Source organism: Cynoglossus semilaevis, chromosome 17, assembly GCF_000523025.1.
Source record: "Cynoglossus semilaevis isolate Cse_v1.0 chromosome 17, Cse_v1.0, whole genome shotgun sequence".
NCBI lineage: Eukaryota > Metazoa > Chordata > Actinopteri > Pleuronectiformes > Cynoglossidae > Cynoglossus > Cynoglossus semilaevis.
The window spans coordinates 8367961-8434584 of record NC_024323.1 but is presented as its reverse complement, the minus strand read 5'-3'; the positions used below and the strand labels follow the sequence as shown (position 1 = coordinate 8434584).

The 66624-nt window shown below is 40.6% G+C and overlaps 5 protein-coding genes and 1 long non-coding RNA gene across 7 annotated transcripts in view; 3 read left to right on the top strand and 3 right to left on the bottom strand.

Moving 5' to 3' along the window:
- LOC103393002 (somatostatin receptor type 2-like) overlaps window positions 1–4237 on the top strand; it is a 6728-nt gene extending 2491 nt beyond the window's left edge. The window contains exon 2 of the mRNA XM_008329797.3: window positions 1793–4237. Coding sequence (XP_008328019.1) covers window positions 1840–2952 — 1113 coding nt within the window. The 5' untranslated portion in view covers window positions 1793–1839 and the 3' untranslated portion in view covers window positions 2953–4237. The remainder of the gene's footprint in view (window positions 1–1792) is intronic.
- A 2135-nt stretch (window positions 4238–6372) lies between these two features.
- Window positions 6373–26119, bottom strand: LOC103393004 (ubiquitin carboxyl-terminal hydrolase 22). 2 transcript variants are annotated; one of them, XM_008329799.3, is made up of 14 exons: window positions 25530–26119; window positions 24643–24675; window positions 17577–17709; window positions 15346–15459; window positions 15155–15256; window positions 13937–14103; window positions 12752–12911; window positions 12212–12317; window positions 11008–11166; window positions 9791–9917; window positions 8932–9023; window positions 8466–8528; window positions 8069–8218; window positions 6373–7983 (listed from the first exon to the last, which is right to left on the bottom strand). In XM_008329799.3, exons 1-14 carry the CDS (start codon window positions 25647–25649, stop codon window positions 7941–7943), a joined length of 1569 nt encoding a protein of 522 aa, XP_008328021.1. In that variant the 5' UTR covers window positions 25650–26119; the 3' UTR covers window positions 6373–7940. The 2 variants fall into 2 exon arrangements, with proteins under 2 accessions (XP_008328021.1, XP_008328022.1); XM_008329800.3 differs by lacking the exon at window positions 24643–24675 and having other exon boundaries at window positions 25530–26116.
- A 3651-nt stretch (window positions 26120–29770) lies between these two features.
- Window positions 29771–30502, top strand: med9 (mediator complex subunit 9). Its single transcript, XM_025064521.1, has 2 exons — window positions 29771–29896; window positions 30070–30502. The coding sequence occupies exons 1-2, from the start codon at window positions 29817–29819 to the stop codon at window positions 30287–30289; spliced, it is 300 nt and encodes a 99-aa protein (XP_024920289.1). The 5' UTR covers window positions 29771–29816; the 3' UTR covers window positions 30290–30502.
- A 394-nt stretch (window positions 30503–30896) lies between these two features.
- On the bottom strand, window positions 30897–35569 carry LOC103393006 (dexamethasone-induced Ras-related protein 1-like). Its single transcript, XM_008329802.3, has 2 exons — window positions 31988–35569; window positions 30897–31874 (listed from the first exon to the last, which is right to left on the bottom strand). The coding sequence occupies exons 1-2, from the start codon at window positions 32457–32459 to the stop codon at window positions 31351–31353; spliced, it is 996 nt and encodes a 331-aa protein (XP_008328024.2). The 5' UTR covers window positions 32460–35569; the 3' UTR covers window positions 30897–31350.
- Window positions 35570–55070: 19501 nt separating this feature from the next.
- On the top strand, window positions 55071–56025 carry LOC107989869 (uncharacterized). The gene is made up of 3 exons (XR_001761389.2): window positions 55071–55211; window positions 55300–55686; window positions 55880–56025. It is a non-coding gene; the product is annotated as an uncharacterized LOC107989869 (long non-coding RNA).
- A 6204-nt stretch (window positions 56026–62229) lies between these two features.
- On the bottom strand, window positions 62230–65699 carry LOC103393007 (SRY-box transcription factor 8). Its single transcript, XM_008329803.3, has 3 exons — window positions 64742–65699; window positions 64236–64480; window positions 62230–64103 (listed from the first exon to the last, which is right to left on the bottom strand). Exons 1-3 carry the CDS (start codon window positions 65140–65142, stop codon window positions 63349–63351), a joined length of 1401 nt encoding a protein of 466 aa, XP_008328025.1. The 5' UTR covers window positions 65143–65699; the 3' UTR covers window positions 62230–63348.
- Window positions 65700–66624: the final 925 nt, after the last annotated feature.

Genomic DNA, 66624 nt, shown 5'->3' with positions numbered 1-66624 from the left:
TCTCGGTTCGATTTCTCAGTTGAACTCATTCCCTCTCACAGGCTGTAATGCATGATGAATACGAGGTGCGTGGTGATTTATTCAGCTGGCCACCTGACGCCTATGTCAACGCTGCAAAAGTGAAAACCTAGTGCAATAGTTTAATTCTATTGCTATTTTGTGGGAAAGCTGCTCCTTATTCAAATCCCTTCTCCATCTTGGTGTTTTGATGCTCCGAACGCCAGCATTACTAAAAATTCTTGAGTAAAAACGTTTCCAAAAATAAATAACTGACGTGTCTGGGTCCGCCGTCCTGTTCCTGGGGAAACTGGTGATGTCGCACCTGTTCATGTATTGTGAACAACCTGCATCTCTCAATGTGTTTCCAACTGTTTCATTATTCAAAGTTCCCCTCATCCACCTGCCTCAGACAACGCACAACAGCTGCACCGTCGCAGGGTTGTGACCTTTGGAGAAACATTTTATCCACCCATTTAACCAATCAGAAGTGTTGAGACGGTGGACATGTTTGTGCTGCTGTCACTGGGAAAATGATCCGAAATGGATTTGGAAAATCTCCTCTAGTAACTGGCACCAGACTAAGTCACCAGACCGGGTTGGCACCTGTGTGATGGAAGTGACCAGTGCTCCAATCCCAGCCCAACGGGACGGCAGAGTGATTGCCTTCCTTCAATTACTTAGGCTTAATTTACATCCGTGCCCACCCCCTAATAAATTGGACGGGGGTCTGAAATGTCAGCAAGGAACTCAGGGAAACCATTGGCAGCTGATTATTTTTCTGCATGTGAAGGGCAAACATTTCCCCACAGGAGCCATATGACTATGGGCCGTGTTTAGTGATTTCCCTTGGTAGGTGTACCAGCATAACCAAAACACCCCCCCCCCCCCCCAACACACACACACAGGGAAGGTGCAGCCTCAGGTGGAAGGGACTGCCTTCAATTCTACATTGGCATATTTTACACACGCCATCACTCAAGTTTGCTCCAGGGATAAATAAATGTGAAATCCATAATTCCCCCAGAAGACCTCTGAGCAGCAGTGTTTAATGGCTTTACAGAGGAGAAATGTACAATGTTCGTTCACAACACTGAGTTCAACTTTGTCTTTTAAATGTTTTTTTTTGCTTGTTTGTTTGTTTTTTGCCAAAAACATATCCAACTTTGCCTAAGATTCATAATTACTCCAGCACTGAAACACAGTGTCTTGTTGGTGGGTTTAATCTGTGAGACGTGTGTGTGATTTTAAGTCATGCTTAAACTGGTCATTTTTGGTCAGGGTCAAGAAGAAGACAATTTATAGATCTTTATAGGGTCTAGAAACACAGTCAGAGAATCAGGGGGAAAGACAGGCTAACACAGGGAGAGGGCGGAGTTAAAAACAACACAGGTGGGGATGGTTAAGTGATCACCATGGGGCAGTGGTTCATGACATTTTTACAGCTCCTGCTACAAAACTCCACTGAACGACACTTTATGAAACTGGACAAAAGAAATGAGTGCAATCACTCCATTCTGGCATATATATATTTAAAAAGAAAATTCACATTCAAATTATTTGCATTGCTCTGCACCCCTCTTGCAATAGGTCTGCGCCCCCTACTTTGAGAACCAATGTTGTATAGGGAAACACAGGAGACAGTATCAGGAAGACAAAGGGTTTTAGACTCTGAGAATCAGGGAGAAAAAAGACGTAACAACGAACACCATGGGCTGAAACTCAGAGGAAGAAGGAAAAGAACCTGCTGCTAACCACCGCTGCTAACCATTTCATCATTTTACTGTGTTTACAGGTGGCATGTGATAAAAAGTGAGAGTAACACAAAGTAACCCAAGCATCATGGACTCCTGGATTTTCGCATCGTCGTCGCCCAATCTGTCGGACCACCTCCTGTACGACAGCTTTGTGCAGGGTAACGACTCCGACCTCCCAGGAAACTACACCGACCACAGCTACAACAAGATCAGCAGCGTGGTCATCACCTGCATGTACTTCCTGGTCTGCACCGTGGGGCTGTGTGGGAACACACTGGTCATCTACGTCATCCTGCGTTACGCCAAAATGAAGACAGTCACCAACATCTACATCCTCAACCTGGCCGTCGCCGACGTGCTCTTCATGCTCGGCCTGCCGTTCATCGCCATCCAGCTGGCCCTGGTCCACTGGCCTTTTGGTCCGGTTCTCTGCAGAGTGGTGATGACCGTTGACTCCCTGAATCAGTTCACCTCCATCTTCTGTCTGATGGTCATGAGCATCGACCGCTACTTGGCCGTGGTGCATCCCATCAAGTCCACAAAGTGGCGCAAACCCCGTATGGCCAAGACCATCAACCTGACGGTGTGGGGCGTGTCCATGATGGTCAACCTGCCTATCGTCATCTACAGCGGTATCATCACCAAGCACGACGGCTGCTTCTGCACCATCGTGTGGCCCGAGCCTCAAGAGGCCTACTACACGGCGTTCATGTTCTACACCTTCGTCGTGGGCTTCTTCCTGCCCCTCATGGTCATCTGCCTCTGCTACTTGTTCATCATCATCAAAGTGAAGTCCTCAGGCATCCGTGTGGGCTCCTCCAAGAGGAAACGCTCGGAGAGGAAGGTGACCCGCATGGTCTCCATTGTGGTGGCGGTGTTCGTCTTCTGCTGGCTGCCTTTCTACATCTTCAACGTCACCTCGGTGACGGGCACCATCAGCACCACCCCCATCCTGAGGAGCACTTTCGCTTTTGTGGTGGTGTTGGGATACGCCAACAGCTGCGCCAACCCGATCCTCTACGCCTTCCTGTCGGAGAACTTCAAGAAGAGTTTCCAGAATGTTCTCTGTCTGAAGAAGGTGGGGGGGCTGGACGAGGTGGATCGCAGTGACAGCCGGCAGGATAAGTCTCGCATGATGAACGACCCCACGGAGACTCAGAGTACTCTGCTGAATGGAGACCTGCAGACCAGCATCTGAGCGGCAGGAGGCACGGCGCTCGCATCAACGATCAGCGTTCAGCTGAGCGTGGTCGCAGCAGAGGAGACGTCAGTGATGAATAAACAAAATGTTCAAGTGAGAACGACAGTTTGTTCGACAGATCTGTTCCTTTGTGTCTCAGTGATTGTCTGCACATCAGTTCTAACCATCAGTGCTGCAGGTTCGTACACATGTTCTGCTCTTTATTGTAAATACGTGTACGCAGTTGAAGGAGAAAATGATTCATATATTATTTGAATTGAATTTCCACAGCTGCGTGACAGTATTTACTGGATTCAGTAACTGGTTTGTACTGGTTTCATCCAGTTCTTCAGCCAAGCCAAAAAAAAAAAAAATCAACTTTTATCAGTTAAAGATTTGGACACGCTGCCCTTGGTAAGTTTTTAAGTGTATGTTTCAGCTCAGCCCTGAAGTCAGAGAATACAATCTTGGGCGGTTTTACTCATCCTGAGCTTGTGGCCTTAGAGAGAAATATTAGTTGAGTGGAATTTACAGCTTAAAAAAGTCGAATCCTGATCCATCCATATAGACATCTGCCTGTGACATGTGATACTTATTGTTTGTGATAATGTTATAAATATGTGAAGCTGAAAAACATTCCTGGGCTAACTTTCAACCTCATTCCATTGTGTTATGGCTGTAGATTACGATTGTTTATAAAAACTGTTTCCTTATGTCTTTTACTTCATTTACTGTAAATAAGCTGTGTCTTTTCTGTCTGTCTGTTTTTTCTACCTTATCCGAAGCCTTTGCCCCCAGTTTATGTGAGTAATTTAAAGTAAAAATATAGTGTCCATCTTCATTAACCAGGTGATATTACAGTAATATAATATCACATATGGTCAATAAACCCAGCTGGCCTTTAACCAAAGTGCTGCTAGAAACTACAATTGTATATAATGTGTTATGTGGTGACTTTTTGCTATTTGACTATTTGTTACCATGACTTGGCCTGTGATCTTGGTATACCATCTAATAATCCTTACGTTTAGGTAACTAAAAGGTTTTTTCACTACAGTCTGCATGGTTCAGTGGAGAAGCAGTGCAGAGCACTGCCCTCAAGTTTTCATTCAATGTCAAAGTATGTCAAACTTTGACTATGATGAATAATAAGGGAAAAAACAAAACAGCTGTTGATTTTTTTTCTAGGTTCACTCATCGATAAATGGAGGAGTGGGGGTTACATTACAAGAGCTTTCAAAAAGAAAAACAAAACAAACCACAAATGACGTGCCAATGATCAATGGTTTAGAAGAGAGCAGCTAAAAGTGAGTCATTCGTTCAATGACTTTTCTAGACCGGGTCAGAACAACAACAGGACAGCAGGGAGCGCTGCTCATCCCTCACTGTTTATCAGTAGGAAAACACTGTCTGCTTACCCTCCCACCCTCCCTGACACCAGGTGTTGTAAACTGTGAAGGGCTAGAACACTTAGCCTTAAATGGCTCCGGTGTTCCTTTATCATCACTATCATCATCATCATCATCATCATCATCATCATCATCATCATCACCATCATCACTGTGCTGCTCCAGCAGGAGTCCACAGTTCACGCTGTACTCCTGTGCCTCATAAGTGCCGCTGAGGTCACATGGCTGACCGCGGCAGCAGTTATTCAACCTTTACCCTCACAAGTGTTAGTGTGTGTGTCTGTGTGACTGAGGGACATGGTCTGATTTCATTATCACTGAAGGATGTGATGCACCTGCAGCATAGAAAACTGTTAGTTCTCAGACAGACTCTGATGTACAGTATTGTTACTGTGGACTCGTCTGACACATTCGTTCCCAAACTGTTGTCTTAACTTAAAGCTCAAAGTGTATAAGCGGCATCTAGTGGTAAAGATAGACGTTGCAGTTGAATATACTGTACAACATCGCTGTACTTATTTCTCTAGTAAACAACTACTTTGGGCTCATGCACCCGCCTTTTCTATAAAGGACTGGGGTCGAGTCCCTCCTCCGAGTCAACAGTTGACCTGCTAAAAAACAAACAAACAAACAAAAAACCAGGCTAATCTTTTTCATGTTGTTGGTGCAGTACAGGTGTTAATTCCTACTTATTTGTTGACATTTTTTCTTTGTCCTTTTAGACTAGTCTGCAGTGAAATGTTGCTCATACTGGTCGAAAATACCAAACATCACACTTACTGTGGTAAAGTAGCATAAAGTACAGAAAGTTGTTATCTCTCAGTAACTATTGCTATTTAGTATTCATAGGTACAAAAAGACAAAAATGCATGACTACATTTGAGACTTTTGAAAATTAGGGATGCTTTATTTTTTTGTCGTCGGTGATTAAGTATTTTGGTGTGTGTTTTGTTTTTAAAGACTCTGGTTCTCTCCTGTTTCTGTATAAAGTTTAAATTTTGTTGAATTACCTTAAATTGAATGTCCTTTAGTAGATGGTACAACAGCTTTGTTGGAGTGACATTTGTTTACCGTTGTTACACATAAATAAAATGATTGAATTTGGTGAAAATTAAAATGTTATGACTTACTGCATATACAACTACAACAATACGTTTAGTAATGTATGTTTTAATGTGTTCATGTCACAAGTAATTTTTCAAAAATAAAAACAACTTGTCACACATTAAATGCACCAGTTTATTTTGGCCACGTGTTCCCTTTAAGGTTGTGGAAATAAACTCTGTAGAAATACACAGTAAGTTAGGATAAATGCGTGGAAACATTTTGTATGAGGCAGATTTTTGTGAAAAAAAAAATAATATTCCTTCATCACATTTTTGTCTAAAGGTCTGAAACAATTTCAGACTTGGTCGTGCTCCTTCATTTGGCCACAGAGTGGCGCCATAATCACATGCATAACTAGCCAAGTTGCAGTCTAACCAAGTGTCACTGGACTCAGCGTTGACATTTTAACTATCGTTTTCCTCTTGTCCATGCATTTATATTTTCTGCACAACAGACAGTTTTAAGGAGGACCAGCGGAGATGGTGTTCGGCTCAGAAATACTTTAGCACTTGTGTGAACTTCAATGTCCCGGTGGAGGCAAGTGTTAAAGGAAGAACGACACAAAAACAGCACGTACACACTCCAGCTTTGTTCTGAGTTTAATCACTGAAACGTATAATACGGCTCGCCCCCTCTTTCTCTTCCCGTTCCAGCTGCGTCCCTGAATGTCCGTGGGTGGCCTTAACTGCTCCTCCGTACGCCACAATACCTCGATATTACACGTTTCAATGAGCCCCGGATTTGTTCTGATGCCGAGGCTCTGCGGCAGACAGAAGGATGCGCATGTGCAACTTCGATCCACAGAGGAGCTAAAACCAGGGTTCGTGGTTCAAATGTGGCGTTTCTTTACAACGAAGGGCCGTCGTCTTACACATTAGGGATTGAGGGGTTTTTTTTATTTCCAATTTTAATTCTGCTTTTCTTTTTTTTTTTTTTTTTTTTGCACATACACAATCAAACAAAACACACCACAAGACCCTGATGTTCACGTGCGTTGTCTTAAGTCTCGACCTGACAGCATACCGATTGAATAGAGCGCTGGGTTTACTGCACTGCAGAGGCGCGACACACACACACGCACACACGCGCACACACACACACTACACCAGCCACACGGTTGCCATGGAGAGGATTAACACTGATTGATTCAGAGCCACGCTGTGGGAACACAATGCCCATAATATACGTGCAATGTGTTTTATCCTACATAATCTCAGGGGCCCGTGTCCACCTGCTGCAAACGACAGAGCAGCTATCATGACGGGGAACGGGGCCTCGAAGCATTACTGAGGGGCAATTCTCCACATATTCATATAAGGCCGGTCACATGCAGTGCTGCACAGATGGATGTTGGTTCCATCATGACTGGTTCTCCCACATTAATGACAGCGGTTATGCGTATGTCTGAAACCCAAAGCTCACGTTCAACGTACAATTCATCAACAGCAAGGACGAGCCAATTTAATCACCATCATCATCATCATTATACCAACAATTCCACAAGAATGAAAGTATAATACGTCCAAAAACATTTCCAGTACCAAGACAGCGAGGAACATACGACTGTACTGAAAAATAAACAAAAATAAAAATAAGAAAACAGTGAAAAGAACAGTAAACAAAAAAATCTCAAAATTCAATGAGTCGCTAAAAAAATAGATATTCCCTGCCCTCAACCAGACGTAAAAATAAAACAATCAACACAGTAAATAATGGAACATGAGCACACACAGGTCCAAATCTGTTAGTTTCCATGGCAGCGCTTTTCCTAGCAACTGGCAAAGGCAGCGTTTTCTCTCTCTCATCTCTCCCATGATTTCTTTGCTCTTAAAAATAGATGTGTACTAGATTTATACAGTATTTCATAACTAAATTCACAAATGATAGGAATATTAACCATAACTTTAAAATTGTTCTTGCACAGTTTATAATACCTTGATTTTATTATTTTTTTCCTAGGCGTTTAGTCCCAAGTGCATATGACGACGTGTCCTCCATCATGACTGCGGTTAAATGCTTGGTCGGTGGAGACGAGAGCACCATGGGAGAGAGATGGAAGGTTTGTGTGGTACGTGTGATCGGGCGTTGGGTCAGAATACTGTTGACATCAATCCCGATGAGTGTCCCGATTGACTGACTGTCACGTTAGTTGACGCACAGATTCTCCCCCAGCAGCAGAAAGGGCAGACAGAGGCTGAGAGGCTGAGGCTACCAGGTCGCCCTTCTTCTCTCCTCTCTTCTCCATTCAGTTTTGTCAAGTGGATGCCAAGAAGTAGCTCAGTGCTTGTTTGTTCTTTTCTTTTGAAAGCTTGCATGATTTCACACGTCTTTTTTTTTTCATATTTTGTTTTTGTCCACCATGTCTGACAGTCAGAATGGCAGTCAAAAGAGTTTCAGGTAGGTTTGTGTAGTTGTGTTTGATTCTGCCCTTCAGTCCCTTGGCTCTCCTGGTCAGAAGCAGTGGTTCTTTATAGATAATGGTCACAAAGACTACTCATACTCCAGGAACTGTTTATGGTAAAATAAGAGATACCTGTGGAGACAAACAGAAAGACAGATGTTACATCAGATGTCCATCAACGTCCCTGTAGTTCTGCTGCGCCTGGGGTCCGTCTTACCCTTCACTGTCTAGTACATCTTTAATGCTGGCCTTAGTGATTATGGCGTCGTCACATTTAAACCATTGGTCTTTGTGCTGGCGGATGAAGCTGGTGTAGTGACCACTCTCTAATGTGCCTTGGTGGTTCACCACCGCAAACAAAGAATACCTACAAAACAGTCATATTTATTTTAAAAAACAAAAAACAAAAAAACCTTTTGTGTTGTTTATATTACAAAAAATAGAAAGAAAGAAAAGTATTCAGACATTTCAGGCAATGTCATGTATAACGAAACACTTTTACTGTCATGAATGAAAATGCTCAACAGTAGCGTTACACATGCCCCAATACCACGGTCAACAGTTGGACTAGTGGAAACACAGTTCCTGTCAAACCGTTTTCCTCAGGTACTTACTTATTATCGTTGTTTATTACATCAACCGTCTGTTGATACTGGCCGTTCATTCTGCTCTCTTTGCTGTAGGTGACAGAATAAGATCATTATTATAAAACGTGAAGTATACTAAACCAGATTCAACCACTAGGGGGCAGGATTATTCTTTCTATGCAAGAGAACAGCGTCCCTGCATGTATCACTAACGGCATTCCAGTTTCTCAACAGAAATGAAGGGATGCTACAACCAGGGGTGGGGCATCACTGCTGCTGCACTCTGCTCACACTGATGTATATGTATTTACACAGGTTGTAAGTTCATTCAGATAGAAATAAGAAATAAAAGAGTCAGGAGAATAAATGTTAATCGATACATTTATATAAAGGTTGGGGGGGGGGGTTATTACCAAAGACTGCATATATTCAGGTTCATGACTAGTGGTCACACTGTCAACACTGTATTTGATGTATTAAATTAAAGACTCACCTCGATGCCATGAATGGTGTCATGTCCAACTCTAGAGGGAAGGAAACATATGTAGTGATCTTACGCCGCAGTTTAGCCGAGTGCTCAAACCGCTGGACAGAGGAGTGGGATGGGAGGTGAGAGGAATGGAGAGCAGGGGGGAGGAGAGGAGAAGAATTTTTTTTAATTTACATATTTATATACAAGTAACACACGACATATGAGACACACACAACCAGAAACATGGACAACAAAGCATCAGACTTCACTTTCAAATACTATGTTTTAAGATTTTCTGATTAGTAAATGACACAAATACAAATATACTCAGTTTAATAACAAATGACAGAGGGCGCAAAAGCTAATTCACAACATTATAACTCGGACATGGGACTGCAAACCCAGGGCAAAAGGTATAAAAGATTAATGTTTCTTATATTGTGGGTCACGGCCGAGGACTAAGTACCAGGGCTGGATCGGTTGGATTACAAGCCACTAATATATAAGAGATGAGGATTATAAATTTAACATGAATTATGTCATATTTAGGGTTCCCTAGCAGTTCCAGGGGCTGTCTTTAAAGAGCTATATCCACATGCAGTTTTAATCTCTCCCATCTGATAATCAATATGAAATTCATTAGACATTTAAGACATCAGGTCTCCACTAGACCAATAGCAGGGATAGGAGGATTAATGAATTAACAAAAGATTTTTTCCTGACAGAATCTACTAAAATAAATCTAACTAAATGTGAAAAGATAATAAACTAATGTCCCCTGAAAGAATCAAACCATCAGACACTGATAGATAATGCTACCGTGCAAGGATCTATTTGGCAGTGAGCATGTTTTTCTTTTCTTTTTGTCCAGCTGACTCACTTTAAGGTGGAAACATGCTACGATGGGGAGCTTCTTCATTGTCAGCTGTTTGGTGGATTCCTGGTAACTATGGCAACCGCCGCACTTGATTTTGGCACTGCTTCCTAAATGCTCCGGCCGTGTAAACCTGCAATTGGTATAAAAAAAGAGAGGAAAAAAACAGTGTGTGAGAACAAATAACACAGGTATTTAAAAAAACACAATGGAGTGTAAAATATGAAGATGGCTCCATTGGCCTCCGTGTGTGGCTCAAATGTGTTTTTTGAATGCAAACATCACTACATCTGTCTAGCGACAGATCTCTGGCTCTAGTTGACCAGAGGATATCTGTGATTTATCACCATCCAGTCTGCCTGGAGTGCGGCCTCTTTACATGCGAGTACGAACAACCAGCTGTGCTAGTAATGTCAACGCCTCCATCGTCATGGAAACAGCATAAACCAGATCTGTACCTTTAAGAGACTTGCTGCAGCAACTAGGGGTGTGTACAGAGCTGCAGTGGTAAAAAAAAAACACTCACAGGCACGAGAAGTGGTGGGGTGAGAACATGTAAGCGGACATAGGGAAAAAGGAATTAGGTTGAGTGGGGAATGAACTAAGATAAGAACAAGAGGGAAGGCTGTTATATATGGGATGTATGTGAGGGTTTACACCTGTTCTTCTAGCTGGTGATGGAGGACGATGATAAAATGCAGTTGTAAAAGGGTTGGTATGCATGAGCAGGTGGCATATGACCCTTATGGAAGCGGGAAGCTGAGTGAAATTCATTTGACTACAAGTAGGAGCATTTGATGCCCAAAAACGTGTAAATGTGAAGGATGGTGTGCAGACAAATGAGCAGAAAAAGGGAAATAGAGAGGAGCACATTCATCTTTCTTTTCAAAATGTCATGAACTCAATTCGTGTTCTCATTTCCTGCAGAATGGACACAGTTCTGTGATTTGGTGCATATTCTCATTTATTTGACATAAGTAGAAAGGAGGAAAAGACTGGGGATGGGGGAAGGAGCAAGGCAAAAAAAAAGAAGGCGGACGGAGACCACACAAAAACATTTCAAAACAACATCAATATTTTAATGATGGTAAGGACAAACATAAATAAACAGTCCATTAAAATGCTGCAGCTTTGAGGTTGTTCTTTAAATTGTCACGACTCACCATTTTAGAAATCAAATTGATGTTGATTTTAAGGAAAAAAGAAATAGTCCAAATGTGTACCTCCGTAAGCAGTCTGTGAGTGTGGTGGATCCAGACAGGTGACTCTCTCCGTTGACCGTGCTGCCGTCCCCTCCCGGACTAAGAGGCCAAAAAGGTGTAGATGAGCCCGGCAGGTCCAGACTAATGTCCCAGAAGGGATCTATCGTCGTGGAGACACCGCTAAAGGAATGGCAAAGAGGAGATATTTAAAGGTTTGTGTGTCACTTATAATGAACTAAAAGGTTGATGACACTGATGGTCACAACATTTTTTAGTTTGGCTCTGAAGAAGCTGTCTTTTATGTTATATGTACATGAGAATTTACAGTACAACCACGTACACAACACTAATGTTTCTATACCCACTGATTGTCACTTGGTTTTTTAATAAAAAACGTGTGAGGTTGTCATAGCCCACAGGTTTAACGCCTTATCGGCTCTCTCTGCTGACATCGGCTTCATTTTGTTAATGGTGTCGTCGGTGATGCCCAGCGTTTTCTTCACATGCAGTGGGTGTCAAATGAAAGGAACTGTGGCAGGATTGTGTTTCTGAAAAAAATATGATGATACTCATGATGTCATGCAATGCCATCATTATATAAAAGGGTTTAACAGCAGTGCTGGGCTATTTCCAAAATGAAACCAACTTCACCAGAGAGGTGAGTATTTATATTTAGTCAGTTACTACTATTTGACTTTTTTTTTATTATTTAGGAGAAGACTCTGTCCAAGCTCTAACTCTGCAGCCCTCTATATTGTGGAGGGCAGGTAGTGTAGCAGTGAGCCATGCCTGCCTGCAGAGTGTGGGCAGGGTGATTTGCAGTTCAGTGCAGCATGCTGCCACTAATGTGACAGGACAGCTTTAGGGGCAGGCAGCAGGCAATGCCTCAGCTGTGCTGCTGTCTAGACAACCCTCCTTACATCGGTTCCACAGGGACAAAATTGCCAAATAAGTGCAGTGGAGTGGACACAAACCAGTGCTTTATCCACTTGGAAACAACTGGTTGTGTCAGTTTTCATCAGCACAGCTGTGGGGAGGGACGACAACGGAGTGTGGGTTTAGGGTGGATGGATGAATGAGTAAACATGGAGGTGTAGGTCATGTGATGGAAAGAACACAAGCCTTGTTGTGTGCCCTTGTATCAATACGTGTGTTTTTTTGCTCTTTTAATTTAGATTTTTTTTTCCAAATGGCAAATTTCCAACATATTGAGAAACAAACTTACTGGCAAACCTGACAGGTAACATCTGATTGCAGTCCACCTGTGAAGATTTGGTCAATGATGCAGTTACAGTGGTTTGGATTGTTGGCCTTTTTACCATTGTCGTCTCCTGGAAACAACACAGAAGAGTGAAAGTCTTTAGCACCTTTAAAGTCGTCTGTTGACTCTTATCTCTCACCACACCATTTTTATTAGAGCATTTTTACAGACCTCCCCCCTTTTTAACCTATCAGAGACAGCCACACTGCGGTGTCTTATTTTGGTGAGTCAGCCTGTCATTGCACTGCAGCAGGGCCTATTGACATCATGCACTGCCTTCAGAGATTACTGTTCACCTGACACACACAGCACTTTCAGTTGGTTCACAGTGATTACAGGTAGGAAGTGTAGTGTTTGGTTATTGGGCTGTGTTTTGTATTTGGACACATTAACGACACATTCAGTCAAATGTGCTGCAGCCAGACAGAAGACATAAAAACAAATCCCAAAACAAAGAAGTCTTTTTAATCTGGCCTCATATTGTCAGTAAGAAGTGTTTCTTACTGATGGTGTCCCCTTTGCAGTGCCTGTGTAGTACATCTAGCGCTGCGATGAGGAACTCGTGGGCATCTTGCTGCTCGTAGCCTGCGAGGTGACGTGCGTGAGTCCACACCAGGTGCAGCAGCCGGAAGGGAATGTGGGGCGAACGATGGCCCGAGTAGAACTAAGAGTCAGAAAGAATGGAAAGGGAGGCGTGGGTGAGGAGACGCAGTTAGCCTACTTTTCAGTATCTTAGTGGGCACACTGTCATGTTCCACTTTTTTGCCACCATAACCAACAACACCAAAACGTCTGTTTCAGTGATCCCGTCAATTTCCTGACTCTCATTGGCTTCTATCTATAGTCACACAGAAATACATTTCCCGACATGTCACCTGACAAAATAAACCCCGGTGGTAGGAACATCCACAGAGAGTCGAGATGCAAGGTGCAAAGAGATGTGTAGCAAGCACTGCAGAGCCTCTATCTGTGTTGCCATGGGATTAGAAGTGAGTGACAGCTCAGTTCAGGGTCACGAGATAGAGGTATGAAAGTACCAGAACTGAGTGCAGTGCAGGTCTGGGGAAGGTGTCCAGGCTGAAAGGAAGCTGAAACCAGACCATCAATTTATACTTGTCACTAAAGGCTTGATTGGGCAGTGACAGAGGGAAATAACACGCTGTCTTATAAAGAGCAGTTTCCAGATGGTTGACCAATTAATAGATGCTGGAGGAGAAACATTTCAGAGAGGATAAGGAGTGTGTACCTTCTTAGGTAAAGAGCTGTATGCTGGATAACTCAAGCTCTATAACTCGTCCTCGGGCTGATACACAGCTGATACACGTCATGTACACACACACACACACACACACTGCCGTATACATTTCACCAAAGCACTTGAAGCTTAAAATACCATGTCAGCAGTAAACATGTATTGGCATTTGAGGCGAGACACCCGGCTTGCTTCAGACCAGCTCACCTAGCACAGTGCAGTCAGCCAAGTTGACAGTGATGACGAAAACACTTAATTTAATCATTTGATTAGTCTCACATTAATAAGTTGTTAGTAGAGAAAACTGTTAGAGCAGAAGATAGCTCTCTGTTTAAAGTTTATTCCATAAGGAAGTCCTATTTAATTAATCATTTTTCATCCAGATTTAGCAGACTGACTTTGTGTAAGAATATCCACAGATACAAACTTCTCCTTACCTCCTGAAAGAGCTGAGACATCTCACACACCAGACAGGAGTTTGATTGCATCTCACACTTGTGTCTGTCCGACAGAAAGAAGTCCCGCAGCAGTGGTGTGTGTGTGAGGGCCTGAACTATACAGTTCATGAAACATGTGTTGCCGAGGTTTATTAAACCTCGTAAACCTGCAGGAAAGAGAGAGGGGAAATAAAGAGTGAGAAAAAAAAAATGACAGGGACTGAAATGAAAAGCAGATTTACTCCTGTGGAAAGAAATGCATGTGAAATGATTCACCACCAAAGTCATTATTTCTAAAGATGCGTTAGCTGTCATCGCTTACTCAATTAAAAAACAACAAAATATTAAGGAACCAAAATGTACACCTTGTAATCAGTCCAATTATAGACAGACCTTTACTTTTACATTTGAATTATTATTATTGTGGTATTTGTCATGTTGCTGGCCGGGTAATTAACAATATGGCACTGGCTAGCCCTGCCAACAACACTGGTGTGTTTTCCTGGAAGAGATCCCAAAGCTGCAAACTAATTCATTTAGAGTGAGAGTGTACAGCTAGAATCCAGTAATAGCCAGTAGAACGGTTGAGACACAGCAAGGTCTTGGATCCTGTCCAACTGGAAGAGGGTTGGTTCTGGAAGAAAGCGCACAGTGAGGGCTTAAACACATTAGACTGGACCTAAGAGTGCTGTCCGACTGCTGCTACTAACCAAGCTGTTTAAAAACATGCAGAGGCGGGCAATTACAGAAAGACAGGAACAGTGTCATCAACAAATAAATATCAGAGGCATAATGGAAAAAAAATCATCAAAGCATTGATATAAAAATTCTCTCTGCTATTAAAGTTGAGAAATTACAAGAGTAACAGAGGCTGGTTCTTGGTCCTCTTGTTTCTGAAATACAGGTACAGAGTACAGCTGCAAGATATGGTCCAAAGAGTTTGTCCCAATATTTTTTGCTAAATCCTCATACATTCCACAGGCTGTATTTCAACTTATACAGTGAAGCTAAAGGCAGACAGAGTGATGAGAAACAGTCAGAAACATGTTATAAATATTATTATTTCATAAATATTATTATTAGTGTTTGTATAATCTATATGAAATATATATATATATTATTCCAAGTGTACCAGCCTTGTGTAAATTTTGTTCATTCTCACATCAATATTTGTGAATGTAAACCTGCCAGTTGGCACATACATGCAGAACTACTTACCTATTGTACAGTTTGTAGTGATTTTCCTTCGCTTTGGATTGTGTCTTAATAGCTCTAGCTCCCTCTTGGTTGGCTCCCATGTTGTGTATTTCTCCCCAATGCCTTTGAAAACAAAGACAGAAATGGTGAGACCACCTAAGGACCCAGTGATATTGATGAAGTAGGTCTTTAGACAAACTAAAATGCTATACCTTGCAATTTCCAGGCTTTCCTCTGCTCCTCTTTGGCAATCTGCTCCATGTCTTTGTCGTATATATAGTCTTGACACACAAAACAATATATTCCACCATATAATAGGTCTATTGCTGGAGGCAGAAAAGAGGGGAGGGGAAGATGGAAATGTAGGATAAGGGATTACAATGGCCTTTTTTTAAACTCAGTATCACACAATGGGTTTTATAGTCCAATGTCATCAAGACCAGTGTTCTCTCCACTTGCATTTTCCACTTACTGCAATGTTTGCATCACACTGCCAGCACAGAACAATAAGAGATGTGGGAGATGCAGTGATGGAACAGGTATACTGGTCTCCCACCCCCACCCCAACTTGGGCTTTCAACTAACACAACACCATCTTCCATTTTCAAACTCCACGGCAACAATTCTTCAGCTCTGTTGCCGTGACAACCTATTTTTAGCTTAACTGGACAGTTTTCTGTTTTCGGCGCTGCCTACAGTTGAGAAAGTGAGCCAACATCACGTAGACAATCTGGTCGTTGTATTTTATGTCACTTCTATTGAACCATGTTAAATACCTTTGGAAAACCAACAAAAAAAGCAATTTTCATTTTTTTCCCCCGTTTTGTTTATCCTTTCATGGTCATATATGAAGCGATATATTCACTATAGAACAAAAAGGATGCTCCTCTTTGAACATGAGACAATGATAAAGCTGTGGCCCATAATTTTGAGGAAATTGCTAACATTGCGGTCATCTGTCTAAAACTGATCACCCACACTAGATTGTGATGTACTTGTTACTCAGTTATTTCATAAATAAAAAATGATAAATACAGTTTTTAAACCACTATCTTAATATTTCATACTCAACATACTGAGAAACATATGGGAATTAAACAAAAACATTATTTCCCTGAAATCTTACAGACTAAAAGACGTCGGTAGCAAGGCAAGATAACGTAGCATAACCTTTGTGGCATTTAACCACGTAAAAAAAAAAAAGATTATATAAAAGATGAAATATCAATTCTCAATACTTATCATAACAACAAACTATTTGACTTTCTATTTAAATGACTGAAGGTCAAGAAAAGGATGGAGAAACAAAAGAAAGAAAGGAGTCATGCTGTGGCATGGAGGTGTTTGTGAAGAGGTGATAAAAAAATCTATTTAAAACTCTTTGAGAAGAAGAACTGCCATGTAGGAGTGTTGCAGTCAGAGAAGCTCAGAAGGTGCATAGGAATACAGTGCTAATTTCAGAGAAGGTCCTGTGGAAGATTCAAAGCTAATTAACACTGTATCAATGCTCTTGGGATGGGTGTGTGTGTGTGTATGTGTCTGTGTGGTACCAACCGTAGAAATCTATTAAATTAAATACATCTAATCAGACACAAACCGAGACACAGCGGAGCCTCTCCTACACTGCCCTACATTTGTTGTCCTTGTGGATGTTTTTCTCCTGGCTTAATAGGGCTGTGGGTTTGAGGCAGCTGTGGATTAGAAATGTTTAAAACCTCCTCACTGCTGAATGAGGGCAATTTTTCCTGAAACTTAAATACATGACATTTGACGAGCTAAGGAGTTTCCATCAGAATGTGATGTGCTGCAGTTAGTGCACTTTTGCTGCATCAGGAAGAAAAAATGTAATGCTGTAATACTTAACTGATAATGGCCGATGCTGCAGTCGAACACAAGAGTGAATATAAATGTGCGGGAGGATACGACGCAAATAAACCTGGGACATTAGGCGGGAGAGTATATTTGCAGCAGAGTCATTTCTAGTGTATTGCAATAAAACCTGCAATTTGGTAATGCACTCCGACCATAATTTATCAAGGAGAGGCCAAAGAAGGGACCAATGCCGTTGTCACTGTCCACCTTAATTCAAAACACGTAAATGGCAGTTTGTGAAACCATACGTAGCTGCAGCATTTATCTTTGAAGTAGATGTTTTCTCATGACTTCCTGAATCTAACGATCGCTGCTTTTTTTTTGAATAAAGACACATTTCCAAGTCTGGGACACAGTAGCACCAAACCATGAGTCGAATATAAATGCTACTACACTGCCTTTGGTGGATGCTCCTTTTATACCTGTTAACCATGCTTGATCTTTTTAGCCTTACATCATCGTCATCTCTACTTTGTTACTGAGCTTCTTTAAAATGAGTGCAAATAGTTAGACGTGCTAAGAGTTTGTGTGTTTCCCGAGTCTCTCAGGGCCCAATGAGTTTGTCACTTACCTAGATTGTGTCTCTTGTTCTTTGCGTGTTCGTGGATGTGTTTCTTCGTAAAACAACCAAAAAAGACACAGTAGAGGCAGGAGTGAAGTCGATTTAGGTGGGCACCACACATGTGACAGACACACGACTTGGCCTGCAGAAAAACCAGGGCAGGGTAAGGATTGTGGGGTAGGAACAAGGAATAGAGAACATGGGGAAAAATACAGAATTCAGTACAGTGAGAACAAATATCCTGTAGAGGCTGGGTGTTTGCAGTGTGACCTAGTTAACAAGTTAACAAGACATTTCAAATGCATGGAACGTATTTTGATCAAGTTGGGCAGAATCTGTCAGAACGGAAGCACACACACTACAGCTCAGCTGACTATACAGTATGTGATTGGACTTACTTTAGCACTAAGGGATTACTGACATATTTAGAAAACAAGCAAAGCAAATGGTAGGCCCTTCGGACAAAGGGAAATCCTTCAAAGGGCTTATTCTAATAAGATGGTTTCTTACAAACATACTGTTAAATGTGTGTAGAGGGAATAGGATAAAATGACCCTGGTGAGGGACAACGGAGGGTGTGGTGAACAATGCTTTAAATTCTGGAGGGAAATGTGAGCCTTAAGTTGTGTGAGAACAAACAAACGCAGGTATGCATTTAAATTGTCACTGTCTTTTAAAGGCCAATCTTGTTAAACTGAGCATTAAGGCTGTGTAGCCTACTACACTGAAAAGCCTCAAAAGTTTTCAGCACATCTGCTTTATGGGTGTAAAAAAATGTAGCCACAGAAGGGAACAGAAAACAGATCTAATCTAAGCCTTTGAAGGGAACAGACCTGATGCAATGAATCGCCCACTCAGAGACGACAGAAGGAAAGTAGGTGTGAAGCAAAGGTGAAAAGACACAACATGAAATATTGGCTTCAGAGACTTGTAACTTTTCAGTTAGAACGTTTCTGGTTTGGTGCAGGGCTACTGTCCACAGTGTCCACAGATTGCAGCAACAGGACATAATTTCAAAAATCACAGTCTGCTACCTCACTGTCGTTTACCTCTACTGTATACACAGGCGATACAATAGTATAACCTGACACCTTCCAAAGAGAATATAAACACAAGGTACCTGAGAAATTAAAGGGGCCGTGTAATCTAATAACGGTACAGCTAAAACCGGTATCGCCTTTGTGAAATATCCAACAATTTAACAAAATACTCCTGATTACTGGAGAAAGTCTGCAGCATAACACCAAGTAAAAACAAGTAACCTATGCCAATGCCACGCCTTACCCTTGTTCACCCCCTCCCCCGTCTTAACCCCCCTTTAATGCGCAGAAAATCCATCTCTGTTTCAACACCCACTGCTCGCAGTACCACTATTCTTCTGTGTCAGCAATCCTACATCTCGATACACCCGCAGCTCTTAATGTTGTATTGGATCAGCTATTGATCAGCCACTGGCCACAACAACACAGCCAAGTGTTGAATACGTAGCATACTATAACTACCTGGTTTTACAACCCATCTGGCTTGTGCTCGTTTCAGGACAGTCAAACTAGGCCCAACGTCCAAGGAAACAACCCATATGAACAGAATGTTCCATTTGGTTGAATAGATTTACATGAGATAGTATTACGTGCTTGGCGAGGTCAATAAAGCTTTCAGTAATGTGTAGCTAAGCCTCAGGGAAAAGCTATGAATACCCCAGTATTAGCCACAAAGGGGCATATGTAAGAACGCCAATTAGAAAACATTATGGTTCTCCGCCTATGTTATTCCATACAACAGTATTATTCCTTAAGCATTTTGTCATATTGTATCAGTTAAAGCAATAGCTTTAACTGAGGGGAAGAAAAGAATGACTACTGCAATTATGATGTGGACAATGGTCTGGCCATAACTGAGCCAACCCCTGCTGCTGCGAAGAAAAGACGGAGAAAGTCAATACAGAATTGAGAGCGCAGCTATATGAGAAGAGTGAGTCACCGCACTTCCATTACACCCATAAGTGTGTCCATGCCTCTAAATATACACAAGCAATTCTCACACAGACACAACCACGACGACAAACCGACAAACATGCATACTGCAACAATTAATATGCATTAGAAGACAGATGACTTCACTGACACCTTTACACTTCTCTTGTAAGTAATCACACATACATTCTTTAATTGGTGGGGGGGGGCTGACAACTGCCAGATATAGTCAGATAATAAGCACCCCATTGAAACCTCACCAACCTTGTTTTCTGCTCTATTTATATCTTGCATATCGCCACATAACCACTACTGAACAACAAAAGTATACATGCTAAACAAACCTGGAAGTAAAACCACCAACTTCAGTGTTGTTCTGTTCTCCCCACACTCATTAATCTGTTCGCTGGGTTACATTTATATAAAACAGCAATGTTGTGCAAGTAAACTCAATTAATCAATGAATGGTGCATTTAAACATGTTTGTAGCACCACCCACAGGTAGAGCAGCAAAAGACACAGGCTCTATGATTATAAACAATTAGAGTACTTCAGAGTTTAATCACAAAAAAAATAACATTGGCAGGTGAAGGTTTTTTGAAGGTCATTACATTAATTCACATCAATGTAATGTGTGTTTGGCAGCACAGATGGTGAACAGTCTAGATCCACATAACAAAAGACTGTGTGATCATTTGACAAACCCTGGAACCACACAGAAGAACTGTGCATGTGACTGACACCCACTGCACATAGCTTCTGACTCATCCCCTAAGACTCAAATCACATGTTTATATATATATATATATTTATTTTTCCTCCAAACAAAACGTCTACAATGTGACATTAGCCAAGTCAAATTATTAAGCACTGCATGTACAGTAAGGAAATAGAATATACCTGGATTAAAATAATAAGCCAATGGCACATATTTTTATCATACATTGTGATTCCTTTTTACCTAGTTCCCGTCACTTGAGTCCAAGGCTTTAACAATGGGGAACAATTACATGTTCGCACAAGGAGATTGATTGCCTCTCCGTGTTGGGCTTGGTCAGCCCCTGGAGAGTGACTGACAGCTCATTAGCCAGATGGCCAGACTAAAGAAGGGCTGGACAGCAGCCTCATTGGCTGGCTGATGCCACCATGACTAGCATGCACTGTGGCGGTGATTTGGTTTTTCCAGAGGCTATTCAGCACCGGCAAAATAAGTCAAAGAGCTATCATCTTTGTCAAACAATGACAACAAAGAATAGGGAGTCCCCTCGGGAGGCTTACAGCAATAAAATAAATAATATCAATAATGAATCCCACACCTTGGTAAGGTCTAAGATTTCCAAAATTCCATCCACTATTTCTCCCCAAATGGTAGATTTTGTTAGAGAACAGATGTTCTGTAAAAATAGAATAGCAAGAATCTGAGAAGCAATCCTAAATAAAAGGACTACACAAATCAGACATGCAAGGGCTTTGGAAGAGGTTGCAGACATCATAGCATCTGAGCCTCAGTCACAGCAAGTCAAAGACCAAAAGCCACATTAGATGAGGTCTATGAGGAAAGACATGAAAGACAGTGGCTTGAATAAAAACCAGGAAATAGCATTTGACATGAAGCATACTGGTTGTTGTAGAGACAATATAATTGGCTACGTATTTAAAAATATCTAAGCGCACAGATGCAAACCTCTGACATTTAGAAGGTATATTTTAGTGTTAAGGTACATTTAGGGTTTAGTGCCAACTGTAATTACAAATACAACAAATTTAAATCAAGTTGAGAGGATTTGTCCAATGCTAGAAGAATGTATGCTAACTAAGGATGGAAAAAAGCAAAAGGGAGCACAAAGAGGAAAGAAAAGGCGTGGGAAGGATGAGGAACAAGTGAAGGGTATGAGGAAGAATATATCTTGATGCTACAAGCGTATGCTGATGACTCAGAAAGAAGCCATGTGATGTGATGGGGACTGATGTGACAGTGAGATCAGGCCAGGAATAAGGCGCCTTAGTGAAATGAGCTGCGCCCCCAGTTACTGTGTACATGTTTATGTGCAGAGAAATCTCAGAAGAAGTACACTTGTCAATCCTTGCACACCAAAACACAGTAAAGGTAGTAACCTTTACTACCTCTGAAAAGTCCCATCAATTGCTAGCAAAGGATCTCTCTCTTTCATCTTCTCTCATCACAAGCACAGAGCAGGTTTGAACTTGAGGGGATAAGGGGGGTGTTATGGTTCCTCTGATCATACATGATTCATCATAAGAGCCATACAATATGAAAAAGACATGTTGAGTTCAGTCAGCCCTTCTATCACAACCAGCACTCCTTCAATTAAAGTGACAGTAGTGCATTTCAAAGCAGTGATGGCTGTAAAATTCAGCTAACCTGCCTTGCTTTCACTTCAGCCAGTTTTCATCCAGTCTGACTTAAACACTGGTTTTTACTTCAAAAATAAATTAGGTTCCTCCTGCTGGATGGAGAAGCACACAGAATAAATAACTGTGACCTTCATGAATATTCACACCCTCACCTCACCACAGCAGCCATTCACATTATATAAAATATGTATAGCGCTGACATTGGTCTTAAGAGAGAAATAAATTTAACTCTTATAAGCAAGGGCATGTTTAATCCCATCTACAAAGTCTGTGGTTAGCGTTCTGTTCAAATGTCTGCGAAGAGCCTTATTGGACATCTACTGAAACATGAATCCTATTTAAGAGGGGAACCATCCCAGAAGTGTACAAACAACAGCAAACTGAGGCTTACAGTGACATGACACACTCAAACAATCAACCACTTCAAAAGCTAAATTGGGAACTAGATCAGAACAATGCTTCCTCCTTTGAAATGAAGCCAGTTTACAAAAAAATTAGTTGGAGCCATTCAGTCAACTTCGCAAGGACATGAGAGCTTCTCTCCAACCAGCCACCAGACACGTGTGAAACTTCCTTAAAATATACAGAAAATAAAATCAGCACAACAGCCTTGCTTATGTAAAATACTTCAAACAGCATCACAATATAATCAAATCTGTCACAAACACAACCTATAAATAGTTGACAATTTTGCAGTTTCTTAGTAATGCAGTTATGCATTTACTGAGAGACAATGTAAGTGAGCCTAAGACATGGTTTTTGTGTTATTCAACTCAAGCTCAAGCTAGTTCATAAGGTTTAAGTGCTATACTTATTGGTTACTTCTGCTGAAGTCATCTTTATTTTGGTAATAACGGTGTCAGCAATGGCCCGCATTTTCCTTGTTAATGTTGGCCTTTGGCAAAGGTGAATGAACTATGACCATGTTTTTAAAAGGGTTATGGACAGTCATGATGTCAAGTTTATAAAAAGCGCAGTACTTAACAGCAGTGTCACGTTATCTCTGAAATAACATTGCTTCCAACAAAGAAGTAAGTTTACATTATTAGATAAATGACTCCAAATTATCCTACTAATAGGGTTGAATATTAAACAGTGGCTCCTGTCATGACTTTATTGACAAAATATTTGCTTTCTCCTCCCACAAACAAAGCAACATACATTTTTTAAAGTAACACTCCCAACACTGGTTGTCATAGATACATCTGTGAGAATCATAGTACAAATAAAACTCATAACACAGATGCCTTAAATAGTTGTTTTAAAAATCCTAGTGGAAACCCTGCAATGACAAGTTAATAGGGAGAAGCAATGGAAGGAATGTGGGTAACAGATGACCAATAAACCCAGTGGTTTAAATCCAACATTGTATTTTAATTTGTATCTTTCCTGTAACAACGGACAAGGACAACTGGTACACTTCACATTTGGGGAGTTTGTGCAGTGTAGCAACACAGGAAAGCAAAACCTCCAGTAGTATTTCTATGTTGTACTGTACTACCCTTGACATAATAAGTATACAAAAGGTTTTTTATAACCACAACAAAATGCGTGACAGAGAAAGGGCCTCTGTTGGCCTTGGAAGAAATCATTTTGACAAAAGAGCAATGCAATGATGCAGCCGTTATACATTAAGACGATTTGAGGGTTCTCAAACATAAAGAGTCAGCCTGCCTTCGACTGCATGCCGAGCCTATAAGGGTAGGTAGAAAACAATAAGTCAACACAAAAAGAGCTGCTTTAAAAAGCAGATGACTAGCCACGATTAGGTAAGACATGGACTGACAATTAAACTGAATATTCTTGATGCAGCTGAGTCACCCACAGCACCAGCTACAATTTGCCTACATTTTCTGGCAATTACCAGCTCCTTTGTACTAAAGTGTTTGAGGATGAAAAAATGCATAATTCTAGAGAATCAAGGCACTATATTCACACCAAACAATATCACTACAACATTTGTATGCAATACATTGCTATTGACTGTTTTGTCTAAGCTACAGTCCAGCAGTTGCTATGATATAAGAATGATGTAACAGTAGTGTGGGGTAGGCTGCAATGTTCACACAATCCTCCAACTTTGCAAGAGGCTAATTATTATTTTAATTTAAAGCATCAACATGCACCTTATTAAATGACACATTTTGATGACTGATGATCCAGTTCAGAAGGGGCAGGGGAAATGCTACACGTTCAAGAGATCCTCCAATGTCTGATCAATCAAATAGATGGCTGGTTACATGACACCACCGCTGTTAAACATGGTGTGATTTTACATGTGTGCTTTGTTATCTCTTATCATGTGATTTATATTTAAGAAATTGATAATGTGCCCAATTAAAGAAAGTCTGAAAGCAAATAGAGAGACCTCAAAGACTCCAAGGCAGATTTGTATTGACATTGTAGACTGAGTAGGAGTATTTTTTATGAAATTGAATTGGACGACTGTGAGACTGATAAAATAATTCTTAATTATATGGAGTTACTTACAAAGCTAACCAACCCCCCAGTCTTTTTATCCAAGTTGTACTCTGCAGCCACGGTTTGGTAATTGTTAACTACACCTCGACACATCTTGTATACAGACTAGATGTGGCAGTCCATTAATAAAAAGGCACTAAGGTAAACCTGTAAGTGAGCAATAGAAGAGAAAGCAAGCCTGCGTACACAACTGAACTACCTATAGTTTGTCAATTAAGATGAGTAGGTAATAATTATTAACTCACCAGCTCTGTCCATCCTGCATCACTCTGACGCACCTATTTTAGCACAACGACATAAAAATGTGTGACATGTATAAGAATTTGTTTTTATTGCAACAAACAAAAAAGACCTACACATATTAGCTAATCTATTATTTGAAAAAAAAGAAAGAACAAGCTTCTATTTCTATCCAAATCAGCAGTGTGGCACAAAACAATTAATGTTCTGATTTGACAAAGGAAAGCGATGGGGTGGCAAAGAGAGAGAAAGTGAAAGACAGTCCAATGACCTCACTCTGTTAAGAGCTATTCAGAGCTGTGAAAGTCGCCCAGATGTGGGGTGAGCTATAGTGAAATTAACAATGAAAGTAATGAACTGGCGTTTCTGCAACCAAGTTTCTGCTGCAGGAAAAGACCCTGCCGTGGGACAACAAGCAGCGAACTTGCTAATCTGTGGACCCAGTGAGTGCGGGCGTGGAGAGACACAATAGGTCCATTTGATGTGGTAATGTTAGCCCGTGAACTCCTCCTAAAACAACTTTAATCACAGAGCTTAGTATGAACGGTCTCCCTAAAGTAGTAATTCAGAAAACTCACTTAAATGACCTGAGACGAAATGGCCTGAAAGAAGCTACAGTGACAACTTGTGGCAAATTGATCTTTGATGTTATAATTGAGGAAATAAGTCGCCGCAGTTTCTGGGGTAATATCTTGCTAAGCTAACTTACCGGTGATAACCTAAGTGACTCAAGCAAGATGAGACTACAATGCCAGAGTAGTTACCGAAATATCGTAGTCTTTGCTCAGCGGTTGTTCCTCATGTGGGACATCACTCACGCACAATTCAGGCAACTGTTAAATTAATTTCACTCTTTAATCTAGTGCTAACGATGCAGTTCCTGTGTTTTTACCTTGCGTCTTCTGGTCTCAGCAGTACCACTCCAAACAAAGCATTGGTATATGACTCGAAGATTTTGTTTCCAATTGTCCACCTTATAACCGTTCACATGGGAGCACCCGGCCGGACTCATGTCAGACAAAACATTCAGTTTTTTGTGTGTTGGGGTGACAATGAAAGGTCTCCTGGATGATTCACTTAGCTAGCTAGCACGAACTGTCCGTCCAGAAATGCTTTCCGTTTGGAAATGGGACAATCGAAGTAGTATCCAAAAATGCTCCTCGGGCATCTGGCAAACACACTCTTACATGAACGAGCTACACATTTGTTTATGGAGTCATCCAACATCAATATCGCTAGACTAAAATGTCTGTTCCCTCTGCTGTTATGACAGTTGACTACTCCTTTCACGTTAGCTCCACTTCCACTCACACGGTTAGTTAGCTTTCTTTCTCTAGTTAGCCTGCTAACACTAAACTATAGCTTCACAATGCCCGCCCAACGTACACCGTGATTTGCTAACATAAAGAGGTTACGTCACTACGTTGAGTTCTGCTCTATGGGAACGCTTGTTTTATTCACCAGCATCTCTCACACGGGTGCATTATACATTTTTAACCACGGCTTGTGCTGCAGATTTAGATTTGAAAGAACACCTCCCTTCTAGGCTGTTCCGGAAATAATAACCAAGCTCAAACTCCACATCGATGTTGTTGTGAATGGTGCAAAGCTGTTTTTATAAAATGATTGGCGTTGTCGGCGTTACATCTGGATATAACTGGCTTAATTTGTTCCCAGGCAATATTTTGATAATGCTGTCATTCTAACTACAAGGGAAATTCTATTTAATTTTACAAGCCAAAATTGCACAACGGTCCCTTTTAATTGCCATTCTCCGGCACAGAAAGTTACATCGACGTGGTAATATTAAAATAAACCCCATACTTGAAAGTATAATCAGTCAAACTTTGATCTACTTGCACCATTAATGAAAGTCTGCCATCTAGTGGTTAACTAGTGTCAAATTTATACACGTAAACTGGATTATAATAAAATGTGTGGGTAGGTAAGGGCACTGGATTTTTTAAGGTCTTTGTTCACAGAGGTGTTGTCTATCGATTGACTTAATGACTCTTAATGTTATAAATCACCAGCATCATGATTATTACAAATAATAATAATAAAAGGCCATAGCATAATTGTATCATTTATATTTATATATTTTGGTTATCGAATGTTATAGTTATCACAATCATATTTACAGATATCTTTATCCCTATCATTTTACTAAGGCTGAATTTTTTATGCATGTTTGTGGATTTTATTTTCAAGTTTACACACCAGGGGGCAGTGTTAGTCTATGTTGATAAATGTCATGCTTTTGCGACCTTTTTAAGGTCGCAAAATGAAGAAACTTTATTTCTTCATCAATTCTGCAATTATAACTATTATATCTAATATGAGATGTTGCTGAATAATGTAAAACATTGTGAGTGTTAGAAACAAAAACACTTCTGTTCTGAATCTCCCTCAACAATTCCCGTAAGATAAAATATCATTGTTTCAGTTTATTTATTTGGTTATGAATTAATGAAATCCTCAGAGAAGTGACGAGCTAAGAGCCATTCACAACCTGTCCTTTACATATTGAATATTACCTCATATACAAAATCCCCTGAACGAGGCAAGATGTTCTTCACATTTTGTCTTCCTCCAGGAAATCAATTCTCATCTAATACTCAACACTGTCCTCAACATCATTTCTAATCACTTAATGACAACATTGCATCATTTTCTCTTTGTTTTATGATCATATAAATTGAAACTGCCTAATGATTTTTGAAAGAGTTATTACTTTCAAGTTAGGATCATCATGCCATTGACATTTTCTAATGCTTGGCCATAAACTAAACTTACGTAAACAAAATATTCTTCGTGCAAACATCTATTGTCTTTTTCCTATGGTGTTTAATATGAGGGATTTGAACAGGTAGTAGAATGTTTGTTCAAAGCGTGTGTGCGGCTCAGCAATAACACCAGCTGTTACCTGAGACGCCTGTGAAAAACAGTAGATTATCAAGGCTCAAGTTCAGGCAGGTTTGTGAAATTGGAGGGTGCCAACAGACACCGATCAGCGTGAGCTTGACCTGTGATGATAATTAGGCACAGACGCGACCAATTAAATCAGAGATTAAACAAGATGCAGGAATTATTTCAACAACACAAACACACGACCCTTTAGACTAGAGCATAAACGGTTGGATGGACAGAGGGATATATGGATGGATATGACATTTACGTAAATAAGCTTCTCCTTGGTTTGTTTGTTAGTGTGAATGTGTCAGAGTAGCACACAGTACATGGATGGAATAAAGATGGTATCTTCAATTTGTATTTATTAACACACTCAGGTCTATTAGTAAACCAAACCCTATCTTTATCTGAAGGAAACCTTGTTTTTTTTACCTTCACAGCTCATTGTTTTCTACTGACACAGATACTACTGTTAATTCAGCTCAGTGACAATAGAATCTATAGCGCGATATATTGTCTAGGACAAGACTGTTGGGTCAGAATAACATACTTCACTTAATTCATGAACCGTAGGTGTAAGCTTTAGTTTTGGCCTATATGCTGTAGTAAAAGATCTGGCCTCCATAACCTGTCACGTGTTCAGATCTGTGTCATCTATACATTTGCGTCAATATCAGTCAGTTAGTAAATACATGTTCACCTGACTGAACTGCTATAAAACACACAGTTGTTGTGGTTACCTCTCTGCAAACTAGATTTCCATTAGGCCTTAAGTGGCTGTGTCATGATTGTTCACTTCTGTTGTGCAGCTTAATCAGATTTCGTTTTGCAGAGGTCAGCGTGCGGAAGTGGAGTTCAGTTCTGATAATATGTAGGTCAGTGGGCTATGGATGACACACCATGACTTTAAATGTGGGTTGTAGACACCAATACTAATATGTGATGCTGCTGACCTCTCATTTGTAGTATATGGTAGTGATAAGCAATCCGGAGAATACCAAACTGAGCAAACTACAGCCTTTATGAATATTAACTCTCTCTGACTTATCAGTTAGTCAAACAAGGAGGAGGCAGAGGGCGGAGACTTCTGAATCACAGGATTAATTGTGACAGGCACAGACGAGAAGAAGAAATTAAAAGATACAGCAAGTGAAGAAAAAAATGAATCACCAGAGTTGTTTTCACGAATTAAAACAATGTTGATTAATAAAGACACGTACAGTGGGTTACCCTCAGCCAGTCTACTGTTGCTCAGAAAGATAGACTGTTTTAATATATTAGCTTTCCTTTTAATTCTGTTTCATTAAGCAAATTTCAACATGGCGCAGCGATGCGTGCACACAAGGAAGAGGCAACGGTGCGTTAGAATAAAATCCTATGATTAATAAATCTTTCACCAGGTCTTCATAACAGAAGACTGTCGTGACTCATTTCAGTTTATTCAAGCATATTGGTGTCATCATGCCCAGTAACACTTACATGGGTTGCCACGATGCACTCTAAATCCCTGCGACACAGCAGGTTGAATTCAGGTCCATCAAGTTATGGTTTGTTTGTTCTCCCTGTGACCTATTTTCAGTAGAATATGGGTTATTGTGGAAATCAAATGGAATTAGATGAGGATATAAAATGATGTGTAATGGATAGAACAGTAGAGCAGATGACATTAAAAATATATTTAAATAATACAATATATCCATAAATAAACTTTAAATAATTGAAATAAATTGTATTTTGCAAAATAGAGTGATACAAATCATTAAAATAACATGTATGAATATGGCAATATAGGTAAAATACATGTGAATACAAGCTTTACTTTTTACTAAAATAAACAATACCTGTGATACATTTTGGAATTGCAATTTGTTCAATTTAACAGATTATTTGTATATAAATACCAAATTTGAAAAAATAAATCCCAAATTAGAGTCAGAATCACAAACACGTTTTGAATCCCTACAACCATTATAAATAATTCTAATCTAATCATAATAATAACTGTTAATTACCCAACAAGAGAGATTGTAATAGAACTGCTACCTAAATGTCAGAAAAAACACACGAAGATATGACGTTCAGTGCTTTAACTGACCAACATGTGTTTCTATAGAGTATAACTTAAACTGTGAAACGTTTTACATATTTCAGGTTTGTGAATGGGAAAATAAGTATAATTTCTAGGAACTCCTGACACTCAAATTACGTCTCCTGTTGCAGGCGTCACTGATGATGCAATCAGTCTGCGCCGCGTAGAAGGTTTACTATGGCGGTGTCTCAGGCGAAGCTGGAGAAGGAGAGCGAGGATTGCTCTTTGTTGCCTTTAGTTCATGACATTATCAAATGGTAAGTTATTAAATGTCTGTCGGTATAGCCTTTTACTCCATTTATATCTTTGTATTTACTACAGTAATCATGTAAAAGACACTATCGAGCTAGTTGTGTTGGCTGAAGCTAAAGCTACTTGGTGTCAGTTGGATCTGCTTCAACATACACAATAACTGTCCTATTTTTTTAAGCATGGACAAGGATAGCCAAGATGTTCACCAAGAACTCACAAAGCTGAAGGCAAAGATCCAGGAGGCTCGGGAACAGATATCCAACATGCCCGGGATAGACTGCAGTCCAGTGGAGCAGCAGCAACAACTGGCTACGTTACGGGAGCAAGTGCGCACCAAGAACCAGCTGCTGCAAAAGTACAAAAGCCTGTGCATGTTTGATGTTCCAAAAGCATCGTGACACTGGAGACTGGACTACTGTGGTTGTACAAAGACTTTGTGTTTAGTTGCTTTCACAAAAAGGTAAACTGTTTCCTGAAGAACGAAGAAGCCAGCAGCAGACTTTTTCCTGAGCAGCAGCTCATGTTTTTCAGCGTGGAGATGCATTCATTGCAGCTGTTAATGTATGTTTCCTATGTTATATTTGTTTGTAATAAAGTGGTTTAACTGAGAACTGTTGGTTTGAGGCTTTCATTTGTGTATATCAAACCATCACCATCACAGTATTTAAAACATTAAGCTACAGCTGATGCTACAATCAATTAGTTTAGGATTTCGGCAGGATTTGAGTCTATTTGGTAAACATTGCCTCCATACGTAAACAAAGTTGTGGGTACTGTGTGGCATGGGATGTGTTATTGCTTTGACCATTTCTTTGTGCATATTTGTAATAGTAGCTCCCTCAATAATCTGCACATTTTACATTCAAAGTGGGTCTTAGATTAGGTTAAACAGTCCTAGTGGAATTATAAGTTTAATAGTGACTATTGTAGATTTAGATAAACTCTTCACACATTATATCCTAAACCTCATTGAAGGTGCTATAACTGTGAAAAGAGGCGATACACACTGTGCTCTCGGCATTTCTCAATAACCTGACAACAGAAAGCTAGTGGTTTAAATAAATTGTTGGAAGGAATAATAATAATGTAATGTAGATTGTTCCAAGGACACAAAAGGCAAAGAGGATAAGAGTTGATATATGAAAATACACTTTTTATTTTCTTCAAAAAGATTCACATAGACAATAAATATACATCTGGAATAAAACTTTGTTCATACTGCATTCGGCTTCATAGTTCCAAGTTTAAAAAATAAAAAGTGAAAATGTAAACATGTTTGCTCAAATGTCTGATAGGTGCAGGACATTTTTACAGGAGCATCTACAGTATTAATACATGAGGACAAGCCTATTAGCTACCAAATGTCCAGGCACAGAAATCTACAGTAGTTTTGCCTGAAGATCTCTGTTTACAGGCGTCACCGTCTCTTTAAATGTCTTTTGCACACTGCACAACCATGTCAGCATATGATGCAGCCTTTCTCTTTGGTCTGACTGCCCCCAACAGTCTTCTCCTTAATGTACATCAAGTCACTGTGCACGCTGGGTCTGCGTGCAAACGGTGCCACAATCCCGTACGCGTTCCCGTCTTTGCACCTCTTGTTTCTGAAGGACTTTTTGTGCAGAACCTCGCAGTACTGCAGGGAAACCTTGCAGTGTCGGTCGGGACTCATTTCGTTGGGCAGCTTGGCCATGGTGAAGAGACTCTGAAACATCTGGTCCACGTTGGTGTTCTTCTTCGCTGAGATTTCAAAGTAGGCGCAGTGCTCGTCTCCACTGACCAGCTGCTCGATCTCCTCCTCCTGCACCTCTCGGTAAAAGTCTCTGTCACACTTGTTGCCGCAGATGACCACCGGAACGTCCACGTTCTCCTTGGTTTTGTTTCGTAGGCATGACTTGGTCTCAAAGATCTGCCTCTTCAGCTGCTTCACCTCCTGGAAGGAGTCTCTGTTATCCAGGCTGAACACCAGGATGAAGACATCACCTTTTGAAAAAAGATAAACAAACACATTTAATATACAGATATAAGTTGTTCAAGAACAAGAATAATCAATTAGAGAGTTTATTTTTTATTTTTTTAAATAAAGCTCAACTCACCGGTAAGAATCGAGAGTCTCCTCATTGCAGGGAAAGGGTGATTTCCAGATGTGTCCAAAATGTCCAACTGGTAAACGTCTCCCCTGATGCTGTAGAATTTCCTGTGGAAGTCCTCAATAGTCGGCGTGTACTGCTCTTCGAACCTCTCGTTCAGAAACCGAGAGATGATGGCTGTCTTTCCAACTTTGGTGGAGCCCAGGATCACCATCCGGTGGCAGTTCTTGGCCGGTATGTTGAACTCGTTCTCGGACGGTGTCATTTTCTTAATCATGGCTGCAGCAGCTGTACCCGCAAGGTCGACAACAAGAAATACTTGTAAGTCCTTTTCCAAAACCTGGATGACTGAGAACCGACACAGACAGTAAGTCCTTGTATGCTTAGTGTGAGGTTTGCCCTCGTTCGTTATCTGAAGGCTGAGGAGCGCGCGCCGCAAATTTATTGAGGGACGAGGCCGCGCCTCCCCGCGCGTCATGCGTCAGGCTCCAGTTTGGGCAGCTGGTTACAGAGCCGAAATTATAACGTTTCTATGGCTGTTTCTGTGCGTCAGCGCTTTCCACCCCATCGTCCACCGAAAACCCAAACGAAACTGTTTTAATTTGATAGAAAATTACCGAATTATATTCAAATCACACGTTTTTGTCTAATCACAAACGAGACACCACTTCTCCCTTATTTGTTAGAACTTTATTTGTTTCTGCAAGTAGTGTGAGACTATGAAGTAATACACAGGAGTATATTAGATATGAAACCTAAAATCTAGAAACTTAAATATTACACTTTCCCCTGACAATCAATCTATACTTTATTTGTGATGTTTTTAATGCAGATTGAATGTTTTTTTTAACCATGGACCAATTCTACTAAAACTGCAGTAATTACTATCCTAGCCCAATAACTAAAAGTTTCCAAATATTACTGCAGAGTAATACGTGGTTGTATAAACATAACAACCACGTCTTGGTCACAATGATGGTGTGTAAAAATACAAATCGCTGTCAAAGACAGAACAACAGTTTGGTGCCAGTGGAAGTCATTCACTTCCATTTTTATTGACTCTCCTCTAATAGGAAATCAATGGAAGCCACCAAGGCTCTAAAGATAGAAAACAGCATTTGTGACTCAAACCTTGCTCATCCACTTTTCACCTTAAGTATTTATCACCTCACCCTTATCTTCTCACCTGTGCATCGGCCCAGGAGGCGCATGGGAGGTGAAAATTGCTTAGAAAGAGATTTCAGACTAAACGCTTTACACCGAAGACCTAAACTTCATTCTTTGTTTTTTATTTGTTTTGGCTTTCGTCACAGCTTCTCGACACTTCCTGCATCAATTCAGCTGCGTCGTAATTTTGAGGGATCTGATCTGTAAATGTGTCCATGGAGATATTATTAATTCTATATAATAAGCATTTCAATAATCAACAGAAAAAACATGCATCCCTATCATTTATTGACATATAACCACCCCCTCAATTCCCCTCCTTCTGTAAAACAATGTTCTGCACCATATCCATAACAGTCCGAGCATGTACCATATTTTCTGCTGAAACCTGGATCTCACCAACATGCATGACCTTTTTAAACCCTCTCTAGGGCATCCAGGATGAAATCTGATAGGTGTACTTAAGCCCGCCTGTCCAAGTACTGAACGATGGGTTTGTGTAACCAGGTTGGAATGAACCAGTGCTATACTCTTGACCATTGGCCAGTAATGAATCCAGTGTGTTCCTATAGTAGCTATAGCAAGACACGTGCTCAAAAGCCTAAGGAACAAAAGCACTCTCACAATACTGCATAGAGACCCCCCCACCCCAAAACCGTCCTCAATGTCTTTCACGTGTTTTATTCCTGTGGTTTTCAAAGTGAGCGCCACCAGGGAGTGCTAGAGGGGCCTCAGTAAATTGGAGGGTAGATAAGATTTTTTTTTTTTTATAATAATTTGTCCTGAACTGTACAACAACAACATAAGCTGCGATAATCGTCGGGTTCTCAAGTTTCCAATGGTACCTGGAGGCTTTTCGTATGACAGATGCAGCAATTGTAATAGTTATTGTAAAGAGAACAAAAGTAAGAAAATACTATTCTAAATATATTCTAAAACTATTCTAAATTCATTCTAAAGATTGATGTTTGTTAATATAGTTCGTAGCATTGTCTCTATGTTTGCAAAGGGGTTTCCTGACCAGATGCTTTGGGGGCCTTGGCCATATGTAGTGAAAAAGTAATTTTTTATTGTATGTTTAAAAGTTGTTAAAAAGTTAAGCATTAAGAATGATTTGTCAGACTACTTTAAACTGAAAAAGACAAATTATGTATTTTCTTTCCTAACATGTGACACAAAACTATGTCATTTAATGTTTTTATTTTTTTTACAGGAACAGAAACATCAACATTTACAAAACCAAGTCTCAGGAAACTCATGGACAAATCCACAAAAGACTGCCCTCCTGTGAACCAGCCCATGGTCACTCTCAGAAAACACAAACACAAGGCACAGTACAAAGTGTCTGTGTACCATCTTTGTCCGTGTCCATGTGTGCATCCACAGCCCGGGCCTTTGCCTTGAACTGTGCTTGTGTCGGAGCTCGTTGCCGGACCAGAACACACGGCACTGTCTTGGCAACGGAGCCGTGAAGAATAGTAAACAGAGAAGCTGCAGCCCACTTGGGCCATGTTTATTCACACACACATTAGCTTCATTTCCCTCTATAGCTTGTTTACCTTCATCAATTAGTGAAAAGGATACAAACTGCAGGAAAAAAAAGATTCTGTGACCCTGTTTGAGGACACGCAGCTTCATTTTTAATGTGTAAAGAAAACTGTTTGTTCTCTATTTTGGAGAAGAGATTGAACAAGAAGCAGTAAAACTACATAAAAGATGTTTTTTCTTTCCCCCAGTCTATTCACTGATGCTGCATTTTACTGTGATGAAACCAACCCTGTAAAAACATGACAAAATTGGCGTCGAGATTGCTCTGTAAAAATATTATAGTACTTCGACGCAGTTGAGTCAGACCGTCTGAAAAATCTCCGACAGGAGGAAAGAAAAGTGAAGAGTTTCATTTTTGACGATTTCACATCAGTCATGATGTTAGGAAACACAAGCCTTGACAACAAACCCAAGAGAAACTGTAGCCAAACAGCAGTGACGTATAAAACACACACAGACAGTGTTTTTGACGCGGCGTCATCAACCCCCAGTCCTTCACACATGAACTGCCACATGCGAGTAACATGCTCCACAGTCACAGCGTGATGTGCAATTAACAGTCTGGAGGTGTACGGGTGCGTAAGTGTTGTTTAATACGTCTTTGTTTCAGGTAGGAGTCGATCCACATCATGCACAACAGTAATCTTGCAGGTGCTGGTTCTTTATCACGTCAAAGAGGATTTGTAGACTGCAGTCAGACGTTAATGTGGTTTGGATGTCATGTTTGGATGTGACAAAAAACTCAAAACTCCCAAAATTACGTGTTTGTACAACAACCATCATCATGTCTTCCTTCAGCAGCTCCAGCCTCACAATACTCTTTCATGGTTTATATTTTATAATATAAATAAAAAGCTTATTTTTTCAGTACAAACAATAATGTTGTATTTTTGTTATTTTACTAACTGCCCAACTGGAAATATATGAAAACATAGTTGTGGACAAACATGTCTGATATTTAGTATTATTTTATAAAGTAAACAACAAACAAATGTCCAACAGCATCAAAAATATTTTAGTAATGGACTTGTTGTGTTTTTTAAGAAGCCTTTTATTCATACCATGTTGGTGAAATTCACATAATAATTATAAATGACAAAACAATATAAATAAAAAAATGTATAATATTGACGTTATTTTTTCTACTGCAGGACAGACCACCTGATCTAGTATGTTGTGAGCAGCAGTCCATGCACTGTTTACATGGCGTGAGACTCAGGGCCGTTGCGTGTTAGGCCAAACCATCTTGCAACTGTAACTGTTGAATGAAGCATGAGCTGCTGCTTTCCAATACAAAGGCCTCAGGCTGCACAGCTAATCAGAGCCCTGCCCTGTGTCCAGGCTTGGTTTGCTGACCACCTGTATATCGTGCTCAACACGCGATCTGTCATCTCTTTTATTATATGCCACAAACAAACTGCTGTCTGGGCCCCCTATGTGACGTCAAACACCAGATTGTAAATAAGAGACAGACAGCATCGCTGGAAATGATACAAGTTGAAGATCTGATCTGACACTTTACATTTTTCTTCCTTTTTTTTAGTTGGCACGAGGGACGACAGACGACCCAGAAGCTTTTTTATTTTTTCCAAGTTTGATCCATCAAGGTAATTACAGCCTTTTTAGAGATGATGGCTGCAAGATCTTAATGCAGGGAGTACATGGTGTTAGAACAGTGTATTTTCAGATTTCCAGACTGCCTCTGTTATCAGAGGCCATTAAACATTTGTTTTGAACCTCACATACTCTCACCCCATGATGGTTCAGTAAGTTCTCCTTGACTGGCCTATCTGACCTTAGTTCTTTAGGACACATGGTTATTTTCTGAATACGATGAATTACAACGAACAGATAAAAGAAACAAACCTGTCTGTCTGAACGTGTGGCCCTGAACTCACCTCCAAACATCTACAGGTGAACAGAGAATATTCACATTTCTGAGAGTAAGAGAAGCTGGACACGATCCTATGAGATAACACTGTATTACTGTAAGTATTTTTATTATTATTTGTTAAATATCACAGAACAGTAAAGTTTTAACATTCCCTACAATGTATCAGGACAGAGGAACACCCCTCAGCCATTACATTTTGACAAATAAAACAAACCTTTACCTCCTCACCTATAGATACTGACCACTGCTGAATAGGAACGCCCCCCGAAACTGCTGTAGTTTTAGAGCAGAGATTCCCACTCACTGTGCCGTGAATGATCATTACTGTGCCGTGGAAAATTATCCAATTTCACTTCACTTTTGCTTAAAAAAGATAATCAGAGCTGTTGAAAATGAACTTTGTGTCTTTCTTCAATTCGTGCCAATATATCAGCGTTGTCTTCAACTAAACAGGCTGAGATTTTAGTCAATTATGAGGTCATAATGAGGTGCCCTTGACACCAACAGACCAACCATTCACCTGTATGGTCAATACACATGCTGTTAGGTACCAATACTGCAGGAACTGGGTTTTTGCATCCAACGTTTAAAAATCTTGCTCAACTATTGGATATTTTTATTGACATTGTGCATATAACCATATATATATATATATATATAGATCAACAGTGTAATTAAAACAGGTGTACATCAACCTGCTGTCATTTCTGCTGCAGCAACACACAGAAGAAAAAGCTTTTCCATCATATTTGGGGAAGTTGATTTTTGACTAAAGTTGATTAATTCACAACTGGCCTGTGATTATTTAGATGAAAAATGCCAATTGTTTGACAGCCCTGACAAATACTCTATCTTTACAAGGCAAAAGATGCGCCAGAGACACTTTCAGACCATTAGCCCTAAGTGCTCTACTTCTTCCGCGAAACATTTTTCAGCGCAATCATAAAAGCTTGACCCAAGACGTCAGAGGACCGGCGCCTTTACGTAACTCTAACAGCTTCACCGCCTCACACAGAGAGCAAAAAGGGCAGAGAGGGAAGCTTGAAAGAAAGAAAAGGAAGCTGGTCTCTCTGTCTCTCTCTGTCTCCGTCTCTCTCTCTTTCTGGTGGACACACCGACACTTTAATACAAATATATTTATAACGTCAGGTCAACTAATGTCCTGGCTGTTATGTCAGCCTTTGAAGTCCACCCCACACATGTTACATAAGCAGCCCAGCTGTTACCTGATGCCAGTGAAGGCAACACCTGTGATACTTGCCCTGTGATACAGGTTATGTGACTCAATTCTTCACAAGCTGGAGGTTTGTTCATATAGAAAAAAAATATATAAGAAAAATTCTATGTCCCAACAGTTTAACGCTGTGCTCAGATGCTGATGCAGTTGCAGTGACATCTGACTCCCAGAATGCCCTGCATCTAACGCTGAATAGATCAGCAGTAGGTGTTCGTGAAGGCATGACACCATTCATTCCAAAAAAATGACATGGTGTCATCATTGATCCCACAAAACGTCTGCTCGTTGAACTGTAGACCAAAAAACATGTTCTGATAAAAAAAAGTTGAGCGTAGTTTTCATCAATAAATACAATGTTTGTATCACAGTCGAAAAGGATGTAAAGGAGGAAAGATTGTGTTTGGTTTGGGGCATCTCTGTGAATCTGTCTCCTAAGATAATCACAGAAAATCAATCCACAACGTTTTCAGCTTTACAGTTGAGTTTTCTTATTGTAAAAGAAGATTTTAATTTGTGTACAGACCAATACTGAGTACTGTGACAGATGCAGTACCTCAGGGTTGGAAGGCAGTGTTATAAACAGCAGGTGGCATGGGAAGTAATGTGCAGTACAGAGTATAACCAAAAATTAAACTAGTACTGCACCAGTACAGATACTGTCATCAATACCAGTACCAGTGCTGGGGCATCCGTCCTGGATGGTACGCATTTGTCTTTGACAAATACTGTAAAAAGTATAAACGCACTGCAAAATACTGATCGTAGCACTTTTTTGGGAAATGCCACAGAAAATTCAACATCAGGGTTTGATAACAGAGGAGAGGCACATCGACCGTTTCCTGTGTTTTTGTTTACTGTGACCCTGTAAGTGGTGTAACCAACAGTCGCTCTTCAAAACAGTGTGACGTCTCTGCCCACTGCTGAGAAGGTGATTGATCAGGAGAGAGCGGGGACATTTCTACTGTCCAGCTAATAAGGTGTTCACGCACGTTCTGTTGATATCATTATCTTGACATTATGCACAGACGCTCACATTAGACATTAGACTGCTGTGGTTAACCTCAGTTAGACACAGCATACACCACAATAAACGGATATTACCCCTTGATTGTGCGAATGTTTCATCAACACCACCGTTTGAGTTGACTGACCTCTGACTAAGAGTCAGGGTTTGCCTTTAACATTCAGCTGCTCCACTGCTAATGAGTCCACATGAGAACCCCCCTCCAAAAGTATTTTTTATGACATATAAAAACGATTTGCATGTATTAATAAAACAAGACCTAAAGCCCTGAACAACAGCTGCAGTAGACTAATAGAGGTATCCAACTGTATGCAGTTCTCAACCGGTCAATACATGACATGGTGGACAGTGCACGCCCAATGAGTTGTCTTCCCCAAAGCTCCAGACACTGACCATCACTAATGTTGTTAATTATCATCTGGTCATGGCTGTCTCCTCTTTTTTAAGACTCAGTTTGAATCCGTGATCATGTCACTGATCAGCTGAGCATTGATGTCACAGAGAAGGGACGCTGCAGTGACGTCCTGTTCTGGAACAAAACGAGCAAAGTCCACTTCTGCAACATTAACAATTTGGAGGACAGCGAGGGAAAACAACCATCTATTTATAGTGTGGAGCCAGAGACCTGGCACAGCAGCTGTGATGGCCAGGATTGGCCAAAATGATGACGGGGGAGGAGACAATAGACGATGTGACCCATCGCAAATACAACAAATACAATAAGTAAATACAATATTCTAAGACAAGACAGATTTGTTCTTACAGTATAATGTAAGAGACTAGAGACACATTTGAGAAGGACAAGTAAAAAAACCCACATATTTGGTCTGATTATAAGCAACATATAAATATAAAATTATCTGCATTTAGACATCATGTACCCAGTGGAATTCCCACTTGGATAGAGCAACCAGGTTATAATAAACCAGATGACAAGGTGAGACATCAAACAGATTTAAAAATTAACAAAACCTAGATTAAACGTTAACAGGGAATTATTGGCCTTTTTTTAGAACATGTTCAGGTCATTAACATCATGGCAGAGGTAACAATTAAAAAAGGACTACTTAATCAAAGAGATTCACAACCATCAGTAAAAACCACTATTGCAACAGTTTGAAACAAATCATAGAGAAAAAAAAAAAGGAACACTTAAGTTTCCTTGTCCGCAAACGCCCCGACAATTAGGCCACACAGAGAGACAGGAAACACGGCGGAGAGATAGGATTTGTACTTTATTACCTTTCATTTTCACAAAGTTCAGTCGGTACGAACATGACATGAGTTCTCTTTCCATGAAACATTCAGCCTGGGTGATTTCAGGTAATTCGCTCGAATTACAAACAAAGAAAAATCATTTTCCTGGAGACAATCGTACAAGTTTAAGTGATTGTGCAAACACACAAACACAAAGGTGAGACAAACTACTCTGTTGTTCCCTGAACCTCACAACAGTTTGGATAAACAAAAAAAAACAAAAAAACAACCTCATCAAAAAAGACAGTTGAACTAAAACAAAAAACAACAGCAGTGAAACAAAGAGCACGTACCTTCACAAACAGGAAGAAGAAGGAGGAGGTGAACTAAATGCACACATGGGTCAGAAAACTAACGAGACACAGGTTGAATACATTGGGGGTGGGGCTTGTAATCACAAAGGCAGGAAACACAGGTGGGCAGGTGCAGGCAATCAGGCAATCAGAGGGTCAGAGACCGTGGGGGAGACAGGACGGAGGAAAACAGGGAACAGCACATATAATATAATATAATATAATATAATATAATATAATATAATATAATATAATATAATATAATATAATATAATATAATATAATATAATATAATATAATATAATATAATATAATATAATATAATATAATATAATATAATATAATATAATATAATATAATATAATATAATATAATATAATATAATATAATATAATATAATATAATATAATATAATATAACATAATTATATATAATATAATTATATATAATGTAATCTGTGACGTCTTATAACCAAGGTGTCAGGAATCAAAATAATCAAATTTTCCATGTGGAAATTACCAAAATATAATTTCCCTCAATGTTGTTGGAACACAGCCATGTTCCGCTACCTGTAAATGGAGCTAAAGCACCCAAGACGGCCATCACTGGTTTAATGACACTCTGGGTCAATACTGACCTGCAGTTCCTCTTGTCCTGGATGTTAGCCTAAGCTAATTACCGCTGAGTGAAAGCAGGATTCCCTGGATGAGAGATACGGCCCCGAGTGATGGTCGGTAACAGGAGACTGAAAACAGGGTTGAACCGGTACAAGTGCATGAACATACATGCTGGATGTACACGGCACCATACAGTATACATGCCCTTGAACTCATACATATGTGAATACTGTGGACTCTTTTACTAGAGTTCTCACTTGAACCCAGAAGCCATCTGAGTTCATGTGCGTCATGGAAGGCGTCCAGTTCACCGTATCCTTCGTACCGTATCTTATTTTACCAACCGTGTACACGATAGTTATCAACAGACCAGACCTCAGAGAACCGGGCTATTTAGGTTTTACTGAGTACAGTGTTCTTATATGACATATTACCCGGCGAAACCTGAAGGTATTTCCAGGTAAGAGTATAAATTTAATGATTTCAAGCATTCAGTGCATCAGACGTTAACGTGAGAGACATGGCAACATCAACTTATACTGTTGCCATGACTTAAAAGAATAAAAAAAAAAACTAAGATGGTTCAAATACACATGCTGTAACCTGTTTACCAATTACAATGGTTTAATTTTTTTCCACTCACTTCAGCGCAAATCTTTTTCTCCCACTCACTATGGAATACTTAGGACAGTTAGGAACGAACTTGTATAACCCAGGATTAGGTTATAAGAAGAGTCTAACTTAATTGTAATTTAAGGCGCTTCTTCAAGACAAAAGTACAGTGTGTAACCAGAACAGTTAGGAGAATCTGTTTGCTTCCATTTTGTGCTTGCTTCCATTTTTATCAATATTGACTTTGGTCAAAACTTAAAATCCAGGCCTTTTCTGCGGTGCACCTTTTGTAGCAGATGGAGTGGAAACACATGTGATGCAGATGCAGATGGTGCGTTTGAATTATCCAGTGGAACGCCGTCATCACTTCACTCTTTCAGACAGATTCTGGGATTAAAAGTTTGGAGTACATCATTAAAGGTCATTAGCTCCGCGTGTGCTGATGACCAGACACACAGTACGTTTATTTAATTTTTTTCTTTCTATGTCTGCAAAAAAAATTCAGTGGAAATGCAGTGGATGAAAGGTCCTCAGACGGTGCGTTTGTGTGTTCGACTCGCAGAGGAAACGGTTGGTTTGTGTTGCTTGGAAACGACAGGAAAAAACATATTCTTGGAATAAATGAATCAAGGCAGGCATCAGAGGGGTGAGACAGAGACAGAGAGAGACATTAGGTGATGACTACAGATTTTCAGTGAGAGGTGTCACACCTTTATCTGCTTCCATTTATCATTGATTCTCTTGAAGTCTCTGAACATGAAAGAGGAAAAGAGCCTGACATTTAAATATAATGGTAAAAAAGAAGATTGCATAACTATTTATTATTATTATTATTATTATTTTCTCTGTGTGTGTCCTTTTATAGGGCTCCGCATGGACTCAAGGTGGATATCTTAAAATGTGATGCTAGGTTATGTACTGTATTGTAGTGATGGGAGTATCAATTCAGTGGTAATGATATATGGATGAGTACGATTAAGTATTGATACTTAATAAAAGAAGAAAGCGCACGTGTCACTTCCACATCTTTACTAACTAACGTTTTACTGACAGGCCTTTGTGCTCCAGCTAGAGTGCCCTCTAGCGGCTGTCAGTGTGAAAATAACAAACATGTGAAATTATATATTTTAATACACAAGTCGCACCTGAGTATATGTCGCAAACCCAGCCAAAGGATGAAAGAAGTGCGACTTCCGGTAATGTAAACCGTTATGAAATGATTCTTATATTAAAAATACACATTAAGATATGGTAAATACCATGTGTTTTATTGGATTAAAATTACAGAAAAAAAACCTGGTGTGTGTGTGTGTGTGTGTGTGTGATTCTAATGTGCCTTATAGGAATGCAGAGCTGTCTGCACACTGGCTCCTGTGCTCTGACAGGAGTGGCAGAGGTGGAGTGTTTTTGAGTGGGAACTGTTTTCAAGGACTGTCTGTACACTCCTGTGAGAATGAATGAGAAATGAAAATAACCATGCACTTTTCCCTTGACTGTACTTAGACATTTAGTCACCAGTTATATATTTTTTCCACTTAGAGAGTCTGAGGCATTTGTTTAAATTTTTTATTTTTGATATTTAACCACAGCATTACTAACTGGACTCCTCCAGTTCTTTTGTTTGCTCCAGGCAGCAGTGTCGCTGCTGGTCTTTGTACAGGACTATGTCAGCAGTACAATACATGGAAAATAGAAGAAGACGTATCAGTACAAACATCTTACGTTTCTCACCTACAGCGTGTACCCTCTGCTGTATATGTTAAACTGCGTTCTCCTATATACCCGTGTACAACATGTACCATAACAATTAACAGGCATTGCATTCATAATGAGCTGTGATTGTGTGCTATATATTCAATTAGACCCCATCTTAATCGCGGCGATCGCATGTTTCCTCAGTCACTGAACACAAACTATGATTTAGCACATTAGCTGATCAGGTGAGCAGAAAAATCCCCGGAGCTTTGGAATTAAATGATCGGAACACTGAGCTCGACGTATCCTTTAAATTATCTGACAATATGATAACAATTAGGGACTTGAACCAACAGCATGCAACCTAATAAGCTGTCAAACTGAACTGCCAAGTGGGCTGATTTTGGCCCCCGGGCCGTATGTTTGACACCCTTGCTCTATGTCAAAAAATGGTAATGGTATCATTTCAACATTTTGGAGTAAATTCAGTTTAACTGTATTAATTTAGCACATATGCTAAGCTCTGATGTGATCACTGTCTGTTATGACCTGAGCTATTTATAAAAACAAGAACACAACATTTTGACTTCTTTATTAACATTAACAAGGATTAAATAGGACAAGAGAGGAGCTGGAACATACACAATGAGCTGACGGCACTGAACACAGAGTTTTCATTCGCCGCCGCAGCAGCAGCAGCAGCAGCAGCAGCAGCAGCAGCAGCAGCAGCAGCCGCAGGAGCAGCAGCAGTAGCGGCAGGAAGGGAGGGCCGTTATCCAAGACAAGTACTCTGTATTCAGTACAGCCACAAGGACACACCTGCCCGCATGTTTGTGTGTCTGATGTGTTTGATTTTATAAGATCAAATTTAACAAATTATATCCTAGTAATATGTGTATTAATTTTGTGTATCACTGATCTAACCAGTCATCCACACTACATACGACATATGATCAAAACCACGTGAATATTGTCATTTAGTTTACATGTCGAGTGAGAACAAATGACCTCAAAAATAATTAATATCTTCATTTTTCACTTTGCCAGTAAATATTTAGTAAAGAACAATTATACGAATTATACATAGACCAGTAGACTGGTCTATGGGCACATATGTGAAACTCAAGGCCTGCGGGCCAAATCTGGTCCACCACATCATTTTCCATGGCCCACCAGAGCTTACTACATATGGTATAGTATGGTATGTACGTCAAACTTCACCCTCACATGTAGCTCCTAATAGTTGGTAATAAAATACTGTAGAGTTACTCGACAAACAGACGGAAGTAAATCATGTGTCCAAAGAATCAAAACTGAAATTTCGTAATCTGTTTGTCATCTCTGAATTACACCAAGACTGTCTCTTTAATTTTAATTAATTTTAAAGTAAAATACCATTAGCTCAATGTTTTGTCCAACATGTAACTAATTTACAGTCATCAGTTATGGTGTATGATGCTCTTCAAGCTGAAGGGCCCCCCTCGCCCCCCCACACCCCTCAGATTCATGTTTAATGTTCTTATCAAGGGTCATTTACTGTGACACAGTAGAAAATTGAAATGCGTGCTCAATCATAACAACTTCAGTGAGGATGTGGTACAAAAGGCACTGGTTCTCGTGAGCTAATTAGAAGAATCCAGACCTCAGTGCTAAGGCCATCACAGTCAAAACATAATCAACAGAGCTGAACATTATCTGAGGCGCTTAGCACGGCCTGAACCCAAATGAGACGCTGATGTGGAAAAGGTTAAGAGGGTAGATCTGCGCACACACACACACACACACACACACACAAACTAACACACAGCACAAGCTGTTCCCTCCCCTGATTCAGATCAATCTCTGGCTCACTTGTGGAGCTGTACACATTCTAATTTTGTACACCTTTTTTACACGTTGCTGATTCTTTTTACAAAGATTTTTCCTCTTGTGCCTCCCAGTCAGAACAGTGTGCCCCCCTTTCCTCCCTCCCTCCCTCCCTCCCTCCCTCGCTCCCTCCACTCCCCCACCACACACACATATTCAAGGATTATCTGTTTTGTTCTAGTTTGTATTCAGGGCAGGCAAATGTCTTTTCTTTTTTTTTTCCATCCATTGTTCATACAAAAGGCTAAAAACCTCCTCCTCCGACTGCACAGTCAGACCTTTTTAAATCCCCAGCAGTAATTTGTGAGCACAGGTAACATCTTGGACTGTTGTTCTGGCTGTTCCCTCTGTTATCACGCCAAGAACGAGGTTTTGATTGAGGAGATAAAAGAACAGACTATTCCTCTGCTTCAATGGAAACATGGACTAATCTGCTGAAGTGCAGATGAATTGTTGGTGGGTGGTCTCTCATTAAAAATACAGTCAGTTCATCTATCTATCTATCTGTTCCTTAAATGTTCGGCCTGCAGTCCTGATCTGTACCGATTTGGTGGCGTGTCTTGTGGTCATCAATTATTCTTTGGTCAGAGAAGTTTGTTGTGTAGGAATAATAATAGAGTGAAAGAGAAAGAGTATCACCAAATAACAATTACAATAATAGAAATAATATTTATTATCTGTATCATTTTTATTCTTGTTGTTTTTTATTATAATTTATTGTTGACTGAGTTTCTGTTCAGCACATGAGAAAATGTTACCTTCGGCCTAATGAGGTGCTGATTGTGTTCTGTGCAGCACATGCAGGTACACGTGTTTGGTACACACTGAGATGTCCACTTAGAGATACTGTTAGACACGATGACATACTGAGATGCACTGACAGAGAGAAGTGTTCGCAAGTGTTCACACCTTCTCTTCACCACAGCACATGTTTGAAGTGATACCGATATTGAACTCAATCAAACAGGAAACACGTTGTGAAATAAAAATAGTAATAATAAAAATAATAATAAAAAGTGGACTGGGAACCTGCCCCCCGGGGCCACGTGTCTAAATCAACCCATGTGCACGTCAGCTGAGCACAGGGAAATAACAAGGAGTAATGACTTTGTTTTGTTTTTATTTTAAGTGACCAGGAACGACATGTTCTGTCTGGACAGACGGACACAACCACTGAGTGCTTCTCATGAAGTCAAAAAAAAAAAGAAAAAACCCAACAACCACAATCTTAGTTTTTAATTCTCTAATCATGTTATGTTCTTCAAATTCAAATGGTCTGTGTACGTGAAGACCTGTTAAATCTCCACTGTGCCCGGGCGGCGTTAGGGAAATGGATTTTGCTGCTTAACCTTTTTCAGGAACATCACCTGATAATTACATCTAATGCTGCTCTCAACAGATTCACTATTACCAGAGGACAGCTGGTGACTGGAAAATCTCATCTCCAGGGGTTCTTGGTTTATTATGTTTTATGGAGAGAAGTAAATATGGGTTAAAACAAAACAAAAAAAACAAGGACTTTGACAGTTTGTCAATGGTAGCAGTGATTATTTTCCACAGTCATTTACGTGGGAAGATTACATCATTTGTGAAGGAAATAAAGCCATGACTGTCTTGATCGGCTCCTGTATGTTTGTTCATCATCTCATGATACTGTTTCTAAGAGAGAGAAAAAAACTTTCAAGAAAGGCGCTAATGAAACACGTTCCCTGGAAACCATGAAATCTGCAGTAAGTAAAGTTATATTTAAAATCCTGTCTGCCATCATGGATCATGTTAGCTCAGTCACACTCACATGTACCAACACCTATGATCATTAAATAAAGTGTCTATTTATACCACAGCGTCACTGGCACGGCTTAAACCATGCCTTCACTACTTATTGCCTCTCATCTTGTCATTTTATCCCCATTAGTCTTAATTATGACATTCGTTATTCTCATCTGTACTGGTCTCATCTCACTAGACTAAATTGTCATGTCTTGAAAGGTTGTCTATGTAGGTGAAGCTGCTCTGATCTAAACCCAGTCTTTAACCCATGTTTGTTAATGATATAAAACATATTTATCTTAGTCTTAATTTCTCTCTTTTTTAAATGACCTAAGAATGTTATTTCAAAAATAAAGTTTTGGTCAGTGTGACTCCACATGTTGGACAATAAAATAATACGTTTTTAATTAGTGCATGAGACGTCAAGAGTTACACAAAGGACATAAGGTGTGATTTAATCCTGACTATAACAAGAAAGTTTAAGAAAAAGGCCTGTGAAGTTTACTAGCACCAGTAGGTGACAGTAATGAAACTTGAAAAGCTGCTATGGATCACAAAAAGAGCTTCCAAGTCCTTACTTTAAACTGAGTCATGTGTTTGTGTAGAGAACCAAAGTTAATGAGGTGAAAATGTAGGTGTTAACATTATTGGAGGTGTACAGCCCCACAGATCAATAAACACTCACTTTACTACGATAAATCTGTAAATGTTAGCACCATCTGCTGGTTGAGTATAGTACGTTAGATGTTGTTGGTTTCCACATACCTACCTTTAGTAAATAAGTAAATAAGTAAATAAGGATTTCTTATGCATTAGTAAATACACATTTTAGCGGTTTAGAACTTTGGTTAACTCCCAGAGTTCAGTTCATCACCCGTTCTGTTTATTCCAGACACGTGAGCGTGCTGGTCTCGGTGACATACTAATACTACTAAAAAGAAAAAAAAAACAAACACCTGGCTCGTTGCACATGCAGAGCACATTAGCACGTGCATGCATGCGTACACTGACACACACACACACACACATATATACGTGACAGTACAGAGGTGGGTCAAGTCAGTAGCTCAGGCAGTCACTAGACAACAGGTACAGGTACATGTAGGAGCAGAGAGGACACACGTGGAGCTGGTGGTCATGTCAGAGTCATGGCAGTGGGTGTCAGTGCTGTGGCTGTGACGCCGTCTTCTACTGTACGCTGTGTTTCTACATCTGGGCCAACGGTGACATTAGGGTGAAACAAAAGATACACAGGAATATTAGCAATGAGCAGAACAGTAAACCTAACACCGCAGCAACTGTAAACCTAAAGTAAAAGTTCCTTATGATAAAATGTTTAGACAGGGAAAGAAGGGACTCAATCTGAAGCTAATTAACGTTCCACACTGTTCCACACTGTTCCACACTGTTGCACACTGTTCCACACGTGCAAACAAGGCTTTAATACATGTGCATACCTTTTGACAGGCACGTGACCGGCAGAGAACAGCCAGTGGTTGAGGAAGCTATTCATTCTCCGGCACATGAGGGGAGAATATTATCTGTTTTGAGCACGGCCTTGGCTTGAAATAGAATGAATTAAATATAAAGAGGAAAACATGTTGAAATGAGTTTAAGCACAATTGGTTTTTAAACTGTGTTTTCAAGAATCGCCGAGCGTAATTATGCAATCAAATGAGGTCCACAAAAAGGAAATTCAACAGCAACCTCGCCGACTAAAATACATTTAATGAAGCCTTTGATAAAATAAGACTTATTAACGACCAGTCCACTCCATGTCCAATCACGTCTTGTGTCAAACAACTCCCCGTCCGTCCTTGCTCTGCACAGGCCTTACAATTATAACCAGACTATAACTAGATTTTTTTTAATTCATTTGTATCTCATGTTAAAGCCAAAGGTTAAAGGGCAGCACATGTCCATATTCACCCTTAGTTACTAAACACGACTCAAATTCATTAAAGGTTAATAACTTGAGTTGCCACAGAATCAAGCGGAGATATTTTCATATTCTTTGTTTGTTGCTAAAGTAACTCTATTTCCTAGATACGACTGTCAACAGCAATGAATGAAAAAAAAAATTTGCCAACTGCACAATGGAAAGACAAATAAAATAGAAATATTATAATCCATTATAATAGAGAAATTAGTCAAAAATGTGATATTGTTTTGCAATACTATTAAGAAAACTAAAAAAGATTGAAAAAAAACCCATGTATTACATTTTATGGGTTATTGGAAAGGAAATAGGACACATAGATCTGGGCCACATCGAATCCCCTGGTTTTCCCCTCCACCTGTCCTACATCACAGCGGTCCTTTTCAGTCCAGTTTACGCGCTTCCATTGCATAACCCTTGGTCACAAGGGGAAGGGGACGGTGTTTTCACAATACTCAGCACAGTCACCAACAACTTGGTTTTTTTTTTTGTGCCCAATTTAATAGGCATCAGTCAGATCCACGTGGAACCACGAGGCCTCCTCCTCCCAGAGTGTACATGTATCCCTGAAGAGGAGGGCCGTCCAAACTGGAGTGCTTGGCTTTCAGGCCTCAAGTCATCTCCTGTGTGTCTGCAGCTGGAGGCTGCTGTCACGTGTTAATTAGCAGCTCTCGACCACCTCTGGATTCTCTTGACATGCATGTGCAGGTCATTCACGTCCTTTCATTCGAGGGCCATCTGAAAGAAGCAGGAGACTGACAAATTGGCATCCTCACTGACGGACAGCGCCGCAGGTGAAGAAGAAGAAGAGAGAGATAGGGCGCTGATTGAATAATATGGACATGGAATGTATTGTACATTTAATTCTACTTTGACAGGAGGAACGTCACGCTCAGCGTACCATCAGGGTTAGAGTTGTACCAGTGCAGTGAGGCCACCGTCAGAACATGTGGTGTTTCCTACCATGTTTACCCTGTTCCTGTACGGCAACAATTACATAAGCACATAGAAGCTGTGGCCTGTTTCCACAGCTTTTTGATTTGTGACTCACCCCCATTGAACAAAGTCAGTCGACCCCTCCACCTAGAGGGAATCAGTGCCAACTTACAGTATGAGGTAACACACAGTACACCAACTGACATAATGTCAAATCCAGCAGAGACATGGAGAACGGAAATATATTTGGAATCAGTGAAACGTTGATGGACTTTTTTGTAAAACTTCGTATTTTTATTTTTAAAGTTTGGTGTCTTCACTGCTAACGTTAGCTGTGGTTGCACTCACGTCTGGGTGCTTTGCATTGATGTGGTAAGCAATTTCCTTCTTACAAAGAAGGTACATTCCTCTACCTTTATCGATGGTGCCGTCGGGGCATTTTCGAAATGTTAACAACTCCCACACGCTCCTCCGTTTTTATGTCTCCTAATGTGCTAAATATGACTGCAATTAATTGATCGCAATTAACGTGATAATTTGACACCCCTAATAAATATATCATATATATTTAAAAATACAGTGGCGCTTTGGCCCAGAGGCAATGTCTCTGATGATTGAATCCCGGTTAGGGCGGTTGGCACCTTCCAGTGGACTCACCAGCTGCATGAAGGTTGACAAGGGGCTTGTGCGGTGCAGTGTGATTTGGGTGGCGGTCGTGGAGACTGCTGCCCCCGTGACCTGGCAAAGGATTTAAAAATACACACCATAACATTATGACATTGTTTTCTCCATAACTCCTGACAATTTAAACCCCACATTTTCATTTAATGTTTCTCAAACTCTGGTTAGCGTCCTAAGAAGGTACTGAGTCTAAAGATGGTCTCTAACTGCTGAAAAAAAAATTATTAATCAGTTTCAAAAAACAAAAATGCTTAATGTCAGTAAAGGTGGCAGTGGCTGGAAAATACTCGTCACCTTTATATCCCCTATCGTCACCATGACAACAGGGGCTCTGATAGAAGCCGTTGCTAAGTGCTGATTTCAGTACAGTGGTCTCAGTGATGGAGGAAACCTTTGCTCTCCTAAATGTTTTTTCCTTCATTTCCTAATCTTTCACTTCCTCCTCTGTCCTCCTTTCCCCTGAACTCCTGCTCTGGTCTGACCGACTGACTCCTTCTCCATCCAGTCCTTACATCTGCATTTATAAATAACTTATAAACAACTTAAACAAGCATTCAATCAGCCGGGTGTAGCTGAGCTCTGAGGACTTTTGTTAAGTTATGGGTCTTGAAAAATAAAAGTAAATAAAACATTTTTTGTGTCTCTTGCAATAAAAAAAAAAAAAACTTTTTAGAATGTAGTTGTAACATTTTTAAAGAAGGGTTCACACCTGAAAAAGTTGTATTTATATCTGTAACATTTTGTTAGGCTGTTGTTGGAGGTGTTCACCTCATACAACAGAGGAGCTCTGTGCTATATTTCTCCAAAACCGTACTTGTTCCTCTAGATGCTATTTCTTAATTCTCCTAAATTAAAAATGTAAAATTAATATTATTATTATTATTATAAGAATTTATAAATTCAAATTATGCTCTCATTCTTTTGCCAGGTTCACCATTTTTGGTCATCTTACAAATGTTTGAATAATGTTGATCTGTGGACCAAATTATAGTAGCACTAGAACTATTAATACTTAAAGTATTGTTTTCCTGAAGTTACACAAAGGCACAGAAAGTACTCAGTACTGTGTTTTTGAAGGTGTATTCCTGTTATAAACTATTACCATGTGTGAAAAAAAGGCCGTTCCATGTACAAGTGGCTGCTTAACAACCAGCCTAATGCCAGGTCTCCGAGAAAGAAGACAATAGACGTGAGAACGGTTTCCTGCCAGACTGCAGTTGTCCTAAATTAGCCACGGTGAAATAGAGGGTTTTAAAGTGATAATAAAAAACAGCAGGCTAATCAATATGGTCAAACAGATTTTAGAGTCTGTGTACAAAATTGTTCATAAGTTCAACGCTTACTCAACGCTCGTCTGTCTCGCCCCTGTTGGTTAAAAATGATTAACTAACCAGCTAACTAACCAGCTTTAAATGGCTCCGTTTAAATGTCATTTAAATTCAACTTTCCTGATTGTTGCTGACGTGAGAAACCGTGTGTAATCAGAAGCCCGTGTTGCACCATTCGCCTAATTTGGTGAGATAAATATTTAATGACACATTCTCCATCATCACTGGCGTTGCTCATCCAGCAGCAGGGAGATGAATGGAAAACATGTTGCTTGACTCGTGCACCTGGTTGATTAAAAAATGAATAAATAAATAAATAAATAAAACAACCTTAATGTGAAGAAATAATGGTTCCATGCAATGGAATGACGAGACTCACTGTGAATTTATAAATACATTTACAGACATTTGGCTTTTTGTGTTTTTGACAATTTATAACATTGTGCTGTGAAGGTCATAATAATTCTATTTACTTATTTATTATACAGTATTGGTTTAGGTCACAATGCAATTTCGACTGTATATTTTTATACTTTATATAAAATATATAAATACACGATACAGCTTCAGATCGATGGTTCGAGTGGGAATTTAGATGTAATGTGCTCTGTTGTCCTCTTGGTAGCGCAACAGATTGCAGGAAAAACCCCAAGACGGTTGATTAAAAGTGCCACAGGGCCATCTGGTGGCAAATTATTGACTCTGCTTCCCCCAGTATCCGAAGTCTAGAGTTCTGTTACAGTTCAGCCATAAATCGACTCGAACCTTTGACTCCACAGCTCCGGTTACTGAGCTGTGACAGACCTTCCGTGTTGACTGTGGAGAACAGGTGGAACCGGACCCTCTTTGCAGATTTATCCACCTTTGGTGGGTTTCATGTTTTCCAGGAGAAAGTGAAGATGAGCCACACAACTCCTTCTTTAAGCAGCCAATCAATCTTTTAGGTTTTTGTTATTTTTTTTAATTTATTTTGTAACGTTAGAGGTCGATAATTGTTTTTCTCCTTTGGTAAAAAACAACTGGTCTGTTATAATGGGTTAACAGTTGGACAATTAGCTCAGGTTTTTAAGAGGGGTTTTCATTAGGCTAATAGTGAGGGGGGAGTGGGGGGGGGGGTTATGTTGAAGGTTATGTTGCTTCTCGTGCTAAGGAGTTTGCTGTAAGTCAGAGATTGAGCCTCAGCTGTTGTTATGAAGTGAGGCCCGGACGACGGGACAGCTGCTGGAGCCAAGAAAGCAAAAGTTATTACTGTGCTGAGCAGTTGTCCCCTGTTTGGCCACCGTGTTGTTGTAGCAGCACAGCAGACAGTGGACGGTGGATGTAAAGACGGTCGTTTTAGTTCGTTTATCATCTCACAACAGTAAACAACTGGTTAGCAGCGAAGAAATAAAAAATATATCTTATATTCTGCACTCAGAATATATCAAGACAAATAAACTAATTTTTATTTTATTGCTGCCACATTATTTTCAAATATACAACTAAACAGGCACGACGGCGTGACATGCATCAGCCTGACATCCTCTCTACAGATGGTGCTTTGACCTTTGCCCATAAATCGGAGGTAAACCCCCTGAACACTGCTGCCGGATCAGACACGTTTGCAAGTCAAATCATCTGCCCTCCGAATATTTGAGAGGAGAACTGGGGACAAGAGTCCGTGAAGCCCAGAGAGCAGGTGACATCACGGTCGCCACTCTGCCAACCTTCACAGTCAGAAGGCTCGGGGGCTGATATTGGGGAAAATCCCTGCAGAGCACAGTCAAACATGATTTTCACTACCTTGTAGAAGAGCAATGTGACGTTTTAATGATAATTTGGATTTTTTTTAAATATTATCCTTTAATGCCCCGTAGGCAGTAAGGGCACAGGGGCTTCAGGAGACAAGAAATATGATAGACTGAAAGCTTTTCTGGACAGAGATCAAGAAACTGCTGACGAAGCAAGACTAAACATTACAAACCACGGCTGAAAGATCTGCACATGTGCTGCCCCTGCCCTCACCCCCGCCAACACAGGATTAGTCCCATCCTGGCAGATCAGCTTCACGTTCATACATTCGTACAGGCCAGGAAAAACAAACAAACAAACAAAAAAACGTACACACACTTAATTTACTGTACATGTATAAATGTGTGCAAAAATACTCACTAAAAATATAAATATATAAAAAATATTTGAATTTTGATGTATATTATAGTATATTTGAAATATAGTAAGTAAAAATATATATATTTTCAAATCCTCATGACATACACCTATAAAAAGGTCACAGCAGGATTTCAATCACGTTAACAAAATCAAACTGTGGCTCAGGGCTGTTTTTATAAAGTGTGTCTTACGTGTGGACATCGTGGAAGCAGGCAGGACAGAAATGTGATACCAGGGAGACCTTCTTCAGGTGTGGCAGGTTTATTAACAAAACAGGACCAGGCACAAACTACCAGGAAACACAGAACAGGAAACTCACAAACAGGTACAACACGATGATCCCACCAAGACAGAGTGTGGCTGAGACCAGGTGACACCAGTGAGACTAATGACAGAGACACAGGTGAGCGTGATCACACTGATTAAGCCCTGAGCAGACAGCAGGAACAGACAGACCTGACAGCGTGTCCTCGTTTAACCTTAAAAAACTAAATCATCCAGTTTCCTTTAGTGTTTTTTTTTTCTTTTCTTTTGAATTCCTCTCATGATCCGTCCCTGATTTTTGCCAGTAAATTCTCGGTTTTCAAACACTACACGACAATTGCTGCATTCACTGCCCCAATTTTAAACATTACCAGGTGGCACAGACTCACTGTGGCACGTCATCCAGCAGAGATACTGTACAATTATGGTCATGTCAGCTTCGGAGACATACAGAAAAAAAATCTTAAATAAGCTCAAATGAATCACTAGTACAATCAGTATCACTATTACCATCACACCTACTCCTCCGCCTCTTCCATGAAGCCATAAAAGCAGACAGGCAGCAGCGGAGCCATTCAAGCTCCAGGCTGCCTGCCTGTAAAGGGTCAAAGTTCAAACTCTTTAGCCCTGACACTGAATAGACCTCCTTGCTGGCGCAGGATGAGACTTGACGATGTCACCCTTCCTGCATCCCGGCAGTAGCTCAGCTTGGTTTTTACAACGTCCTTCGTGTCCTTTCATCCTTGTCTCAGGCCTTTGAAAAGTGGACACTGTCGTTCCTTCAGCACATGTGACATCAGGGCTCATTAAGACAAATAGTGATTTTTTTTTCTTGCAGTGTTCTCTCCTACTGAAGGGTGACGGTACCAGCTGGGAGCGGGTCGTTCAGGGCCACCAGGATGATGGAGCGTTCAGGAATGTTCTTTAGGTTGGAGAATGTGTTAGTCAAGGGTAAAATCGAACTTATTTTACTTCTTTTGTACTGCATAACCAGTAAAAGTAGTTACAACAACATGATGTCAATGTTGTTGTTTTTCAGGAACTAAAAGGGTTTAAACCTCAGCTCTCTGGCCCTGTTTGACTTATTGTCTGTATAATACTAACTCATGGACTTCCTTAAAAGCCAACAGAGCGCTGTCAAACACTGTAGCTGTTATTCTACGAAATCCTGTGATTATGATTGTCACTGAGGGATGATTGTTGTCAGAAACCAGTGGACGTTAACCAAAGCAAATGTTATCCTAAAAAATTGCCGCAGGGGGAGAGGGGCAAAAGGGTAGAGAACCAGAGTTGGACTCCATGAAGCTCTGTCTTTGGTCAAGGTTGAGTCTCACACACACCAGCTCCACCTTTGAGAGCTTACTGTACCTGGACTGAGATCAACGACAAACTTCATTTCCAGGAAAAGCTGGAACTGTTTCTATAGGTACATTAAACTGTTGTCTGTGACTTCAAATCCTAGTTTGTCAGACACAAGGAATCAGTAGCTTGATGCTATTTTTTAAACATAACATGTAACCCAGTCAAAGAGGTCACCGCCCTTTAGTTTTGATGACACATTTTTGTACCATTTGTACCATTCAGAAACTCTTTTTAGTCTCAGTTTACTCTCTTTCTAGTTTTGCAGGAACATCCACGGTGTTGCTGTTCCTGTTCACCACTGGCACAAAGGTTCCAAACTCTGTTTTTCCCAAGCTGCTGACAAATGGACATGGATCTACTTAGAACAGTTAAATTGTGTTTTCAGCTCGGTCACGGTGCTTCAGTCACAGTCACTGACAATATTTCTGAAGAATGTTAAGGAATATCTCCCTCAATCCATGATTTTTTTTTTAAATCAAGAAATGGATTGTGTTAAAGAAATATGTTTTTAAAACCCCATTCAGCAGCAGCTTCTGCTTTCACCTGACTCTCTGAAACTTTCACTTATTTTGTATATCCAAATTCTGAGGGATTTGGTTTTTCTGTAAGATACGACCCATTTTTATTTAATAAAATAGGGTTTCACGTTGAACAAAGGGAATTTAATGAATTTTTACTAAAAATAATGATCATGTTGCTATTTAGCTACCACCCATTTAGTCGTCTATGACTATCTGTCATTATTCAAACTCTTCTGTACGTTCTGGACATAAGCCAGACTTTGAAGTGAAAGCCGTGAACGTGTCAACGTTCCTGTAAAAGAGTGAATTTTATCTCAGATGATCTTTTATCCTTGTCTCCGCAGCAAACACATTGAACTTATTTTAATGTATTGAAATCACCTTCCACCTCTGCTGGTCCAAAAATACCTGCCCGCATTTGCATGGTCATGCATTTAACTGCTGCAGTCAAATCAAACTGCTCCCGTCCAACGCTGCAGTGACAGAGAGCAGACACTGTTTCTCTGAAGCCACAATACAGTCACATTTATGCCCCCTGCTGGGACACCAGGACGATGAGTGCAAGCAACTTGGTGGGACACAGTAAAGGCGCCAGAACGTTCTGCCGTGGGTGGTGTCTCTGACCACGCTGGGGTTCTTTTGTTGTAGCACAGTCTGCGCTGAACTCAAGTGACCAACAAAAGTGTAAATGTCTTCACTGTGAAACAGGCCTCAGGGGCAATAAGGGCATTTACCAGGGCATTGTTCTATAAAGTCTTTCCTTAACTTCATTGGCTAACCCCTCGGTTTTCAACATTTGGCTGAAACACTTTTATCTTTTTTTGCCCATTTGTTTATATAGTTTGGCTAACAAAAATATTTTTGCTAGACTTTCTTGGACTTTTTGTGTTTTACCAGTAGACCATACGGTCAAATGCAAACGACTGTTAGAGCTAATTCTTTTATATGAACTCCATACACTCAAATACATTTAATGAAGAATTGAGTATACATTTTTTTCATTTCGTGATATGAGTTAAAAAGTTCATTTTTGATGGAACAAAACTTAATATGGCGTAACGCTGAAACTTGTACAGACAGTTGCAGAGGCTTGTTTCAACTTCACTTAACCTTGTGTAGGAGATAACACGCATGAAGCCGCAGTTAGAGATTTGATATTACAGTACTTAGTAAATCGGATCAAAGAGAAGCAAACAAGGAAACAAACAAAGTAAACAATGAAAGCTAATTTTAAAAACACAACTGAGAAAGTGTGGGTCAGGGTGGACAGTGGGAAAGTGAAGGAGGTTGTTCAAATGCTTTCTCATCCGCTTCCATTTTAGGTTCACACACATTCACACGCACACACACCTCTCCTGCTGGCCCCATGCGTATTGTTTTATTCTTCGACAATAGATTTAGTTACATAATGAAGCCCATCCATATCAAAGGCTGGAGCAGGGATAGACTGGCCCGGCTCCAAGCCCCTCGACGGGCCAAAACCACATGGGAGAATAAACTCTTACCTACTCTTTACCCACCCACTACTCTGCCCTGCTCTTCGTCACACCACAAAAGATATCAAGTGTGAGAGGACAGACATGTGTTGCTGATCATGCGCATATTAAACAAATATTGCAATGGTCACCTAATATGTTGCGGTGTTCTGTCCGTTTTAAATTGTCCCAGAAGGCGGAGAAAGTGTGGCAGCCCAGACATGGTTTTGAAATGCATTCCTCGCGGCCTTGAAGTGTTTGGGTTCGTCAGAATGGAGCTTGTAGTCGAAGTAGAAACCCTGAACACGGGCTGTGGGGTGAGTGGGATTCGGTGGACTCGTCTGAATCGCCATGTTGCACTGGGGGATGAGATTCGGTGCTCCCACAGAGTGCACTCACACAAGGCGGTGCCAACATTGAGCAACGTTTTAAAACTCGTCCTGCTGTCCCTCTGCTGTACCTTCTGCCAAGAAGATCCTCACAACGAGAGGAATCGAGGAGAGAGACAGTTTATATCTTTTTGTTTTACCTGAGCCCTGACTGTTCTCTCATGTCCTGTCTCTTTATTATGTAGTTTTTATGTAGGTTTCTACTTCAGAAACGTAAAAAAATATGTTTTTCCCCCACACGCTACACTCCCGGGTCTAACAGGCTTCTCCTCTGACTCGGAAGTAACTTTAAGAGTAATATGTTGATGCAAACAAGTCTGTTGTTGGGGGATTTGTACTGTATTACCATAATTTACCTTAGTTACATACAAAAAATGTCAATACCAATTTTCATCAACTCCTCTTGTACTGTGTATTTGCTAAATAACTGCAAAGTCTACATTAAAGAGCTGTAGTTCTTCCATATAATTCACTGAAGTGCAGACAATGGTTGTCATTGGCTGCCAATCACAAAAGTCCCTCCAGTCTCACTCTACTGGACAAATAAGAAAAGTGTGAAGTTTAAAAAGCAACAAGGTAAATAATTCCAGGTGAAGACGCAGGAAGTACGCTGCGATGGAACGTCGCCACGGTTCAACAAAAGCAGGAAGCTGTGAGGATGAGACACCGACGTGGACGGCCAATCAACAGGCTGTAGAAATAAGACGAGCAGCGACGCTGTCACCTCGTTCACAAAGACGAGGTGCCAAAAACAAGTGAAAAGGAGAGAACAAATGAAAAAAGAAAGTGAAAGACTGTGGACAACTGTTCAGAGAACAGACCAGATGTCAGATCGTTGCTGTAATTTTTCATCCTAATTATTAATCTTCGCTCTGATTTAAAAAAAAAAAAATCAATGTTGGAGGTTCTCTCACACAGTCACTATCACTGTGTTACACACCAGTTGCAACATTGGTTTTATTTATCATTGTACACAATGATGCCATTGATTTCATACCAATCTGACAGGTCAGATTGTAAAGTTCAAACTGTGTTATTCAGCTTTTTATTCATATGGTCTAAAGTGGGGTCACCTGAAATATCTAGTTATATTCTACTAAATTTTCTTTTTCAAGAGGGACAAATAATTGAAATTTTGAGAAAAAACAGTCTCATTATTTCACCCATAAATAAACAGTATTTCTACAGTGTTAACATTATTCAGAAGTCTGCAACAGCCACTATCTCTGAAGGTGAGTAGTTGCAATGGCGTCAGTATCTGCATATATGAAATATGAAAGATCCATTTATGCAAAGGCATGAATTTGAATTCACATGGAAACCAAGCAAAGAAAAGGAAGTCTTTTCCCTGGGAAGTCTGGGCCACACAACTGATAAAACCACAGCCATATTTTGTCCCAACTTTTAATTAAATTATTTTTGTATTTATGAAATGTATTTTCTTTTAAATCAATTTCTTTTTTAATTCATCTTTTAATTAAAAGTGTAGAATATTTTTCTGAAAATGTATTTTACACATTCTGTCCTAACACGTGAATACAGATGTATTACAACTCCAGTGACAGCTCCACTCCGTGTTCTGGGTTTTGTAACTTTCTTTTTAAGTTTATTTTAACCCACTATTAAGCTAAATTAGACGAAGTTCAAACCAGTTCATTTCAAAAACTGCTTGATGGAAGTCCTGCTGGCCGCTGGTAGGTGGCCTTAAAGGAGCCAACATCAATTTAGTGCTGCTCTCTGAGACGGAGTGTTGGCAGTTCAGGTTCCTCCTTTCTTCTCTCAGTGGGCCCATCAGTGAGGAACTGGGAAAGCCAATGTTGGTTCTGTCTGCCACCCTGTTTTCCTTGGCCCCATCGTGCCAGCAAACACTGGAGACACTAATAATAAAATGGGCTGCTTTATTTAGTGTGAAGAACAAGGAGAGCGGGCAGAATAAGCTTCAGGAAGTCATTAACTTGGGCAGAGCAACTAAAATATAGTTGAGTGTATTTTCTTTAAACCGCCGTGTGAAATACTGCAGCGACCACGGTTGTACGGCAAGCGCTTCCCCGACGCAACCCGTGCCTCTGGGGTTTGACTACGATGATGACCTCAGGATCAGGTGACACAACAAACTGTAGAGAATTGAAATAAAAAACAATGTGGTTAAATACTCAGACCTGTCAGGACTTGTATCGACCGAACAGCTCCACCGACAGGCAGTAAACACTGTTAACATCCACTTCATTTCACTTGCAAATCAGCTTCACGCTCTCAGAGTTTTCACAGTTTCCCAGCACTGCCCTCCCCTCCTTACCCCTCCCTCCCCCTCCCAAAACATGCCCTGAGTCAGCCGGGCTCATTAGACGGGATGAGACAATTCACCAGGCCAGTTATCCGGCTCTTAACAATGGGATGTGGTCAGGTGGTGAACGCACCAGGATCTGTGGCTTCTCCATGATTCCCCCCACATGTCCTCTGAGTCAGGGCCACCACTCTCTCCTCCCTCCATCAAGTCTGACAGCTGGAATTTGGCAGTTAAAAAATGTTTTACTGTAAACCGTGTCCAACTTTAATCTCGGTTGTGTACATCAGTTTGATATCAGTGCGTGGTGGTGGCAGCCTGTGTTAAAACTGGTTCATCAAACCATGTGATCACAGGTGGAAATTTCAGAGGGAACATTTTTGCCATTGTTATTTTTATTCTTCATTCATCATTTCATTGTTTCATTCAGTTTGTTTGAAAATAACAATTCCCAAGTCTATTTTTCCTTTTTTTTTTATTTACAGTAAGGCTTCTGGGAGGCCCAATCAGAGACCGTGGAGCAGTTCCAGGGAAACAGGACCCAAGCACCCTGAAGGGCCTTTTTGCCTCACTTTTATTCACTCCTGTTCTTTCTCAAGAGTTCCTCCTGAAAGTATTTGGCAAACAGTAGAGAAAAAAAGAGACTTTGAGAGAAGAAAAACAACAAGTCGTTCTTGAGCCACCCACACCCCATCTGCTGTGGTATTATCTTCTTTTATTATCTACAGAATATGTGCACTGATACCAGTCCTACAGATTGGTGGAGTGGTCATTGTGTTGGTCATTCTTGTTGTTTTTTTTTTGTTTAGTTTGTTTTGTTTGCGAAGCGTTGTGATATAAGACAGTCGGGGTTGAAGGGCGGGGGTCCTCCCCCTTGTGCATCTAATCGTCCATTCAGGATCCTCTTAATGGCTTGTCAGTTCCCCTTGCCCTTCCATTTTCTGTCCAATTAATTCCTTTCTACCTCTCCGGATAAAAGGACACAATGGGGCCCCTCCAAAACATAATGAATCATTAAAATTCAGCAGTGCGGCCCTGGCACTCAGCTTCTCCCTGGGCTGGTTGGGGACGGCTGCTTGGCATTCGTGCCATGGCCGACTTGGGCAATCCGGCCTGTGTGGCCCACTGGGGATCTGATCTCTCCTCGATCTTCTGTCTTTGGTTTGATAAGAACATTGTATCTACATTTCTGTATTGGAAATGAATGTAAAACAACAGGTGAAGTGTCAATCGAAGACCTTAAATGTCACAAAGAAAGAGAAGAGGGAAAAAATAAAACGTTGTTGATACTAAATCTTACAGGATGACATCAGGGATTTCCATGTCTTCTGGTTTTCATTTTTCTTTAGCAAAATAAAAAAATATTTCACTTTGTCTCTATTGTAAGTGGAGACCAATAAATAACAAATAAAAGCAAAGACGTGAAGAAAAGTATTTTTATTAAAAAAAAAAAAAAGGCCAGCGAACGGGTTAGCTGTGCACGTGTCAACGAAACCAGAGTTAATAGAAACAACCATAAATTTCACAGCCTTTCTCAAAATGATACAGCAAAGTAATATACAAGAAAACACAGCTGTGTGAACAAAAGCACAAATGAACTCTCTCTGTATGTTTCTTTGTTTCTCGTCCATACAGCAGATCACAGAACACTTAAGACATAGCGTTGAAGGAATGACGTCAAATTAAGGAATATATTTAAATTAGGAATACGACCAGGACTTGAGGGGGGTAACTGCAGGACTGAGTGTCGTGGACGTGTGCTGTTAATTATTCGCCTCTGTGCCGGGACACTGACGGTAAGCGTTAGACGGCAGAGAGCGCTCTTCGCATGGGGTCGCCCGGGAGAGGTGACATCATTATGGGCTAAACACACACACACACTTCATTACTCCTTCCTCTACTCTGCACAAAATAATAAAAAGCAAAACTTTTTGTTAATTTTTTTTTTTTACTTCAGGCATCACGGCTCTGCCCTGGGACATTTATCAGCCCACCATCCAAAAAATGTACCAACACAGGGCTGCAGTAAATCTCCCTGACACACACACACACACACTCACACACAAATGTTTGTACGTACACACACGCGTGCATCGCCCGTCCACATGTACGCAGGCTCCAGCTGACGTGTCACTCAGAGAGTGTGGTGTTGTTTTACCCCATTTCCTTTAACCCTGGATCATGACTAATTGCAATTTGCCAAGCGTAGATGTCAGACACCTGTTCTGTCCTGAGCAAGTATGTTGGTCCGGGAATGATGTCAGGAAAAGTTGGAAACTGGACTAAGTATTAGTCTCAAACGGAATGGTATCGAATGATGTTTTTTTTTTTTGTTTTTTTTCATAAGAGCCAAAGGGAACTGTGTAAAATCCGACCTCACATTAAATGTGTTTATCTACTGAACAAGAAAAATAGAAAACAGAAAATAATAATAATAATAATGCTTGAACATAAATACATATTTGCCAAAACAACACCGTACGATTCAAATGAGCCCATTTAGTTAAGACATATCCATCGATGCAAATGGTCAACTGAGTTGCGATACAGCGCTGGCCATTAATGTAAATTTTTTTTCTGCAAATTTACATAATTGGTCCTGTGTGCTGCATACTCTCCCATCTATCTGCTTCTCCATCTGCTTCACAGCAAATTTGGGCCAAACTGTTTCTCTCCTACACAGCTCAGTGGCAGGCCTTTGCTTTACCTCAAGTGTGCGCATACGTGCAATCCTAAAGTGGAAAGATGGGGGGGGTGTAGAGGGGATTTAGGCGTAGGCGACATGTCCTCATGGAGGAGTCTGGCTCGCCAACAACACCGTTTCTCTTTGTAAAATGTCTCGCGTGTGTTTTTTTTATATAACTTTGTATAAAATCAGCAGGCACTTTTTATTTTATCCCCCCGTTTGTTTCACGTTCAAATTGTCACAGATGACCTACGACCCCCCCCCCCACCCCGCACCTCTCTTACGGATCACCTCCGCGTGCACCTCACTGTACATCCTTTCATTCTAGGTGCGTTAATTAAAGAGTCTGGCCTTGACCGTTTCCTGTCTCCTTAAGGTCGAGACAGCGTGGTGTAGACCGGCTGGTCCCAGCTGGAGGCGGTGGGGCTGTGGGCCGGTGCCATGGACAGACTGTTGAGGATGGGGCTGCTGTAGGGTCGCCTGGACGAGTGGAAGTAAGGGTACTGGTAGAGGCTGGACGGGTAGCCGGAGTAAGGGTTGTAATAGTTGGAGCTCTGGAGGTCAGTATAGTCACACTGTGAGCTGGAGAAGGAGGCTGCGGCCGAGGCAGCCGACGCTGCAGACGTCACACAGACTTGGCTGCTGTAGGAGCCGTAATCAGAGTGTGACGGTGACCCGTGTGAAGGCTCGCTGTAGTGGCTGGGGCTCAGCTGCTCTGTTTTGATATGGAGGCGGTGCTGGGAGACATCACTGGCGGCGGAAGTTGACGAGGACATGACACCTTTGCGACTCCACACCGACCCGTTGACGCCCGCGTGGCCATAGGAGGAAGTGTAGGAGCCGCCCGGCGCCGCGGCCTGCCCGTGGCTGTGGTCGGGGGGCAGAGACGAGGGGTTGGCGGCGTGGCCGTTAAGCGGAAGGTACTGGTCGAACTCGTGCACGTCGAAGGTCTCCATGTTGCTGATGACATCGGTGCTGAGCTCAGAGATGTCGACGTTGCTGAAGTCGATGTTTTGCCTGCTGCTGTCGACGAGGCGGCGGCCTTCATGTTTCAGATCCTGCTTCACCCCGTGGTGCAGGTCTGTCTTGGGAGTAGTTGGAGGTGTAGGAGGACCATGAGGCTGACCTGAGGAGGGACATAAAGCTGCTTAATTATTTAAGAATAATAACCAACCAAGTCTGAAACTATTTCTGAATAAAGTCATTAACAGACACAGCTCTTGTTTTATTATTTCTGGAGTTAAAATTGACCACAGACCTGTCTGTTCAGGGTGGTGGTGGTGGTGGTGTCCGTCTGTTAGTCCTGCCAGAACCCCCATTCCTGGTTCGGCTTTATACATGTGATGTGCCAGTTCTGCTCCGGAGTCGGAGTCGCTCTGGCCGGGTTTCACATTCTTTCGTCTCCGTGGCTGGTACTTATAGTCCGGATGGTCTTTCTTGTGCTGGACCCGGAGCCTCTCTGCTTCGTCCACAAAAGGTCTTTTTTCACTCTCTGAGAGCAAGCTATTATAAAAGAAATACATTTTAAAAAAAACATATAAATATTTTCCAGAATGTGTTCCATATATGTGACACAGACAATTGAAAATATAGTTCCTCTAAATTTATTTCCCTGCAAAAATTGTGAAAGTTAAACAACATTTTCTGATAAGTTTTATTTTTGGCCTGAAAAAGTTGAATAACTCCATGTCACAATATTTAACCACGTTGTTGAGTTTTATGATAAATAACTGGATCTTTTGTTGTATTTTAATTCCTTCTCACCGCCACAGTTTTCCCAGAGTCTTGCTGAGCTCGGCGTTGTGCAGATGAGGATACTGGTCCGCCAGCTTCCTGCGGGCCGCCTGCGCCCAGACCATGAACGCATTCATGGGTCTTTTGACATGAGGCTTGGACTTCATGGATCCGTTCCCCCTCACAGGCATGGGCACCAGGGACCAATCGTATCCCTTCAGCACCTGGGAAACGGCTTCCCGTATGCACGCAGGGAACCGGTCGTCATCCTCGCAGTCCAGTTTCTTGCCCAAACCCTGGCCGTCGGATCCAATCGGTGAGGATGGAGCGTCCGAGTCGGACTCGTCCTGAGACATGGAGCTGTTGGTGCCTGAGGGGCTGCAGGGCTGGTCGCTGCCACACTTGTCGTGCTCCTCTGTCATTTTTAACATTATTTAATCGATCGACGACGAGAGCAGGAAAACACAAGTGAAAGCCAGACAATAAAAATGTCAAAAAAAAGGTAAATAAAACAGGTGAATTCAGGCGCACGGAGCCCGGCGCGCGTTTTTACGCACAGTGCGCCACAGTAAATCCCTTCAACCGCGTCAGTGTCAACAACCGTTCGCTGTTTTCCTTCTGCTTCTCTCTTTTATGGCTGGTCCAGTTCTCCACTGACAGGAGACAGGAGCGGCGCTGAGAGTTGGAGTTTTAAACCGTCACTCCACCTTCCACGTCGGATTGGCCGAGAGAAATCCCCACGTGTCCTGCCATTGGTGGAGGTTTGAATATGAGCTTTATGACCGTAGTGCTTTGGTTGACAAAGTTTTGTTGTTATTTATGGTGGATAAAACGTGCACTTTTTACTGTTCCAAAATTAATTAATCACTAATTATGACTCAGCAGATGTGACTCAGTCAGTAGTTCACCTGGGGTGTAAAGGTTTGTTTGCTTTGCTTTTTTTTTATTGTAAATACCATTTTATTGAATTTAAAGTTTTAAGGATTCACTTCAATACACAAAAACACTGTAGTAATATTATTAAACACATTTCAAATTTAAGCCTCCAAACCCAGAAGCAAAAAAACTTAATTATTATTAATAATAATAAATGTTGCACTGTTGCTTTATGATTGTGATTGGATCATTCAAAAAATAGTATCTGTTTTTGACAAAAAAAAAACAACAAAAAACTAAATCACCACAGGAAAGCTTTAATTTTCTTACTTTTCAAATAACAGATGCAGGGACAGATTTTCATATTAATTCAAGGCTCAGGAATATGTTTGCTCTCTTCTCCCCCTGAGTCCAAGTCACTTTTAATCTGCGTGTAAATTATACTGCCTGACTTCTAATGTGCATAAAAAATTAAATTACACAGTCACCCAGAGGGTTCTGTCCGCCTTTGGTCTCTGTGTCTGTGTTCACTCTGGTCCAGTTATTCAGAAGAATGTGTTCAATAAAACAGGCAGGACAGTCCAAAAAATAACCCCCCCAAAAAAATCTGTTGACGCTTCAGATGTGCTGCCACGATTATATGTGAGATTCAGACGCTTGAGAAGATTTTAAATATCACAATCCTGTAAAAACACGTCTGATCAGTTGGTGAAGTTAAACCTATCTGGCTAACGCAGTTGTTGATGCTGTTTTGTTCCGTTTCTGCCAAAACCTGACACCACAGGTGTTTCACCTGTTAACCTTCTGTTTGAGGAACCTGTCGAAATATTACGTGTTTGAAAATGTCAGGAAAAACCTTTCCTCTGTTGAACTTTTTTGATTCTCTTGTAAATATGTTAAAACAGATTTAGAGAATTTAATTTGCCTCTAAATAAACACAAAAATACACTTTTTTTTGTGCCACTAACGTTAGTTCTCCAGTCCCATCATTCAGGAAGTGGACCAACCGGACTCTCGTCGTGTTGAGTAATCTGACT

Excerpts from the sequence above, each read along its gene's own strand:
- LOC103393004 (XM_008329799.3), bottom strand. The coding sequence starts at position 25,649 with ATGAGTCCGGCCGGGTGCTCCCATGTGAACGGTTATAAGGTGGACAAT. Across the intron at positions 15,257-15,345 it reads GAAAGCCTGGAAATTGCAAG|GCATTGGGGAGAAATACACA; the intron begins GTATAGCATTTT and ends TTGTTTTCAAAG. Across the intron at positions 9,024-9,790 it reads TAGCATGTTTCCACCTTAAA|CGGTTTGAGCACTCGGCTAA; the intron begins GTGAGTCAGCTG and ends TCCTCTGTCCAG.
- med9 (XM_025064521.1), top strand. The coding sequence starts at position 29,817 with ATGGCGGTGTCTCAGGCGAAGCTGGAGAAGGAGAGCGAGGATTGCTCT. Across the intron at positions 29,897-30,069 it reads GTTCATGACATTATCAAATG|CATGGACAAGGATAGCCAAG; the intron begins GTAAGTTATTAA and ends TATTTTTTTAAG.
- LOC103393006 (XM_008329802.3), bottom strand. The coding sequence starts at position 32,459 with ATGACGCGCGGGGAGGCGCGGCCTCGTCCCTCAATAAATTTGCGGCGC. Across the intron at positions 31,875-31,987 it reads GAGACTCTCGATTCTTACCG|GTGATGTCTTCATCCTGGTG; the intron begins GTGAGTTGAGCT and ends TTTTTTCAAAAG.
- LOC103393007 (XM_008329803.3), bottom strand. The coding sequence starts at position 65,142 with ATGTTAAAAATGACAGAGGAGCACGACAAGTGTGGCAGCGACCAGCCC. Across the intron at positions 64,481-64,741 it reads ACTCTGGGAAAACTGTGGCG|CTTGCTCTCAGAGAGTGAAA; the intron begins GTGAGAAGGAAT and ends CTTTTATAATAG. Across the intron at positions 64,104-64,235 it reads CCACCACCCTGAACAGACAG|GTCAGCCTCATGGTCCTCCT; the intron begins GTCTGTGGTCAA and ends GTCCCTCCTCAG.